Raw genomic sequence first — 72,089 nt, 5'->3', positions numbered from 1 at the left:
ACGATCTCAGTGTATAATCTATGCTCAAGATAAACTATATAATTTGTATAAAATGAAATTGATTTTGATTCCAAGAATAGAAATCAATTATAAATTGAAGTTTGAGGAGGAGGTGACCCTAGTTGGGGAGTCCAGGGGTGCGACTTGGTTCATTTTCTTATGTCGATGGACAACCATGGCCTCCTTCAAATCATCTAATCCAATTCCTATAGATTTATATCCAACCAACAATGATAGAGAATTCAACATGCATAAGGAACAAGAGTAAAACTAACCCATAATGTTTATTAAAAAAAAATTATAAAGAAAAAGAAAAGGAACCTGACATGTAGCAATCAGGAACATGACATTTTTGTGTCTATGTTGTTGTGTATTGAAGTGGATGAGAAAGTTATGATTGTTTTTAGAGAATAAAATTCATATTTTCGGTGCCTCGATAAGCCTTGTTGTTGCTATTTTTATTCTCTATTTTCCAAGATAAAAAGTCATATTTGCATGTATTATGTCTGTGCCCTGTTATGCCTTGTTTATGGCTATTTTTTGAATGATTCTTGTGCGTGTATTTAAGACCAAATCCCCCAACACAAATTTACATGTATTTTTTAGAACAAAAATACTTCGTAGCTCGAAATAGGTGGCTCGAACAGTGGCTCGAATACCCAAAACGACGTCGTTTTTGGTATTCTTATTTTTTTTTTCTTTTCTTTCAAATACAGAGGGAAGAGAAGAGAAGAGAAGAGGAAGAGAGAAAAGGTGATGGCGGTGATGGCGGAGAAGAAAGAGAAGGAAGATCGACGATGATGGCTTTCTGCCGGTGGCGGCGCTCTGTTTTCTCTACTTCTTCTTCTTTTCTTTTTTTTTCCTTTTTTTTTTCTATAGTAGATCTAGATCTGAAGAAGAAGGGAAAAAAAAAATTGTTGATAATGATGATGATGATGATGATGATGATGATGATGATGATGATGATGATGATGTTGTTGTTGATGATGATGATGTGTTGATGAAGATGTTGTTGTTGATGATGATGATGATGTGTTGATGAAGATGAAGACTTTTGTTGATGTTGATGAAGATGTTGTTGATGAAGACGTTGAAGGTCCAAAAAAGGCTGACTTGCTCTTTAACTTCTTTTGTGTTCTTCATCTTCTCTCTGGATTTGGACTAACAAAGAAAAACCCAGCTTCCCCTTCTCTCTGTGTTCTTCATTTTCAAAGAGAGAGGAGAAGAGGGGGGAAAAAAAACCAAAAACGGCGTAGTTTGGATTTGGGCCATTCGAGCCATCTTGGTTTTGAGCTATCAAACAGGACTGTTTGTAGAAAACATTTCAACGTCACACAAGTTTGTCAATGAGATAATCATTTCATTTAAAACAAAAAAAATAGGTTAGCTTTGTATTAGATTATAAAAAAAATAATAATAAAAATAAAAAAGAAAAAGAAAACAACCATTGCAATCTAACCCATTTCAATTGAAAATCATTAATCTAGCTCTAACCATCCCCTTTCCAATATATATATATTGTCATTGATACAAATCATTAGTAATTACCAAAAATTGATGTACAACCTATGACATTAAACACCAAACCATTTTAACACGCCATAAATGTAGGACTACTTTTGTATCTACTATTTGTAAAAGCAATCATTTTCATTGATCAACAAATACAAAAGCAATCATTTTTCTTTTATAACAAACCCAAAACTTGCACTCTGATAGCATTATAGCAAACCCCAAAAACCACAATGAAAGAGGATTTATATGTTGATCAAACATGGAGTAGAGAATTACTTGGCAATCTGATAGTTACTCAAAATTTTCAATTTGATAGCATCATACAAAACCCATAAAAATATATAATTAAAAAGAAGAGTCATCATGATACCTAAAAAGAAATCAACACCAAAAATGGACACAATAGCTCAAAAATAAATTAATTAATTAACTCAAGCACCATTAACACCATCTTGTTGTAAATCTTAAGTTTCCTTTACAATGGAACAAAAAATTTAAAGCCCTTAACCAAAATTTAAAAACCCCTTTAGAAAAGAAATTTTATCAACAACAATCAATCTGCAGCAAATACATCTAAAAGCAATCAAATTGACCAAGCTAATGCACCTAAAAGCAAGCTACGTCAGTTCTAGATACAATACAACAAACATTAATTTAGAAAGTAGATATGGATGCATACCTTAACACATATATAGATAAGACATAGAGGCATGGGTGACAGATAAAGTTATCATACCTTCGAACATGGAGTTTATGTCGATCAAGATCAATCGGTCCCTTGGTTTAGAGACATCCGTAGTTTATCCCTTCTGTGAAGTTATCCTTGGTTTAGAAAGAGCAACTTGTAAGATGCTAAACCAATCAACCATAAGACGCTAATGATAATTTAGGTTACTCAACTATGAGAGATGCGAGAATAAAGAACATGAAATAATTTAGGTTCCTCAACCATAAGAGAGGAGAGAATAAAGAACATGAAGAAGTGAGAGAGATGAGCAATGGTCTGGCAATGCAGAAGAGTTGAGGAAGAAAAAATAAATAAATAGAAGAGACATAAGATAGTAATGGGTAAGAAATCAAAATGTTCACAAATAATCTCAGACGTTATCATTAGCTAGAGTGATCTCAGACATTCTAACAAAATGTGTGACACATATTTTCAAAAGCTTATGCATAGGATCTTTCTTTAAAATGATCTCAATAGTCCAAATGTCCTTACTGTAAAATAATCTCAATCGTGGAATCTTGAATGGGATCTATAGGACATTTATAAAATATGTGTTACTTTGTTGTACAAATATCACTCCATCTTCTATTTGACTACGTGTCACACATTTTGTTAGAATGTCTGAGATCACTCTAGCTAATGATAACATCTAAGATTATTTGTGAACATTTTGATTTCTTACCCATTACTATCTTATGTCCCTTCTATTTTTTTTTTCTTTTTCTTCCTCAACTCTTCTGCATTGTCAGACCATTGCTCATCTCTCTCACTTCTTCATGTTCTTTATTCTCTCCTCTCTTGTGGTTGAGGAACCTAAATTATTTCATGTTCTTTATTCTCGCATCTCTCATAGTTGAGTAAGCTAAATTATCATTAGTGTCTTACAGTTGATTGGTTTAGCATCTTACAAATTGCTCTTTCTAAACCAAGGATAACTTCACAGAAGGGATAAACTACGGATTGTAGCGATCCCGGATTTAACCCGGCTTTTATGGTGTTCCGGACTCGAGTCTTGTGATTTAATGCCGCTATTTATGCCTTTTCCCCCTCTCACTCTTTGAATTTGAGTTTTGGAATGTCCTGGACATGTTTAGAACAGGTTGGTTGCTAGTTGGTCTAGAACCTTGTTGCCCAGAATTTTGGTCTTCTGCTCGAACGGGCCTTTTCGCACTCGAGCAAGGTTTGGAAACATTCAGTACTTGTGCGTCTACAAAATGATGGGGAAGTGTTTTTCACGTACGAAGGGCATTTCTTACGCTCGAGCAACTGTCTGAAGTCTGTAAAAAAATTCTAGAAGTGTGTATTCTACACTCGAGCGGGTAGTGCCTTGTTGTTGTGTCTTGGCGCTCGAGCGAGACAAATTCATGTGTCTGACGCTCGAGCGTCAAACTCTCCACTCGAGCGGACTGCGCATATATCAGATCGTAAAAATGACTTTTTACATAACTTTTTCATCTCTTTTCAACCCTAAAGTTGAGAGCCTCTCTCTCTAAAATTCACCTTCTCTCTACATTTTAACCTAGATCTAGTGATCTCATCACCCTCCTTCCTTTGATAAAAAAATTGAACTCCTTAAGATCTTCATTTTCATCTGATTGGAAGTTGGTTTCGTCATTTTCGAAGTTCCATTCTTGCTTGACTCATCTCCTTTGAGCTTCTACACTTGAGGTATGGATATTCTACACCTTAATATGGTTTTTAACTTAGGCATTTGTTGTTATGTATAAATCGGAGAATTTGGGAGGATTTGAGTAAAGCTAGGGTTTGAGTTCAAAATTGAAAGAGGGGTTTCCATGTTGGTTTTACCAAATGACTAAGGGGCTTGTCTATGAGATTCTCTAGTGTTAGAATGGTGAAAATTTAGCGTTTGGGTTGGTATTTGAAAAAAAAGGAAAATTCGCCCTAAAATGAGTTAAATAATTATTTTGTATAAATGATGAAATTAATATGGAAAATGTGAAATTGAGAGGATATATGAATGAATGGTGTATTTGGATTTGTTAAATCACTCATCTATGGAAATTTGATTAATTATCTGTTGTAAAGATTTTCTATCTGTCTAGAAATATCTGTTTTGGGCTATCGGTGGAAGATAGCTATGATTGTTATAAAAATTGCATGAGAACTAGGTGAATTGAGACCTGTCATTTAAATTATGTCATTGAATATGACGGTATGATTAAGCCATTGAATACGTGTTGTGGATAGTCATTGTATATGGCGATGCTTTTAATACATTGTATATGTATAATTGTTTGGGAGGAGAAATTGGATGTACTCCATTGTTTGGGAGGAGATAGAGGATGGACTCTATTTAAAATCAAGTTGGCCAGAGTGTCCAGGATGAAAGTCCCGAAAATCTTGTATATATATATATGGGTGTCGATTCCCTCGAATGAGAATTCCGTAAAATGACAAAATAGAAGTGTTGGAGTGATGAATGTATTGAATTGTGAACCATTGAGTTGTAGTCTCATTTTGGTTAAGTAGATAATAATGAGTTTAGTTAATAGATTAACCCGAAATGAATAATTGGAAATGGATTGAGATATGCTTATCTATATTGAATGGTCATGGAAAGAATGTGAGTTGGTTATGAATATTGAACATTTATCTGACACTTATGTCTTAGTTAAACCTCATACTGTGTTAGTTTATCTCTACTGGGCTTTGGCTCACCCTACTTGGGAAACCATTTTCAGGTACTGGTGACATGCCACCTCCAAGGACATAGCTTGGGAGGACTAAGGGCTGAAGGCTCTATTTTTATTTTATTTATACTTAAGTGTTCATTCAAGCCGAGGGCTTTACATGTATAGAGCTTAGGACTCTTTCTTTTGTTGTAACCAAGTGATATCTTAGAAAGATGTAAGCCCGTAGGGCATTTATTTTGTTATTATTAACTCGTATTACATGTCGTAGATTCAGAATAAATGTTTATGAATGTATAATGCATGTAATATATTTTTGTAACAGAAACTTTGATGAATGAAGTGTATCATTTTATTGTGTTTATAGATCTTATGTAATGGATTATTTGTATTATATTTTTTGGGACGTGACAACTTGGTATCAGAGCGTACCGAGTTTGAATACTTTGGGTACATGGGAAGTGGCAAGTACCACAATGGGTTCGTCTCGCTTGTTAGAGACTTAGTTGTGGATGTTATGTGCTTATATGATAACATGCTTATGTGATTACATGGGTATGAGATTTGGTTCCTAAGATGTTGATTGGGTCTACGGGTTTCTAAAAGTCCTATTAGAAGAGCACTTGATCATTGTTGTTTCTAATTGGAACTCTAGCAATGCTGCGAGACAATCACTATCTAGGAAGGAAATTCGTATGTGTTTGTGTGATTATGTACTTATATGGAATGAATTACAGTTGTCCATCGTATTCGGACGTGAGTGAATTAGCTTCGACACACTTGTAAATGTGCTAATCTCTGTTGTTACCTTTATTAGGATGTCAGGACGTAGTCGTGGTAGGCCTAGAAGGCATGAGACACCTATACCGGATGAAATTCCGGCGCAAGAAGAAGGGGTTGGTCAGGCCAACGTGGCCGAACCAGTTGGTCAACAGGCCATGGGTGCCTTAGCCCGTGAAATGGCCGGAGCATTAAGGGAATCTATGGACATTCTCAAGGTTGAGAATCAAGTCCAGGCCCAAGTAGCTGAGGTAAGGCCATCTTTTTAGAAGAGAGAGTTCTTCCAGTCAAATCCGAACCAGTTTCTAGGTGACCCTAAGAAGCCACTGAAGGTTGACAAGTGGCTGGAACAGATGACGAAGACGTTTGAGATGCTCGGCATCAAAGATGGAGGTTTGAGGGTGACCTTGGCGTCCTTCCAGTCGAAGGGAGACGTGGGTCAGTGGTGGAAGTATGTGAGGGGGCACATTGAAGGAACTTGGGAGGCTTTTCTCGATGCCTTCCAGAACAAGTACTTACATGCTACAATAAGGAAGAAGTTGAGGGATCAATTCTCCAAGTTAGTATAGCTCAATACGCCAGTGGCTGAGTTTGAGGCCACCCTCACTAGTTTATCGAGGTTCGCACCAGAGTTAGTGGCGACTGAAGAGCGTCGGTGCTTAGAGTTTAAGACGAGGTTGAGGGCCGGGCTCATGTTTAGAGTGGCCGAATCCATGATTAGGGAATATAGGCGCCTTGTGGAGGCTGCTGCCCATCTTGAGACCATCATACATGTGGAGGAAGAGAGGATAAGGGGCTTCAGAAGGAGTCAGGATGGTCAGGGGGACAGTAAGAGGCAGAGGGGTTCTAATCCCCAACAGTCCCAGGAGGCTTATTCGAGGTCTACTTTTCCAATATGGTCAAGATGGTATTTCGTATAGTACTTTTGCATACGTACACACAAAATACATACCCAATATAGCGATTTTGGTTTTGATCCATTACTTATTGTATTCCAGACTTAGGTTGGTATGGCTTTGGATAGTTATTCTTACCTCTCTCTCCTTGTCTTCCCTTTATTTTGGTTATCGGGTTGCAATTGTGTGTTTGGAACAGGTTGGTTGCTCGTATTTCAAAACCTGTATTGCCCAGATTTTTGCCTTTCTGCTCGAGTAGGCATTATCACGCACGATGGGGCTTCACAAATTTTGCTCCTCCGCTTGAGCGGCCATTTTTGCTCTCGAGCGGGAATTGTCGACTCTTAGTATTTTTGCAATGTGCATTGGACGCTCGAGCGTGTAGTTTGACGCTCGAGTGGGGACCTTCATCTATAGAACTTCTGGAAATGTGTATTTTATGCTCGAGCACCAACTTTCACGCTCGAGCAGAACTTTATGTTTGACGCTTGAGCAGGGCTTTCCATGCTCAAGCTGACTACGCATATAATAGTTCGAAAATATGACATTTTGAGTCACTTTTTCATATATCTCTCTCTAAAACTTTCCAAAAAGCTTGTTCTTGAGCCTCTCTCTCTAGCATCGACCCTCTCTCTTAGATTTCATCTAGATCCATTGATCATTTCACCCTAGTACCTTTGAGAAAAAGATAGAGCATCTTAAGATCTACATTTTGATCCGAATAGAAGTGGGTTTCAACATTCTTGGAGTTTCTCTCTCATTTGAGTCATCTTCTTCCTTTGAGGTAAGAATCTTTTCTACACCTTCATATGTTATTTGGCTTAGTTATGTGTATCTTGTGTATCAATGATGTGATTTGAGGGTGTTGTAAGCAAACCTAGGGTTTAAGTATAATATGGAAAGAAGAATTGTTGATGAACATGAAATACATGAATGTGGGTTATGAAAAGAAAAGGATATTGGGTCAAAATGGTTGGAAATGATATTTGGGTTGATAATTAGAAAAGGGGAAGTTTTGTCCTAAAATGACTATCGTGAATATGTTATAAAGATAATCGAGATTGTTATTGAAAATGTGAAATTGAGAGGGTATTGATATGAATGGTGGGATAAGTTATGTATTAACTCATCATTTGAAAATTTGAATAAACTATCTGTTTGAGATTGAATATCTGCTTAGAGATAATTGTATTGGACTATCAGTGGAGGATAACTTTGACTGTTGTAGAGATTTCATGTGGATTAGGTAAATTGAAACCAATCTTTTGATGATTGTCATTGAATATGACCGTGTTTATATACATTGTATATGTATATTTGTTTGAGATGAGAAAGGGGATGGTCTCCATTATAATTAAGTTGACCGGAGTGTCCTGAATGAAAGTCTCGAAATTATACATAGTTCCCTAGCCCGCGGACGAAATATCGGTAAAATGGCAATTGTAGTGCTTGTTTAGCCTATGTTTACATGGGTCACGTTTGATGGCTGCCCGCGGACGAAATTTCTGTGAAATAGAAGTTTGAAGTGTTTATGCATATGTGTTGTGTGATTTAAAATTTATCAAGTTGTAGTCTCAATTCAGTTGTTAAGATATAATGAAATTGACTCATGAATGGAGAACAGATAAGTGAACGGAATATGAATTGAAAGGAAATGGATTGAGACTTGAAATTGATATCTCATAAGTATATATATAATTATGAAACGTATCTTCACATGCATTGTTTATGCACTTGTACTTATACCTTTGCTAAATTTCATATACTGTGTTAGATGATTTCTATTGGGCTGTGGCTCACCCTACTTGAGAATAACATTTTCAAGTGTTGGTGACTTACCTCCACCAAGGCAATAGCTTGGAGGGACATTTTGGGAGTAAGAGATTCTTTAATTGAATTGTATATTTTTGTAAAGCCTAGGGCTAAAGGTGTATGAGCTAGTCTCCTTTTGTATAACCAAGTCAAGGCTTGGAAAGATGTAAGCCAATAGGGCATTTGGTTATGTTAAACTCTTTTGTATTATTAACTTCATGTAATGAAGGGACTATTTACTCTAATGTATGCGATTGTTAATATATGTTTTGAGTTGGATCTATTGTGTATTTTGGGGGCGTTACACCCAAATTTTTTCTTCTTAATTTTTGGCATATCTAGACATAGCTAGTATATACCCAAGCCGTACTATACCTCAGTCGAAATAATATTTTATTCTACTATAAAGATAAAATTCCTTTCACTAGACTTCCTTTTTATATTTAGTTTTATGCTTAGCATAATTTTAAAATTAAGCTATGGTTTGTAAGTTTTTTAATATAATGATATTTAATTTTGGTTTATACCTCTACTTTTGGCACTAAATGTTAATTGTAGGTTGAATCTTAACAAATTAAACCACTTAATCAATTTTTGCATTACTCCAAATTAAAAATAAATATTTTTTTACAAACATACCAAGCTGTACATGTACCTTACTTTTTTTAAATTTTACATTATCGACATACCCATATCATACAAGTACCAATACTCATACCCGTACCCATGCTTCATAGATCAAAAACATAAAATTATAGGCCACCAAAAATTAAAAGAAGAAGACTATTATTTAAAAAAGATTTACCCATAAACAAAAACCAATTTGAATCCAAAATAACAAATCACAAGTTTGCCCAGCTTTCTTAAACCCAACAATTCGAAGGGTTAACCACAAAATGAAAATTATTGCCACCTCAATAAGTTAAAAAGTTGAAATGATTGAAGAGATCATACTTGAGTACTCAAAGTTGTGATGTGAAACATTTTCTACAAAAACCATGCATGTTGTGTCAAAAAATTTTAACTGAAAGTACTAGGAAGTTTGAAAAATAAAAATCAAACTAAAATTAAACAATCAAGGTCAAGTGTGTTTGTCTTCTTTTTATCAGTGTCACATGGATTTTGTCCTGTAGAGAATCTACTTTTAAGCTCAGCACATGAGTTTGTCCTTGTTACAAATTATTCAGGTCGACTCCTTGACACGTGTCAGAATAGTTATCGCCAAAGTCTTGAGTGGTAATATGAGTTGGAGAAGATATTTGTGAAATTGTCAGTGGTCATCGACTGGTTACAATTGGGGGAAGTGTTTCCAATGCAATTTCATCATCAGAACCAGAGAGGAATTTTGCTTCGGCCATTTGAATCATTTTCATTTTGATAGTTTTTTTGTATTTGTGTTCAAATTCATGTTTTGGAATGGAGGGATATTTATCCTTGAGCTTTTGCTTAAGTTCATGTTTAAAATGATCATAATGAAAGGATTTTGAAGATTGGTTCTTGAGGAAGCCATAGAAGGAGCGGGATTAACAAATTTTAATTGTTTGCTTTGCTTGTAGAATTGTCAAAGCTGATTGGGAAAATGTTCTGGTGGAATGTTATGATTTTTCCACCATTTGGTAGTGATCTAGCAGTTGAGAAAATGAGTATTATATGGATATGAAGTAGTATACTGCCAGGTCATAATCCATGGGAGTTTGAAATTAGGGGGAAAAATATAAGAATCTTGTAAGGGATCTAAAAAAGTAGCAAATTGGAGGCCAAATTGATGCCACCATGGTTCAAACCATGTAGGAATGTTACCAGTGGAAATATTAAAATTGGGTCCAAAACGAATCCACCAGGAATGCTGGAAAAATCAGTTCTAAAAATAAATGACATAGAACCAAGCATTTTGATTATCATAATAATTATATTGAGCAGGTTTGAGGTTTGAATCAGAAAATCAACAAAAAACTAAAGGATGTCACATTTTGCTGGAGAAATAAGTATGAGAATATGGAGCTTGGAATATTGTAGAAGATTTTTGTCTTCCTTAGAGCAAACATGTTCAACTGAAATGGACTTTGTTTCTTCAAGGATTTTTTCTTAACATAGTTGGGAATGTCGACCAGAATGTTGGGAGTAATGCCAATTGTTAGGAAAATATGAAGAGATAAGAGTTTCTGGTTTGATATTTGGCTTTTCTTGGAGCGATTGAACATGATCAAGAAGTAAAAGGACAATAGGGTATGTTATGTCATGAGTATAGTAGTTGCGATTGGCAGTATTTGAAGAGATTGATGGTAATTTATGTGGAATAAAATTAGGCCCTTCGGAGAAAGTAGCTTGGGAATAGGTTTTTAAGTTTTGAGCCATCCAATGATGGTAATGTTTGATCCGAAGACTTCGTTATCTGTGGTGAATAAATTGTTGGAAAAAAATGGTTTTATGGCGACTTTAATGTGAAATTAAAGTAGGTCCCAACCACCGATTGAGGTGGGATCAAATGGGTTTTGATTCTTTGTAACAAGATCTTTACACCACAAAAAAATGACCAAAAAACGTTAAGAATTGAATGAGAAATTTTCTTATAAAGTTGACATCATGAATGAGGTATTGGGAATACTGTACAACTACCTATCCCATATTGATTGTAGAGAAAAGCATTGATGGGCATTTAAACCTCAAGATTTTGATAAGAGCATGAGTCCTTTGGGGCATCCAAATTTTCCGAAGGAAGGGAGTTATGGATGCTTCAAGGATGGGCTTGGGCCAAAATTATGGTCCAAGTTAGTTATGCAAAAATTGCCACGTACGCCACCCGCCCACCTAGACTGGACTGGGTCTGGGTCCTGGTCCCTGGTCCCTGGATCTTGGGCTTGAGACTTGAGACTTACTGGAATGGGTTTGGGCTGGGCCGAATTGGTAGTCTACCAATCTAATCTTTTTGGGCCAGGATTGTTTGATGGTTGCAGATGTACACACATGTGTATATAGAGTGTGTAGCTCACATACGTAATCCCCATCAGTTTTGGGCATTACTCCATTAGTTTTGTAGGAGTAATTGGTTGCATTTGTTGCTAGCCTTCATGGCTGGGAGGCTCCTCCTCTCTCTGCCATTGTGTATAAAAGGAGGCTATCTTCCTTGGTTTCAACACATAAATTTTTTCTCTCATAACATAGTCAGTCTGCTCCTATAATATTATTCTTCTTGTGTGAGAGAGTGCTACTGTTGTCAATTTGCCGAAACTAACATAAGGTGCTTCTACGTTAGTGAGTTCTAAACCGTCGTATCCTGAGAGACAGACACCAACATACCTGTAGCACCCACGGTGAAGCGGCAAATCTGTTTTAAGGAGGCTGTGGTATCACACAGGCTTCGGTTTGATTTATTTTCTTGTTTTATTTTGTTATGTATTTCCGTTCATCTAATTGTAATTTCCAGCACGAGTTCTTGTTCTGTAATTTAAATTATTAAATATCAATCTGTTAGTTTTATTTAATTATACAAATTGTACAACAATCTTAAAGCAAATTCTATATTTCCCATGCTATTAGATAAATTGATTCATTTTTATTTGGTACTGCTAGAAATGATGCATGTAAGCTAATGTTTCATACATGAAATTCATGTTTACTAATTGTAATTTGTGGCTTCTATTAATTAGATTTAAATTTAAAAAAAAAAAAAAAACCAATTGTTGCATGCTACTGTTTGTTTTCCGAAAGCTCTGTCTGTAGCATATATAGGAGCCCACTATTTCTTCCATATGAAAGTGTATGATTAGAATAAGAAAATATATCTATTTGCTTTCTGCTGCTTTTAGGGAAATCAAATTATTTGTCAGCATGCCTGTAGACTTGAATTGCATGTTTATTATTTTCTATTACATGAAAACAATTCAAACCTACATGCTCATTATGTGGTTTCAGTTTCAGTAATTAATTTAATATTGTTTCATGATGTATGACTCTAAGTATAAGTGAATAATTTTATGTGCATGATTCCAAGTTTATTATCATGGTTTGCATGTTTTTATTTGATAGTTTTGTAATAAACTTGCATGCTCATGGAATTTTAAATTTTTAGTAAAAAAATTGGCATGTTAATTATGTTCTATTTTTCTAGTATGATATACATGTTCATATTTTCTTTAATTCACATGTTTATTAGATCTTAGATTTTTAGGATAATTTGCATGTTCTAAATTTTCTAGAATTTAGTTTATATGACATGTTTATTCTTTTCTAGATTTGTAATGTAATTTGCATGCTAATTACTTTTTAATTGCTAGAATTATTTGCATGAACTATTTATATGTTAATTGCTCTAGAATTATTTGCATGTTTATTGCTAGATTAATTTACATGTCTATCGCTTTGTAATAATTATATATATCAAATGCCTATTAAATTTTAATTTAATTTTTGGAGTTATCAATTTTATTTTTGTAACTCATCTAGCATTTTAATTCTTTACTTAATTTTGCTATTAAGTAGTTTGCTAGAAGGCTTAAAATAAGTTATTACTTTTACCATTTTTCTTTCAATTATTTGTTTTGTATTTTCTTGTGGTTCTCTGCTAACTTTCTTTACAAGAATACCTATGTGAAAGGGAATGCAAAAAAATATACAAAACCAAATGAATAGAATTTGGGACTATAAACCCAATAGTTGGACTACTAACATTTTTGTTGAACAGAAAGACCTAAGTGTGGAAAAGGATTTTTGGAAAAAAAGAAACCTAATTTGGATTGGTTATTTTTCTTTATATTTGAAGCAATTTTTGTCCTTGTATTTAGTAGTGGTTAATTACCTAATTTTTGAAGCAAATTTGTTTTCCTTGTAATCGTTGTAACATTTTTTTAATTGCTTGTAATTTGGTTAACAATTTTAATTGCTTGTAAGGTTTTGGAATTTGGTTTGTTTTAACTTAGTTTATCCCTTGGAAAACTTAATTCTAAATTTGTATCCCATAGACTAGGAGTCAACATGCTCTTGAAAGTTTTGTCTAAAATTAACTAGGTCTTAAATAGGATAGGTGTGACCCCTCCAGTCTTCCTGGAAACTTTTCTAACCATGTTCGATTATAGGGTAAGTGGTGAGACTAATTTTGAATTAAATTTTTAACTTTGGGATTTTTTATAGTTAAGTTTAGTTTCTGGAAACACAGAATAGTGAATTTTTGTTGTATTTTTCATAAATGACAACTGTAATTGATGTTGCTGCTGCTGCTGCTAATGTTGGTGGGGATCAGAACCCCGGGTCAACTGGTTTGCCAACTCTTTCTATGACCCCTATGGTCAACCCTATTGTTGTGACCTCTATGGTCAATCCTGTTGCTACTCCTGCTGTTCTGGGAGGAACGCTCAACCATCATGAGCGCCCGGAGAAGTTCACTGAAGTGAATTTCAAGAGGCAGCAACAAAAGATGTTGTTCTACTTGAGTACTCTAAGCCTTGCGAGGCTTTTAAGTGATGATTCACCAATCGTGGAAAAAAATGAGCAAGACAAGCAGAAGCTCATGGCTCTAGATGCTTGGAAGCAATTAGACTTCCTTGGCCGGAACTATGTTTTGAATGGCTTGGTAAATACACTATTCAATGTGTTTTATGCCAAGAAGTCGACAAAGGAGCTATGGAATGCTTTGGACAAGAAGTACAAGACCGAGGATGCTGGGGTAAAGAAATTTGTCGTTGGCCGGTTTCTAGACTTCAAAATGGTGTGCTCTAAGACTGTCATTAGCCAAGTCCAAGATTTCCAAGGAATTCTGCACAAGACTCATGCAGAGGGAATGTTGCTGAGTGAATTATTTCAAGCAACAACTTTGATTGAGAAACTGCCTAATGACTGGAAAGACTTCAAGAACTACTTGAAGCACAAACAAAAGGAGATGACAAGAGCTCATTGTCAGGCTCCCCATTGAGTAAGACAACAGGAAGAAATGGCAGAGTACCTCCACTGTAAAAGCAAACATGGTAGAGCATGTCCATTCCTCGGGGGTGAAAAAAAAGCCACCGATAGGAAAAAGCTCAAAGCTAGAGGCTAGAAATGGTGTCTCCATGAGACCGATCTACAAATCACACGAACCTACTTTTAGGTTCAATGAAAAGTGCTTCAACTATGGAAGCAATAGGCATTGGGCGGTTGATTGGAGTAAGAAGAAGAAGCCTTACGAGAAGAACCCTCCACAGAACAAAAGTCGTGCCCACATAGCTGAAATGGAAGATCTGTCACAAGATGTGACCAACATGCATTTGTCTGTTGTCGTCTCTAGGGTGAACATGGCAGGGTCCAACCTGAAGGAATAGTTGGTGGACACTGGGGCCACTCGCTACATCTATACCGAGAAGAAAATGTTCACAACTTTCGAACCGGTGAAAAGTTGTTGATGGGGAATTATGCGACCTCAATTGTTGAGGAGAAAGGTAAGGTGGCCCTAAAGATGACTTCGGGAAAAGAGCTGACTTTGAACGATGTCCTATTTATGCCGGACATTCGCAAGAACCTTGTCTCAGGGTCTCTCCTAAGCAAGTATGGCTTCTGCATAGTGTTTGAGTCTGATGAGGTCGTGTTGACCAAAAGCGGAGTCTATGTGGGGAAGGGGTATATGTCGGGCGGTATGTTTGAGCTCAATGTAATGATAATTATTCCAAAAATGAATGAGAAATTGTCTTCTTCTGCTTATATGCTTGAGTCCCCTAAATTGTGGCATGGTTGACTAGGTCATGTGAATTTTGACTATTTGGGTAAATTAATCAAGTTAGATCACATACCATCTTTCAAGATTAATCCCACTCACAAGTATAAAACTTGTGTATAAGCAAAATTGACAAGGACTTCATTTCATTCTATTAAAGAAGTATTGAGCCTTTGGATTTAGTGCACAGTGATGTGTATAACTTGAAAGTCATACAATCACATGGTGGCAACAAGTATTTCATCACTTTTGTTGATAATTGCACTAAATACTGTTATGTGTATTTTCTTAAAAGCAAAGATGAGACGATTGATAAATTTATTCTGTTTAAGAATGAAGTTAAGAATCAGCTAAGCTGAAAGATCAAGGATTTAAGAAGTAATCGTGGTAGAGAATATGAATCGCCATTTATTGAGATTTGTGCTCAATCTGGAATTATCCACCAAACCACAGCACCCTATTCTCCTCAGTCTAATGGTGTTGCTGAACGAAAAAAAATAGGATATTAAAGGAAATGATAAATGCAATGTTAGTAAGTTTGGGTTGCCACAGAACTTGTGGAGGGAAGCAAACAGAACTTGTGGAGGGAAGCAATTCTCTCTGCGAATTACATTCTTAATAGAATACCTTGGAAGAAAGTGGACAAGACTCCGTATGAATTATGGAAAGGCCGCAAGCCTTCCAATAATTTCCTACAAATGTGGGGGTGTCTTGCAAAAGTAGCAGCACCTACACCCAACTAGGTTCAGATAGGTTTGAAAACCGTGGATTGTGTATTCATTGGTTATGCATAGAATAGTAGTGCATATAAGTTTCTTGTGCACAAGTCTGATATTTCAGATATACACAAGAATACCATTATGGAGTCAATGAATGCTTCTTTTTTTAAGGACGTGTTTCCTTGCCGAACCCAAGGAGAAGATCAAAGTTTTGAGAAGGAACTTGAAGATGATCCTAGTGATAGTGATCAAGATGAGGAGGTAAATAAGCCAAGAAGGAAGTAAGAAGGCCAGGACTTCCAAGTCCTTTGGTCTAAACTTCTTGACTTATATGTTAGAGGGAGAACCTCAAACTTTCCATGAAGTTGTGACTTCACCTAAAAGTCCTTTGTGGAAAGAAACAATTAAAAGTGAAATTGACTCCATCTTACAGAACCATACCTGGGATTTGGTTGATCTACCCCTAGGCAGTAAGGTCTTGGGGAGTAAATATATCTTTAGGAGGAAGATGAAAGCAGATAGGTCAATTGATAAGTATAAAGTTAGGCTAGTTATCAAAGGATACAGGCACGAAGAAGGTCTAGATTACTTTGATACATATTCACCTATGACAAGGATTACATCCATTCGCATGGTGATTGAGATAGTAGCTTTACTTGGTCTGGAGATACATTAGATGGATCTAAAGATAGCTTTCTTAAATGGAGAGTTAGATGAAGAAATCTACATGGAGCAAGTTGAGGGGCTTTCAGCTCCAGGGAAAAATAAGAAAGTCTATAAGCTTGTCATATCATTGTGTAGTTTAAAGCAAGCTCCTAAGCAATATCATGAGAAGTTTAACAATGCTATATTATCAAATGGGTTTAAAATCAATAAGTGTAACAAATGTGTATATGTTAAACACACTGACAGAGGTTATGTCATTTTGTGTCTATACGTTGATGCCATACTAATTGTTGGTAGTAATGATGAGATGATTAGAACTACCAAGAGTTTGTTAAACTTTAAGTTTGACATGATGGATATGAGCCTTGTAGATGTAATTCTGGGTATTAAGATTACCAGAACATCTGGCGGTATTATACTTTCTCAATCTCACTATGTTAAGAAGATACTTAAGAAATTTGATAAATCAAATATGAGTGTGTCTAGGACACCGGCAGACTTGAGTCTACACTTGACCAAGAATAATGGTGAGAGTGTTTCTCAGCTAGAATATTCTTTGGTCATTGGGAGTTTGATGTATCTGATGAGTTGTACAAGACCGGATATAGCCTACTCTATTAGCAAGCTTAGTAGATACAAGAGTAATCCTAATGCTACTCATTTGAAGGGCATTATGCGGGTGTTGGGTTATCTCCGTTACACCCGAGATTATGGGTTGCATTATACCAGATATCCAGTGGTACTAAAAGGGTATAGTGACACTAATTGGATATCTAATACAAAGCACTCCAAATCCACTAGTGGTTATGTGTTTACCCTTGAAGGGGCAACCGTTTCTTGGAAATCTTCCAAGCAAATGTGTATATCTAGATCAATGATGGAATCTGAGTTTATTTCTTTGGATAAAGCAACTGAAGAAGCTGAATGGCTTCGTCAATTTGTTGAAAATATTCCACGTTGGCCAAAACCTGTGCCTGCTATCTGTATTCATTGTGATAGCCAATCAGTGATTGGTTGGGCACATAGTAATATGTATAATAGAAAGTCTAGACATATCTGTCATAGACATAATTTTATACTACAACTACTCTCTAATGGAGTTGTCTCTCTGGACTAAGTCTAGTAACAACATTGTGGATCCGCTAACCAAAGGGTTAACAAGAGAGTTAGTAGAAACATCGTCAAGAGGAATGAGGTTAAGGCCTTTAGTAAATGTTACCAGAATAGAAAATCTAACCTAGTTGACTAGAGATCCCAAGATTTAGGTTCAAAGGGACAACCTAACTGCGTGTAACGAGTAAGTCACTGAAGAGGTAAATCCTCTTGTCCATTCCTTTATATAGTGATACATTCTGCAGGTGAAAGGTTAAGCTAATGCTTTTAATGACCTAAGTGATGTGAATAATCAACCGTGGTATAATGAAATACCTGATATAGGTCACCTATGTGAGTGCGAAGTGGGGCCGCTTCTTTAAGAATTGACAAGGTCGAATTCTTTAAAAACATTCACTAAACCAAACTAGCATTCCAGGACCATACCAGACACCCCAGTGAAAACAAAAACAATGGTTGGACTAACTCATGTGTGAGGTCTATTGTCTCGGTTTACACAAACGACAGAACAATTCAAGACATTACGTTCACTGGTCAGCTAGTAAATCCAGTAGGCTTTTACTACAAAAGGTTCAAGGCCAACAACTACCTTTTCTGATGCAGGGTTAGTCTATGTGCTCTCTCTTCGAGTCTTTGTGGTTAAATGTTGTCTGTTTTTCTTTATTCGGTCAATTTTTATTCATGTGGGGAATTATTTGGAAAAAATGGATTTATGGTGACTTTAATGTGAAATTAAAGTAGATCCCAACTACCAATTGAGATGGAATCAAATGGGTTTAAATTCTTAATAACAAGATCTTTACACCACAAAAATAACAGCCAAAAACCATTGAGAATTGAATGAGAAATTGTCTCATAAAATTGGCCTCATGAATGAGGTATAGTGTACAACTACCTATCCTACGTTGATTGTAGAGAAAAGCATTGATGGGTATTAAACCTCAAGATTTTGATAAAGGCATGAACCTTTTGGGGCATCCATATTTTTCGAAGAAAGCGAGTTATTGATGCTTCAAGGATGGACTTGAGCCAAAACTATGGTCCACGTTGGTTATGCAAAAATTGCCACACGCGCGAGAGGGCCGGGTCTGGGTCTGTGGTCCGTAGGTCGTGGATCGTGGATCTTATGACTTAGGCTTGGGCTTGGGCTTGGGCTTGACGCTAGAGGATTGAGGTCTGAGGCTTGCTGGAATGGGTTAGGTTTAGGGTAGGCTGGGCCGGATTGGTGGTCCACCAACCTAATCTTTTTGGGCCAACTCTGTTTGGTGGCTGCAGATATACACACATGTGTATATAGAGTGTGTAACTCATACATTAATCCCTATCAATTTTGTGCATTATTCGATCAGTTTTGCAAGAGTAATTGGCTACATTTGTTGCCAGCCTTCATGGCTGGGAGACTCATCCCCTCTCTCCCATTGTGTATAAAAGGAGTCTATCTTCCTTGGTTTTAACACAGAAATTTTTTCTCTCATAATATAGTTAGTCTACTCCTATAATATTATTTTTCCTATGTGAGAGAATGTTGTCGTTGTTAGTTCGCCAGAGCTAACAGAAGCTGCTTCTGCGTTAGTAGTATCTAAACCGTCATATCTTGGGAGACAGATGCCGACATACCTCCAGCACCGATGGTGAGACAACGAATCTGTCTTAAGGAGGCGGTGGTATCACACAAGCTTCAGTTTGATTTCTTTTCTTGTTTTATTATGTATTTTTGTCCATCCAATTATAATTTCCAGCATGAATTGTTGTTATGTAATTTAAATTATTAAATATGAATATGTTTTTTTTATTTAATTACACAAACAATTTGTACGGCATAAAGATGTGATGTATTTAAATTGCTTTGGATGATTGCTGAGGTTGAGATGCTCCGGAGTGCGTAGGTCCCTGCAAAAATTCACAAGTTAAGAAGTCAGGTAAAGAATTAGAGCCACCACAAATATATTCAATTTTGAAGTCAAAGACATATAGAATTACTTGCCAACGAGAAAAGACTTGTCGTGAAACAATGTTTTTAACATCCTTTTCGAGGACTTTCTTTGTGGCTTTGAAATCAATGCGTAATAAGAATTTTTGATTTAATAAATAAAATTCAAATTTCTTAATACAAAAAACAATAGATAAAATTTCTTTCTCGATTGTAGAATACCATACTTGAGCTCCCTTCCATAAAGCAGAGGTAAAACAAACTAATTGTTATTTACCTTGATAGCGTTGTTTGAGAATACCACCATATCCAATTTCACTTGCATCTATCTCAACAATTTCGTAAGCAGTGGGGATTGGCAAGCATAATAAAGGTAGATATTTAGATCATTGTTTGATGCGTTAGACAACAAAAGTGTGATCTTGTGTCCATGGAGATAGATTTTTCCATAAACACGTGTAAAGAATTTTAGTATCTTTGTGAAGATCTTTGTAAAATTCATAAATATAATTGACACAGCCTAAAAAGTTTTGTAATTGGGTTTTATCACGGATTTCGTTGGAAAATTTACTAGCAAATTCGATATAACGTTGTATGGGAATAATAGTACCTTGGTTAATGATATGAACGAGAAATCGTATAGATGTTTGAGAAAGTTACATTTTTTACATTAGCTTAAAGTACTTAAAAGTTTGAAAAATAAAATCAAACTAAAATTAAACAATCAAGGTCAAGTTAAGTCAATTCTCCCAAATAAAAACAACTATTTCACTATCAAATTAACTATTAACAAAAGGATCCAAAAAAAAAAAATTTAAATGTGTATACAACTATCCTAGAGAGATCGGTCATATGAAAAGACAAAAAAAAAAAAAAAAAATCATAACAGAAGTAAACATCACCAACAACAAAGAAACCACCAATTTGCTTAGCGACCAAGTTTAAAACATTAACCAGCTTCTAGACAATGGCTTTTATACCTTAGACCCAGTTTCACCATAGACATTGTTTGGAAAGTGGATTTAGGTGGGTTTGGGGCTAAAATAGTCACAAAAAACGAAATAGGCTTTTTAACTCCAATAAGACAAAACATCACATCTAACCCATAATCATTACATTCTTTCTCTCACAAAAAAACCAAAAGTACTTTCCAAACCAGGCTTTTTAGTGTCAGGCTAAAATAGCTAAAAAAATCAAAAAGTTAAAAAGCCAACCCACTTCCCAAACCAAGCCATACTATCATTGAACCGAGGAATGCTACAAAATCTCCACTAATACACATTAATAAAAATATAAAATAGTAAATGGTATAATAAAAAAAACAAACAGATTTCATGAAACTCATAAAAATATTAAAAACCACACAATAGATATGCCACAAAATTTCATGATTTTTTTTTTTAAAATTTTAAATGAGATGAACCATATAAAATGTTTTTGTTAAAAAATTTATTAGTAAACAAATAGATGAAATGAAGAAAAAAATTGTGAGAAATAAAATTTATACATTTGGTTATATCAAAAACCCCAAAATTGTTGACCTACAGTAAGAAAAAATCAAATATCATAAAATGATTTTAGAAGAAATTCATACCTAGACATCCAGCTTCACCATTATACGAACAAAAAAACGGAAAGATGCTACAAAATTGTAGAAATTGTTTGAGAGACCTAAGAAATTGTGAGTATCATTTGAGAGATGTATCATTGTTGATATTTTTTTTTAATTTTTTTTTAGATTACATTGTTTTTTTTTTTTTTTTTTTGCATATTTTTTTGTAATAAGTATAATTAGATCATTTCAGATCATTTCAAACAACTCCTGATTCTTAAACCCCAAAAAATCTTCGAAGAAGAAGATGGCACCACAGAGAGAGTGAAGGACAAAGTGTGCGATGGAAGCAAGCTGCGATTGTGAAAATGAGAGATATTGCTGGTGAATTCACAAGGAGAGAGAAAGGGAAGGCTAAAAGGAAAATGCAAATAGAGAGAAGATTGAGAAGAATAAAAGAAAGAGTTATTTACATGAAGATATTTAAATTATCCAAAAGTATTATCTTGGTTCTTTAAATTATAAGAGTATATAAATTAATATTTTAAATTATAAAAGTGTACAAATAGATTATTTAAACTATTGAAGAGTGTCATTTTGCTCCTAAATTAAAAAAAAATGTATAAATGAACCCCCTAAACTATAAAAGCATATAAATGAACCCTTTAAACTATTAGCACGTTTTACTTTAATCCCTTCTATTAGGAGGTCCAATTTATACACTTTTATAGTTTAAAGATTTATTTATACGTTCCTTTAGTTAAGGGGTAAAATGATATTGCTTAATAATTTAAGTGATTTATTTATACACTTTCATAATTTAAGGGATTAAAATAATATTTTTCAACTTCATGTAAATAATCTTAGAAGAATTTTAAAAATATATATATTATCACTAATCTCAGCCTTCCATCCTACACCAAATATTCTTAGCCCTTGTTGCAAACATGCCACATAGGACAACAGTACGATCAAGATTCAAAACCACCCCCCCTCCCGAGTTTGGATCCCCTCCTTGAGAATCCTACTTCATCTCCTACTTGCAACGGCTGAAATCAGCCGTTGCATATCCAACGGCCATAAAATATATATATATATATATATGAAATTGAAATTTCAATTTCCAGCCCAAAACAAAACACAGCTTATACAGAGGTTATACAGATTTGATGCGCACTCTCACACAGCCTCACGCTCACCCCTTCTCTACCGTCGAACCCACCCTCACCGGCGACCCAATACCGGCGGCAACCCACTCTCGACCCTGTTGCAGATCCGACGACGGTGAGCCACTCTCAACCCAATACAGATTCTTTCTGCTTGGCAAACCAGAGCCATCACATTCTTCTCCTCCACCTCACAAAACCCGTTACACCGGCAGACCCTCTCTACAGCGACCCATTCCCCAAACCGAATCCATTGCTTTGCCCTCATTTTATCTACCCTCACTTCGCAAACCAGAGGTTAGTCTTCTTCATTGTCTCTGTCTCTATAATTGATTATTTGAGCTTTAAACTGAAATTAGTTTGATAAAGCAATGGGTTATTTGTCTCTGTTCTCAAGATTATTTGAGCTCAAACATACATACAATACCATCCAACTGAACCCATTATTTGAGCTTCAAACTAAACCCATTTGTCTCTGCTTAACAAAAAATTAACAACCTCATTATTTGCTTTGCCCTCATTTTTTGTTAAACACAAATATATATATATATATATATATATTATTTGCTAATTTTTTATTATTTACTTTGCCCTCATTATTTGCTTTGCTCTCATTTTTTGTTTAACAACCTCATTTGAGCTTGTTTAACCCATTATTTGTGATTAACAACCTCATTATTTGCTTTGCCCTCATTTTTTGTTCAACTAAACCCATTGTTAAGCTCAAATAATGTCTCTGATAAAGCAATTTCAGCATATCCTTGATTGACAAGATTATTTGTCTCTGTCTCTGTCTTTGTAATTGATTATTGATTATGTTTGATTGAGCTTCAAACATATCCTCTTCCCAAAAATGTGTGTTTTGAATTTTTTCAAACTGAAATTAGTCTCTAAGTTTTTCTCTCTGGAATATTTTTTTGTGTCTTGAATTATTTTTTGTGTCTGGAATTGCGAAGAAATAGAAGCAATTGGGGTCAAATCAAATCAAGCGTGGTATCCCAATCAATTGGGGTCGACTATAGGATTCACAACAAGATATTGTATCTAGTTTTAACAAATTTTTAAACTATAGATAAAAGGTCGAACTAAATTTAATGATGGCTTCATGGGTTTTTAACAAACTCTAAATCAAGAAAAAGTTATTTATAAAACAAATAGAGCATGAAAATATAAATGAAATACTACCAGCATACTGAGGACATAGAAGCATGAAAAACATAGTAAATCATTGCCAAATGAAAACAAAATACAGAAAACAGTAAATCATTGCCAAATGAAAACAAAATACAGAAAACAAAAACACAATCAAATAGGCCTTAAACCTTTTGTTTTTTGTATGTGATATTCAATTTAACATTGGAATAGACAAAGAAACACAAATTTCTAATAACTCAAAAAGCAAGCTTACCATCAATTGAGTTGGTAGATGCTGCTACAACCAAAATTTGAATGAAAGTCACAAAAAAGCAGACCTGAAATCTAAGACCCATTTTCTCATGATTGTTTATTTGATATATTTTTATTTAAGCTTCAATTCATTGAGGCCTATATGGATTTCCTCTTTGGAATTTGTTGTCTCTAGAATTGTTGTCTTTAAGTTTTTGTCCCTAGAATTTTTTGTCTCTGAAATAAAGATTTAATTTATGTAGCTAAGATTTTATTTATATGATTTTTCAGTTACATTTTGATATAGATATGGAACCTGAGAATGATTGTGCTTGGAAGCCAAAACAGGGAATGACATTTGATTCTTAACATTGTGCATATGATTTTTATAATACATATGGAGGAAGAATAGGGTTTAGCATAAGAAGGGATTATTGTAGGAAGAACAAGTTCACTAACCAACTTATTTGTAGACTTTTGGTTTGCAACAAGGAGGGATTTCGGAAGGTTGACAAGCGAGACCCATTGGCAAAAAACCCTAGAGCTAAAACTAGGACTGGTTGTGAGGCTTGACTTTGTATTAAATTAGATGAGGGTACTGGGAAATTTGTTGTGACTGATTTCAAAGAAAAACACAACCATGATCTTCTATCACCAGAGTGTGCCCACATGTTGCCGTCACAAAGAAAGATATCGACTACCCAAGCAACTGAGTTAGATTTGGCGGCACAATCTGGTTTTCGTTTAGGCCAGTCTTTTGAACTCATGGGTAGGGAAGCTGGTGGGAGGCAATGTCTTGGGTTTATGAAATTAGATCAAAAAAATTATTTGAGAACCAAAAGACAACAAAGTTTAGCATACGGGGAAGTAGGCAATGGGTTGCAATACTTTAAAGAAAAATATTTGTAGAATCCTTCTTTTTTTTATGCTTTTCAATTAGATAATGAGGAGCAAATAACAAATATGTTTTGGGCTGATGCACAAATGATCATGGATTATGCCCAATTTGGTGATGTTGTCACATTTGATACGACTTACAAGTTAAACAAAGAACATAGACCCTTTGCATCTTTTGTGGGATTCAACCATCATAGGGAAACAGTTATATTTGGTGCAGCTTTGTTGTATGATGAGGCCGCCGAATCATTTGTATGGTTGTTTCAAAATTTTCTAGAGGCTATGTCAAGAAAGGCACCAAAAACTTTGTTCACCGATCAAGATGCTGTAATGGCTAAAGCTATACCCATCGTTATACCTGACACGAGTCACCGATTGTGTACTTGGCATTTGATGCAAAATGCATTAAAACATGTTAATTGTCTGTTCCAAGATAAGGGGGGTAAAGGGTGTACTAAATAAATTCTTGTTTGACATTGAAGATGCAAATCAATGGAAGTTAGAGGGGGCAGAAATGCTTGATAAATATGATGCGCATGAAGACCATTGGTTGAAATTGACTTTTGTGGTGAAAGAAAAATGGGGCTGGCCACATGTTAGATCAACATGGGCTGCGGGAATGAGTACCACACAACTTAGTGAATCTTTTAATGCTTTTTTTGAAGGATTACATTCGTTCTGATTTTAACTTAAATGAATTCTTCATGCATTTCGAAAGGGTACTTTATGAGAAGCGATACAAGGAGTTAGAAGCAGAATATGCTTTGTGCCAAAGGTTGCCAAAGGTGAAAGCGACAATAAGAATGTTAATTCAAATGGGTAATGTGTACACAAAAAATATTTTTGACGAATTTCAAAATGAGTACTTTCGATCCATTGAATCGAACATAGAAGCAATTGAATAAGGCGAGGCTAGTGCCATTTACACAGTTGTTGATGTTGGTAGCAATCATGCAAGGAAAGTGAAGATGGAGAGGGATGGCTCTTTGGGTTGTAATTGTACAAAGTTTGAAATGGAAAGAATTTTGTGTTATCACTCATTGAAGGTTATTAGAGACTTATTGAAGATGAAAGAGGTTCATCCACAATACATTCTAGGAGGATGAAACAAGCAAGAGCTAAAACTGTTAAGAACATTACGGGGGATGACATTCAAGTAGATGTGAAATTCCAATAAGCCTCGCGGTATAAGACATTGATGACCGCATTTAGAGCAATAACATGTAGAGCTGCGGAAACTGAAGAAACTTATGAGTTTTCTATTGCACACCTTGCTACATTAGGTACAAATGTTGAACACAAGTTAAGTGCTCATTTTGGTGTTGAAAATGAAGTAAGTAATGATGATGCAACCCAAAGCTTTGAATTGGATTGTGAAGATGTGAATCATGTTGTGCAACCAAAAGGATTGAAGAAAAATGTGGCAACTAGTAAGGGCAAAAAGAGGGTAAAAGGTGGATTCGAAGTGGCGTTGATAGCGAACTCCAAAAAAAAATCCCGTACTAATAGCTTGGCTTTGTTGAAATCTATTGCAAGTCCAACAGTTACACCTTCTCCATTATCTGTTGAAGGAGATATCTATGTTCATCAACATGTTCCTCCTCTTCAACCCCTTTCTCATCTTCATCCTGTTCCTCTATCTGTGGCCATGGGTGGTAATTTTATTCCTCCGCCATTGATGTATCCCACATATCATGTGAGTGTTAGTTTAACATTGTATTTTTTGTGTGGATATAATATGTGACTCAAACCATGATTGCGAAGCCTAATATATGACATTGTTGTAGGCAAACAATTTGCAGGAGATATATGTAGTGCCAAATTCTTTGCCAAATTCAATGCCTCAACGCTATTTTGCTCAACCAACATTCCAGTCACTACTTCAAGGTTCATGTGGATATGACATTAGGTTTCGGTATTCTCAAGAATTAAATAGTTCAATGTGTAGCCAAGTTCATCCTTGCTGTCTTTTTAATTTTTAGTTGCTCAAAATTTTGGCTTTTTAGTTGCTGAAAATTCTGTTTAGAGCATGTATTTACTTGCTGAAAATTATGGAAAAAGCATGTATTTAGTTGCTGAATTTGCTGCTGTCTTTTTAATTTTTACTTGCTGAAAATTCTGTCTTGGTACATGCTGAAAATTCTATGTTTTTAGTTGCTGAAAATTATGTTTAGCTCATTCATTTAGTTTTTGAAAATTCTGTTGAAAGTCTATCTTTTTCCGTTTTAGGCTATTGACAGGCATAAAATGGTGAAACGCACTGGAAATAGAAGTCCTAGCAGCTGAAACTGTGAAGCAAACTGATGCTTAAATTGTTCATGGAAAGTGAAGTAAACTAATGCTTAAACTGTGAAGCAAACTGATGCTGAAACTGGAAAGTGATGTTGTTGTTGTAGTTGCTGAAATACTACCAGAATGTGTGTGTTATGGCTTGTATTTACAGTGGAAATGTTCCACATTTTGTTAATGTTAATAGCTTGTATTTACACTTGATGTTATCCTTTGTATGGTTTGTTAGTGTCACTGTTCTTCATTTTGTTAATGTTAACGGACCAATGTGTATGTTGAAATTTATAGATTTTCTTTTGTGTGAAAGAAAAGGGCCACAGCATTTTCATTTGTTAGAAAAATTATGCGAAATTGGTGTCTTATTTTTTGAAGACCTACAGCTGTATTCTCAAGCATAACTTGGTAATGGAGACTTTGTGCTTTGTGTTTTGTGTACATAACTTGTGAGTGGTTGGTTCTTCAAGAGGTTCTTGTGTTGATCAGAACTTTTATACATTTTCCTTACAAATTTGGTGCTTGTGTTCTTCAAGAGGTGCTTGTGTTGAGTGAACTTTTTTACTTTGTGCTTTGTGCTTTGTGTAGATAACTTGTGTGCTTGTGTAGATAATTTTCTAGTTGAACAGTTGATATACGAATTTTGAGCTCTAACTCCATCAAATACTATCTCTACACCCAAACCAAATCATGGTAAGATTAATGCAAACAAGACCAAAATGCTAAAATTTCCAAGTTCTATAATCATCAATTCCATAACTAAATTCATCAAATTTCCATTAATGAAAACCATCTAAAATCATTGCATCTATAATCATCAAGTCCATAACTACATTCATTAAATTTCCATTCATGAAAACGAAAACACCATCGTTGTGTCTATAATCATCAATTCCATAACTACATTCATCAAATTTCCATTCATGAAAACCATCTAAAATCATTGCATCTATAATTTTCAAATCCATAACTACATTCATCAAATTTCTATTCATGAAAACCATCTAAAATCATTGCATATATTCATCAAAGCCAAAATGTTACAAACGTTGACAATACATCCATTAAGTTTCATAAAATCCATAATAACATTGGACAAATTTTCCAGAAGCCAACCAAACAATAAGCTACATCATAAAGTACAAAATTATAGAAAATACAATGAAATACACCATCACCTTCAAATTATTTTCCATCCTTTCAAGCCTTCGACCATAGTCATCATTTTCATTTTCCACGTCATCAAGCCTCGTCCTTAGCTCATTAAAGTCTTCTACTAAAATACCATCACAAGCTCTAGTGTTGGAACGGATTGTGGACGTAACATCTTCATTATCTTCATCCACAAACTTGAAGAAATTGCAATGGGCAGTGTTACTCTACAATGCATGACAATCAGTTAGTCGAATAACACAAATTAATTTGTCACTACTTTCATATTTATATTTCCAATACATACTTACATATTTTGATGGGCAAACAAAGAACAAACACCCTTGATTTCGATTCTTATTGGTTCTTACAATATACATGGCAGATGTTCTTCCACAATTGCACAGTCTCGGTTTTAATCTTATATTACTATTATTAGTAGAAGAAGAAGTCATTTCTAAATCTGCATACACAATACAAACAATCTCAAAACAATAGGTGGTGTAAGCTTTGATGTGTCTTTCACTCTATGGAAGGACACAACCTATTCTACTAGCTAAAAAAATTGTTACAGTCATACTCTCCCTTTTCTTCCTTCTCAAATTGTTGCAGTCAAAATTCTGGAAAATTATGTTTAGCTCTATTTTTCTCTGATTATCATTTGTTTTTATTATTGTTATCTAAACAATGTTAAGAACCTTAGTTCTCTTTTGGGTGTAGTTAAGGATTTTGGGAGAACTAGAGAATCAGCAACATTGTTAATTACAAAAGAAAAAAGGTGTATGGATGGGCTATGTACATCAATTGAATATCAGCTAGAAAACAGAATCAATTATAACAAGGAGATTAGGAGTGAAGTGTGGATAAGAATGTAGTGAAGTGTGGTTAACTTGATGCTAATGGAAGTTGTTCTTTACTTCATTTCAGCAGTGAAGTGTGGTTAAGAATGTAGTTGCCAGCGGATCAAATGATTGTGCTTGACATTTTGAACATTTTTATCTGATTATCACCAAACGTTTTGATATTAATGATTAAGAATGGCGTAAAGACTTATATGGCTAAACTTTCGTAAGAAACAAAGTCAACATGTGGCTTAAACTTGCATAAAAAAGTTGATTTCTACAACATGTGCCTTAAGTAAACATGGTTCCCATTTCCAAGTCCAAACTAGTTTGAGATCTGCACTAACCAAGTGTTAGATATTCAAGGAAGATGTCTGACTATATTTTCATGGCCAATACTAACACAGTTTGTATATGATCATTCATATGATATGAACAAGCTATTATGCATTCATATGATATCATTCATTAGTGCTCCATCTCTTAGGAACAAGTGATTACCATTCATATGATATGCATTTGATATTTAAAATTCTCTGTAATTTTTCTGTGTAGATTCTTTTTGCAATGTAGGTACATTTGAGAATGAGTTACAAGGTTGCAGTAATATTGGTTGGAAGCAATATTTGGGATCTTGGGCTCTGAGTGTTTATTGATCTTTTTACCTTTAAATATGTTTGATTTTTTTTGTTTGGCTTATTGCAAAGGTCAAACAACAGAAATTCCAAACACACTCTCTTAGTCACAACCTCAATTCTATAGCACTACTCATAAAACAATGTTGGTTATTAACTTTTTTTTTTTGCTGATGTGATGATCCAACCTCAATTCTATTGGTCCACATTGTCACTTGAGTAGTAAACATCATAACTGTTGAATTGGTATTCAGATTGTTCAGATTTGAGGCAATTAAGTAATGAGATAAAAAAATATATAAAATTGGCTACTGATTCATCAAAAACATGGAGCATATTTCGTGAATTGGTTACTGATTTATCAAAAATTGGCTACTGATTTAAAGAATTGGTATTCAGATTGTTCATATTTTCATGAACTTGTTGTCTCTGGAATTTAAGACAGAAAATTACGGAAGTAATTAAATAGGGAGCATCAATCAATTTAAGACAGAAAATTAGGGAGCATCAATCAATTTATCTCACTAATTAAATAGGTTTATGGATACTAATTCATCAAAAACACACCAAAACACACCCACAACAAAGAATAAACAAAACAAACCTAAAGAAGTATTAAAACATGTAACAAAGAGATGGAAAAAAAGAAGAAGAAGGAGAAGATAAAACCCAAATCAAAGCCCTAAATTTTTAGCCGTTGGAATCTCAAATCAAAGCCCTAATTTTGAAATTTCAAATCTATTTTCTCAATCTCAATCACACAACCCTAACTTCTTAATTTCAGCGTTTCGAAGACGAACCTGGTTTATCTATGGCCTGAGAACCCATGTTCTCGTCAAGAAATTTCTTCGCTTAGCCGATGGTGGTTGTGGTGGGGCTATGGTTCACGAAGCAAAGAATATTAGGGCTGGAGCGACGAGTTGGGGTTAGGAGTGGGTTCGCCGTCTGGGTTGCCGGTGAGGGTGGGTTCGGTAGACGAGAAAGGGTAACTATGAGGCTGAGTGAAAGTGAGAGTGAGAGTGAATGTATAACCTCTGTATGTATAGCAGCGGGCAGGAATTTTCTGAAATTTTAATTTCATATTTTTTTTTATAACCGTTGTCAGTCGTTGCATGTAGGAAGTGAAGTAGGATTCTCAAGGAGGGGATCCGAACTCCCCCCCTCCCCCCTTCCCTCCAAACATAGGTAGATTGCAAACCATGAGATAATACAGTGACTGTCCACTATCCAAAATTTTATCCATGATATTTCATATATGGACACAGAAAATTTTGTTACGTGATGATATAGAAATTCAATAAAGAGGATGATTAGAAATACCACATAATCGCCACTTATAAAATAAAACACTCTCAGTCACTAATCTTTAATATTATAAAAATATTTAATTGCCAAATTAAATACAGAAAACAGCGTCCCTCAACTCATAGGGGCATGTTCTATTTATAATAATCTAGTGTCTTGCCTGGCATGTAGTCTGAGTACTTCAAAAGTCTTTTCTCAAACAATCTCTTGTTGTTTAAGACTTTTATATCAATACAATCTCATTTTACGACAAGTTCTACTCCATACATAATATTGTTGTAGTGTGTTAGGTTTTATTCTTGGCAACCCCGTTTGACAAAACTCCTTTCAGTTGTATTTATTTTCGCACTTTTATTTCAGTGAGGCTATGAGTGTTTAGATGCGAATCCAAACCGAATTGTGCCTTTCAGAGAAGTTTGTGATGCTAATACTTTCAAGATTGCCACTTCGCTGATTATGACAAGGATCGAGCTGCCCGGTCAGCTCGCGGAGGTCCAGGGGGCAACGCCCCTTGGCGGGTCCGGGGCAACGTCTAGGTGGGGTCGAGGGGCAGCGCCCCTGAAGCAAAATGCAAAAATGCATTCCAAGTTGCCTGTCTGCTTAAGCGGACATTACCCCGCTCGAACGGAGAATCCCTGGTTCCAGCAGTTTTGGTCGCCTGTAAAAGTACTGAGATGTCTGATTTCGCGCTCGAGCAGGTTCTCCAGCACTCGAACGGATCTTTGTTTTGTCACACGCATATTTTGCTGAAGACGCTCAAGCGGGATGTTGGGCGCTTGAGTGGACAGCGCGAACACAGTTTTTCGGATTTCAAAAAGGATTGGGTTTTCTTCCAAATCTAGGATTACTTTTGGTTTTCTATAAGTAGTTGGTTTTCTCCCAATACTTGGATAACACCTCCAGATCTTCTTTTTGGGATTCTAAGGTTTATGTCTGGGGAAATTTTGTTAGTTTACTTTAATATTTTATTGAGTATTCAACTCATGGTTTAAAGAGAGTACATCAAAGGTTTTGTTTGTTCTACAAAAGAGAGAGTTGTTCTTCGGTGGATTCTGAAGAATTCGAGCCTGAAGCTTCGGTGGATTCTGGAGTGGCTCATCGTAAAGACAATTTCGAGGTGAAGACGGGGTTGGAAGAGGCACATAGAGATTGGTTCAATTAGGTGTGGATTCGCTAGGTAATTGAGAGTATACCTGTGTAATTCCTTTAAATCTTCTTAGTGCATTGTTTTGTGGCTGTTGCCCGTGGTCTTTTAATCACAGTTAGAGGTGTCCAATTGTGATTTTTCCACGTTAAAACGTTGTGTTGATTTGTCTTGATTGTTTGATTGGGATTGTTATATACTGCTTAAAATTGTTACATAATCACAAATCAATATCTATGGGAGATTTCTAGATTTTTCAATTGGTATCAGAGCGGGTTCTATTTTTTTTTTTTTTTTAAATAATATTCTTTTAGAACGAGATCTTGTTTGATTTGTGATAATGGATTCAATTCATGAGGAAAATTCTATGGTTCGACCACCCCTACTTGACGGATCCAATTATTCTTTTTGAAAAGCTCGGATGAGATCGTTTTTGAAATCTATAGATGAAAAAGTTTGGCAATCTGTTATGAATGGGTGGACCGAACCAAAAATTACCGTTGATGGAGTTACAATCCCCAAACCAATTGATAAGTGGGACACAACTGATTACCAAAATAGTAGCTGGAATAGTAAAGCTATCAATTCTCTCTTTTGCGCTGTCACACCTGAAGAGTTTAGTCGTATTTGCAATTGTGAAGCTGCAAAAGAGGCTTGGGATATCTTACAAACTATTCATGAGGGCACTCATTTGGTTAAATGCTCAAAACTTCAAAGGCTCATGTCTAGTTTCGAAAACCTTTCAATGAAAGATAATGAGACCTTTGATGAATTTTATGCGAAGTTGAGTGACATTGTAAATTCTAGCTTCAATTTAGGTGAAAAAATTCCAGAATCCAAAGTTGTGGGAAAAATTTTGAGATCCTTGCCCGATCGGTTCCAACCAAAAGTTACGGCTATTGAGGAGGGTCAAGATGTTGACAACCTTAAGCTGGATCAGTTGGTTGGAAAACTCCAAACTTATGAGGCACACAGGAATTTCAAAAAGAAACAAAAAGATATTGCTTTTAATAGTGCTCATAGAGTTGGAGAGGATTCTGATGAGGATTATGAGATAGATTCTAAGATTACGGCTGCTTTTGTTAAACAATTTAAAAAATCTTTTTTGAAAAAGAATCCTAATCTTTTGGAATCTACTCATTCTCATAAATCTAAAGGCAAAGATAAACTCAAAATTAATTCTATAGCCAAGAAGGAGAAAGGAACGATACAAGGGAACTTTGAAAGACTCCAATGCTATGAATGCCAAGGATTTGGCCACTTTGCTTCAGAATGCCCTACTCATTTGAGGAAGAAGAAAACTCTCGCCATCACTTGGGATGATGAATCAGAATCTGATGAAGATGAAAGTGACAACGAAGATCAAGGCGAAGAGGGACATAAACAATTCCTTGCTTTCATGGCGGTTTCTGAAGCGGAAGGACAAACAGATTCTCCGAAGAGGTCAGTTGAGAATATCACTGATGATGAATCCTCGAAGAGTGATCATGAAGAGCTTGAGCAAGCTTATGAAAAGTTGTATAAGAAGTCTCTTAACTTATTCAAATTGAATGACAAACTCACAAAGAAACTCAAAACATGTGAAAGTGAGAATGTCAAACTTAAGGAGGAGATTTCCGAGGCCAGGATTAATGCCATCAAGATAGCTGATGATCAACAAGTTCTTTGTGCAAAACTGTTGACTTGTGAGACAGAGAGGAATGAGCTACTGCAAACCCATGCCATGTATGAAGAAAAGATTAAATCTCTCGAGATGTCACAAGTTGCTTTGGAAGAACTAATGATCAAGAAAGAGAAAGAACTCAGGTGTGCTATGGCTACCATTGGTCTTTGGAACAAAGGATCAAAGACTTTGGAGGATATTATTGGGTCTCAACAAATGAGTTATGACAAGAGTGGCATTGGCTTTAGTGATAACAAAGGGCAAAAACAGAGTGCATCTACATCTTATGATACAAGAACTCAAGGAAAGGGGGAACAAAAATTTCAACATAAGGATGGACTTCTCAAACTTCCTAGAGTTGGTAAGGTAAAAGAAAAGAAGGTACACCTTGGACACCCTGTTTTTATTTGTCATCATTGTGGTATGCATGGTCATATTCGCCCTTACTGTTATAAGTTGCATGGGAGAGTGTCTTAAAAGGGTAGAAATTCGAATACTTTTTGGGTTAGGAGACAACCTTACATGTCCAGGCAGAATACCAAGATTCATGAGGGTGTTCACAATGCCACGACATTTACCAAGACTGCTAGACCTAATTTTGTTAAGATCAAAAAGATTTGAGTGAGAAAACTTGACTTGTGTTAATTTTTTTATTTGGATTATTTTTTGAGTTTCTGGGTGTTTTTTTTGAGAAAAAAAAATGTGTGCATGTTCGGTTCTTGTCTTGCTTTATTTTTGAAAAAAAAAAATCCCAAAAAGATTTTCTTAATATGGTTTTGCAAGCTTGAAATTTTTGAGTGGTCCTTGGTGCATATTGGATTTGATGAGAATATCCATTACATGTTAATATATGTGTGCTTTCTGTGGTCATTACTCGTTTTGGAGTGTGTGTGTTTTTTGATTAGTATGTCTCATTCTGTACACACTCTTGGATTAGCAAATTTTGGAGTCTTCTGCCTTAGTGATTATTTTTTCTCTATGGACTTCTGTCATTGATCTTTTGCGTTTCTAGAGGAATTGACATATTCTAGCATATCATGGGTGATGTTGAGTCTCTTAACCACCTACCATCTTTTTACATCTCCATGGCTTTCCCCTTAATTCTTTGCAGTCTAGCCATGAGAAAAAGGTTACCTCAGAGTCATCAACCAGGCCATCCTTATTATATCCATGCTTCTCTGGTTCGATTTCCATACTCTTGAGCGTGTCAGCCGCCAATGATTGTGCAAAAGAAAAAGAAAAAAAAAGAAATAGAAAAAGAAAAAGAAAAAATATGCAAAAGAAAGAAAGAAAAAAAAAAAAAGATTCATTGATTGAGGGGGAGCCTCCACCTTTACTCACCAAATACCCCTTGATTCCTGTGGTGATTTTTATTCCCTCTCAATTGCTCCCCAAGCTTTCATTCTCTTTGAGCTTAGTGAATAGTAGAAGCTTTATATTTTTTTATTGTTCTGATAAAAATAGTTGGATATTGTTGTTTGGCTGGAACGATATATGGGTGCCGGGCATATTTGAATAATGCCTAATCTTGTTACGACTTATTTCAAGAATACCTAATCTTGTTAAGGCTTATTCTAAAAATATCTAACCTTGCTAGGACTTGTTCCAAAGAAGGCGTAGCTAAGCTAGGACGTTTTAACAAACAAAAAGCTCATACACATACTTTTTAGTTGAGCAAAAATTGCCAAAAGGAAGCATAGTTCATCTTGCCTCCATGTTCTACAAATTACCAAGGGGAATTGCAATTCATCTTGCCCCTATGATCCATAAAGCGCAAACTCCATCTCTATCCGGTGGCAAACCTGACCAAAGTAACGGTCTCCTGCCAAGTCTAGTATCAAAATTCATGCTCGTGATGATTACAGATTGGTGTATTAATATTTCTCTTTGTTGAATTTTGTCATTTTCCACAAATGGTGCTAATTGTATGGACATAGAAAATTCGTTACTTGATGATAAGAAATCCAACGAAGAAGATGATTAGAACCACCACGTGATCGCCATTTACAAGATAAAACACTCTCAGCCGCTAAATGGTCGGGAGTCCTCCGATGTCCAAGTTAGTCTTTCAATATTATAAAAATATTTAATGGACAGATTAAATACATAAAACAAAATCTCTCAACTCATGGGGTTGTAGTCTATTTATAATAATTAAGTGCCTTACCTAGCAACTGCTCAAGAAGTCATTTCTCAAATAATCCTCCAGTTTTTTAAAACTTCTATATCAATACAATCTCATCTCACGATGAGTTCTTGTTGTTGTAGATTAGGATTTAACAACTGTCATACACGTAATAATTCATAATTATGCCATGTGACAATGTTAAGACTCACATAGTTCATGCGTTGATTTTTATTCCCTCTCATTTCATTTCATAGTTTTTTTTATGTTTTTTTATTTTTATGTTTGACTTCATAATTTGATTTGCTAATCATTCAATTCAACGACTGTATTAACACTCTCTATATATTTAGGAAAATGATATCTATACACGTAACGCCTCTTAACATCCTATCGTCCAAATTTATTTATTTTTTTACAATGAGACTAAAATGCCTTTTTTTATTTTTTCTTTCATTTTCTCCTTAATTTCATATATATATTATATATCTGTTGGCTTTTTGGCTTTTCGAAGGGTGTTTTTGTGAATGTGAGCGTGCCAGCAAGGATCAATCAGTCCTTACAGAAATTGTGATTGCCAACCAATTATCAGACGATTGTGTTTTAGTTCTTTTCAGCCTCAATGAAGAGGACTTTTACTGGTGGCTTGATTTAGGAGAAGTTAATAGAAAATAACAGTAATATGAAGAACAATTGAAGTATTTCATAAAAATGAACACTTACAATGGTCCGAACTCAGCCTCAGAGAGGTTTACAACAGCAATCTACTTGAATCTACTTGAAGCTACTCCTATGAATCGAAGTGCAGTACTGGTATTTAAAGTGCAGGTATTTAAAGAACAGGTATTTAAAGACTGGAAATGTAAATGACTGGAAAAGAAAATATATGAAGTAAATGACTGGTTTGTATGATCTGAGTCCGTCCTTTTTCCTGGGGGCTGCTCTGCTATTTATACTCGTCAGTGATGACCTTCGAACTACACTTCGATCCGTCGAACTGCTCCTCCATGATCGCTAATCATGCTTCCTTAAAAGTAGCTCCATTACGCCATTACTGGCAGTTGAGCTTCCCTCTTGTACTGGATTTTGAATATGAGTAACCGTTGAAGACACGTCATCTTGCATCCCGTTATTTGATCTAGTGTTACTCAGATCATGTGAGGACCAATAGTTATTGCCACATGTACTCAGGATTAAAGGCTTGAATAACCTTCCTTTATTACCCTTACTATGCCACGTGTCGAACTGCAACTGGCTTTTACAAAATATATAGCCAACATTACCCCCCGCACTAATATACCCAATACTTGGTGATATTAGTGGATTGCAGTTTTCCCGCGCTTCCAGAACGTGTATGGAGTCCATATTCTGGAAACACAACCGTCATCCATTTGGAGATCATCTGCATTAACTCGTCGAACATCCCAATACCTTAGTATTCGAACAGGCTATGGCTGCATCAACTTCCCTTTCTATTGATCAAGCATATGAAGAGCCTTTGAGTGATGTTGTTCCCCCTCGAAAGAACCTCCACGCATTCATTAGCCACCTTTACCCGCCCTCCTATATTCAGGTAATGGAGGCTTTTGCAGATTATAAACCTTTGGACTATGAACACATTGCCTTTAATCCTTTGGTTTACAAACTTACAGATACAAAGAGTTCTTCCCCTAAGCTCCCTTTGTATTCTGACCGAACTACCCTCGAGCCTTTGCTTCGACAAGTTGCAAATATGGATCTAGGAAACTCTTCTTCACAGACCTCTGCATGGGATGAAACTGTGACCTCTTCATCCTCTGGAGCTTCTGGCTGGACAAGCTGGTTCGCTCCTGAGACTTATGATCTAAGGGAGCGAATCAATCACCATTTTGTTGAGTTTACTGACCCCTTGGAGTTTCCCTCCTACGCTCGAAGCTCAGTGGTCTACCCTTACGTGCCCATTGACCTTCGACGTAGCTTGGAGGAGAATCTGCTTGTGGCTTGGTATACTTCTTCCATGCCTACGAAGATAATGCACCCTGCCCAGCGTCCAGAAGAAGCACAAGGGTACACCCCTTCATTTTTAGCCAAAAAGGCGAAGATTTGTTCTTCTGATTGGCTTGACTACATTAATGCCTTTGTTCCTTCTGCTCCCGTGCCATCTCCCATAATAGAAGCATCCACACCTTCTTCTGCATCTGCATCTTCTGAGATAGAAACACCTGCTCCTTCCCCTTCGTCTTCTGAAGCAGAGTCATCTTCTCCTTCTCCTCCTCCCATCCTTTCCTGGACAGAAAAACTAAGACTTGCCCTTCCAATGGACAAAGTCTTTCCACCTTACCAACCTCCGTCACCCCCTTCTCCAGCCGAGCGAAAGCAAGCTCAACTTTTGCTCGCGGCTTTCTCCCATCTGCCCTTCAATGTTCTTGAGGATGACATTCCTCTTAAGAACTTTCAATGGGCTTGTGATATCTTGACTAGAGGTCATGTTCTCAACCCTATTGCCCAAGCAGAGCTTCATTTGTTTTTGGACCAACTCCCAGTGCTCCTCTACTGGCATCGAAATTCTAAAATCACCATCCAAAATCTGGATCAACTCTTATCTCTCCGAATTCATGCCCAATATGAAGCAGAGAATTTTATCGAAGAGTTCGATGACTTCAGGAATAAAGATTCTGTATACTGGGATGATTTGGTTATAGATGAATTGGAACAAAAATCAAGGGAAGAGGCCTTCGAAGCAAAGGCTGAAGAACTCTATTATGAAGTGAGAGCTCATCAGCTTATGCAATCAACTTTAGAAGAGATAGAAGAAATAATAAAGAAAGAACAGAAATTTATTGACCATTGCTGGACAAAATTTCATGACCTTGTTATTTATTCTATTCCTTATTTTTATGAGCTTGAATTTGTGCCCAGATAGAGTTACTTAATGTAATCATCTTGGCTTTAATATAAACAAAGTCTTTCTGTACTCAACACTGTTTGACTCTATTTCCTTTCATCTCTAAAAGCTAACTCATAACTTCGAATTGAACAATCTCATCCTTCGAATCAACTGTTTAATGAAGAACTAAAAGAACCAATCATGTCTTTGTCCAATTCATGGAGTATAATTGACAATTCTGGCAGATATTATTTTAGTACTTCGATTTCAATGACTTTACTTTTTCAACACTAACTGTAACCAATATATGGTCATGGTTGATATAGCCAATCAATTTTAAACTGATCTCTTTTGGCTTCGAAGGGCAACCTATGGCAATTCCCACTTGCTCATACAGAAACCAATGATTGGTCTTGGATGTTTCGAACAGTGCCCCTCTTCCTTAAAGAGTCATTTTGACTGATAACCTTCACACGGGTCTTTGGATTTTTTGAAGTAGACCAATACTTTGAGCATTCAGGCATTTTTAAGCATGTAGTATGCTCTGAACAGCGCTTCTCATACTCAGAGAATACTAGGGTTTGCTCCGAAGGTCGTTACTTTGATTCCTAAACAGACCCATAATCAAGCAATTTAGCACCTTTAAGCAGATACTAGACTTCGAAGCTGACTTATGTATTTCGAAGCCGTTGTTATTTGATTTTCTGACACCAAGATCTTGTTTTCGAAGCCAAATATTTCATTTCGAAGCTGGCCCCAATCCTCGGAATAAGCTTTTCCCTCCAAAACTATCAATTTGGAAGAAATTCCTCGCATTCGTACTTTTTGTACTTAACGACTTACGGGGTATAATTTCGGACACAAAGGTTTTAAAACCCTCTCGTTTTGTGTTCCGAAATCTCTTGCCTTTTACAAACCCTTCTCTCTACTGGCTCCTCTTTGCTTTGGTCTTCATCTTCTGAAGAGTGTATCATCAATGGCTTCTTCTTCACAAAAGGTGCCAGCCCCAGAGCGCGTAGGCTCATCTTTAGCTTTGAAAAGGCTTATTGACGCAGAATGTGAGAAGTACAAGGCCGGAGAGAAAAGCGCCATCGATGGGCGTATCTTCGTCCCTCGCCATCATGAGCAGCAGAACTACGTGCTCGGACCAATTTTCAAGGAAGTCCTTACTGAGCTCCCAACCTTTTATCCGCGTCTGGAGGACCAACGTCTCCTTTATGAAGGTGGCCTTGACTGGAAGAACTGGAAAAGCAATCGTCCTCATCGATGCTGGCCCACGATAAGACCGGAATGGCAAGAATGGTATGATCGGATCATCCCTACTAAAACACTGGATCTCCAGGAGCTCTGCCTCCTCGATGCCCTTCGACTGTCTAGGGTAACTATCTCTGAGGACCCTTTCCTAGTTCCTACTGCTTTGTGCTTTTGGAACCCCGTCTTCAATTTCTTTCAATTCAGATGTGGGATGATGGCCCCCACTGTTCTTGATATTTGCCATCTATTAGGAGTATCTCCCATTGGTACCCCCATAACACCAGATTTTCCCGACTTAGCAGTCCCTTTCTCCCTCCCCTCTCTTAATTCATCTTACAGTGATTTTGTTAGAGCTGAGAACAAAAGAGTGGGTCCAGTAACTGATAGGGAATTCTTTTCCTTTTTATTATATTGGCTTTGCAAATTTTTATTCTGCACCTCCTCCCAAAGAATCATGCCTGAATTTGCTCCTATTGCCAAAGCCTTGGTTTTGCAGAAAAGAGTGGCCTTAGCCCCATACATTCTGGGTCATGTATACAGAGTTTGTTCCCTCTTTTGTGAGAAACCTTTAGATGCTAGTCAAGGGGGACCATTTTGGATCCTTCAGCTTTGGCTCTTTGCCTACTTTACTGAACTACAATCCAAATGCCTCAAATTTTCTAGGCTACACTCTCTCACTCATGGCATAAAACTAGCCAATGCTTCTCTCTATCCAGCTACTTTTCCCTTTTATTTCTCCTTCTTTCATCAACTACCAGCTGCTCTTCCTGATCACCGTTTCCGTCCCTTCGAAGCTAGCATAGGTCCAGCCTGGTTGAATCACTTCCTTAGTGACAGGCTCTGTGCCTTGCCTATTCACAAAGATATGTGGGCTTCCCTATTGATCCCTAGAGAACTGTTTATTGGGACCACCAACCCCAGAGCCTATAAATGCATAGCTGAGCCTTATTGTCCTGCTCAATTTGCTAGACAATTTGGCCTCACACAAGGAGTTCCAATACCTCTCTGCAGCAACACCAACCTAACTCTGACCAAGAGGGATTTGAAGGTTCGAAAGTCAAGGCTAGAAGAGGCAACCTTCAAGTTTATGGATGATCTGGCCACTTTTGAGTATATCCCTTTCATACCTCACGGCTCCTTTTTGAAGAGATATCAGAGTTGGTGGGTGAGTAATATGGAAGTTTATTTAGTTGAAGGTAATCAGAAACAAAAGAAACAGAGACTGCTTGAACCTTTGATGAGAAGAAAAAAGGTGATTGATTTGCCCCAAGAAGAGACAACCATTAGGAAAGTAGAAGAGGAGATTATTTTTAAGGGATCCGAACCTCAGGCTAAAGGGGCTGAGAAAACAATTGAGGGGCATACAAAGCCAATTCAAAGAAAAAGGAGAAGAAAGATTACTGTCTCTCCTTCTGAGTTTGATATCTCCCCTGAGAATTCTGATTCGGAGACAATTGCCCAAGCCATAGGAAAGAGAAGAAAAATGACTGCTTCAACTACTGCTTTGGTTGAAGATCCCCTTCATGAGGCAGCCGCCAAGGCCGTGGAACAAGAACATTCCAAAGCCATAGTCGTCTTTGAAAGGGCTGAGAAAAGACGGCAACAACAAATTTTAAGAGAGAGAACTGCCGCTGCCAATGCATTGCAAAGGGAACTAGCCAGAAAACAACGGTCTGCTGGACACTATTCTCTCCGCAATTCTCCCATCAGTACCAGTGCCTCTGGGACAAGTAATTTCTCTCATACCTCTGCTGTTTTTTGCTTTGTCAGCTTATGGCATTGAATTTTAACAATGTTCTGCATTTCTTCTTTTTGCAGCGACAACTACTGCACTCACCTTTCCAATAAGGCCTTCCTCAATTTCGGTTGAGGTTGATCAAATGCAGAAAGTCAGGGTTGTTCAAATCGTACTTCCATCTCCAAAGCCTATATTTGGCGTACCTTCTTTAAGTCCCAGTATTCCTGCCTCTCTCTTTCTTGGATTAGAGCCATACCTCCCTTTTTTGGCTCGCAACCTACCTCAATCTATTTTTTCTTCGAGCCTTGCTCTTTCTCCATCCTTTGTAGAAAATCCAACTGCTACTCTATTCCCAATGGCAGTTGATTCTTCCACAGAAGACACTGGTAGCCCTTCAATTCATGGTTCATCACCAATGCCCACTTCCAGTCCCTCTTCTCTTGATTTGCTGGTGGCCAAGACCATAGAGGCTGCCAAAGATGCTCCATCTGTTTCTCCCATCCCTATGCAGCCCTTTGCGTCTTCCACCACAACACTCTCTATGCCCTTAATGTCAAGGGATGAGGTAGACATTTTTGAAGGAAGACTAGCTAGTCTTTTTGACATACCTTCTACCTCTCCCACTTCTACTGCTGAAGCTGAGCCGTTAGCCTTGGCTAACTCCTTATTGGAAATCTTCGAGAGTTCTCCTTCCTCCAGTAACAAGCCTTTTGTACCTTCAGTAGATTTGGACACATGCTTGCAACTGCTGACTTCATTTTCAAGGATCCCCTTCAAGGCTTTACAAAGGCCTATCATCAGAAATGGGTTCCTTCAATGCTGTAATATTGCTGAGCAGTCTGCCATGAGTGTCTCAAGTCATCTATCTCAGGCTGCAGCTACTATTGATTTTTATCTCAACATTTGCCATGCTGCTAAGGCTGCGGATGATAAGCTGGCTAAGGACCAGAGTTTTGTTTCTCAAGTGCATACCGAAGTATCATCTCTGAAAGAACAACACTCTTCTGCCTCCCACTTTCGAGTCCAACTTCTGGAGAAGAAAGCTCAGCTCGAAGAGGAGTTAGCCGCGGTAAACCAAGCCTTGGTTCGAACTGATAAGAAACTGCACATCACCAATCAAGGGCTGGCTAATCGAAAAGAAGACATGGCTGCGGCTATTCAATTATTTCCTTCTCTTAGCAATAGGAAAGCTATTGTACAAAAACAACTAAAGCATTGTAATGATTTTTGGGCCAATTTGTGGCACGATGTACTTAATTCTTTATGAAAGCACAATATTTTGAATATTACTTGAACAAGCTTGTGTTTTTGCATATGGTGTTTCACTCTATCCCTTGTGTTTCCCAAATGGTTAGAAAATAAGGTTTTAAATATCTGCCATTAATCTTTTTGGGATGTACATAACCATTCAAATTTCTTAAATGGTATGCTCCAAAAGGCAAAACCCTATGAATTTGATATGGTCCTTCCCAATTAGGTGACCATTTGCCAAACTTATGGCTTTTAATCCCAATTGGGAGTATTGTCTTCCATACCAAATCACCTTCATCAAAGCCAATGTGTTTGACTTTCTTATTATAATTCTTGGCTGCTTTCTTCTTTTGGAAAAGAATGCTATTTAATGCCAAAATTCTGGCTTCATCTACGCCTTCTAATTCTAAGCACATACTTTGATGGTATTGTTCAGGATTCAATTGATCTTGACATCTTACTCTCAAAGATTTAACATTAATCTCTACTGGTAAGACTGCATCATGTCCATACACCAAAGCATAGGGAGTGACTCCTGTGCTTGACCTCGGTGAGGTCCTATATGCCCACAGAACATCCAATAATAGGTTATGCCAATCCCTGGGATTGTCATCCACAACCTTTTGTATTCCTTTTTTCAAAGACTTATTGGATGACTCAGCTTGACCATTAGCTTGTGCATAATAGGGTGTGGAATTAACAAGGCTAATTCCAAATTCTGCCACAAAAGCCTTCACCATTTTCCCATCAAACACAGTTCCATTATCAACTGTTATGGTTTGCGGGATGCCAAATCTATGGATTAAGTCTTTAATAAAACCAATAACTTCTGTTTGGTCTACAGCCTTGTATGGCTTAGCTTCGACCCATTTAGTAAAGTAGTCAGTGGCCACTAGAATGAAACAATGATGCTTCGAAGAAGGTGGGTGTATTTTTCCCATCATATCCATGGCCCACCCTCTAAATGGCCAAGGCTTCACTACTGCATGTAGGTCAGTTATGGGCACGTGCCTTATTGTGCCATGCTTTTGACATGCCTGACACCCCTTTGCATATTCTATGCAATCTTTAAGGATGGTTGGCCAATAATAGGAATGCCTTCGAAGCAACCATCTCATTTTTACACCAGGTTGATGAGCACCACAGATGCCTTCATGAACCTCAGCCATGGCTGTTAATGCTTCTTTCGGGCCTAGACATTCTAACAATAAGCCATCTCCTCCCCTTTTGTAGAGAGCATTACCATATATTATATATTGCATAGACTGCAATTTAACTTTTCTACTGGCCTTCGAAGACGGACCAGCCAAGTACTGCATTATTGGATGCCTCCAATCTTGTTCTTGTAAGTCATTATGATTGACTTCCAAGATCACATTCCTTTTATTCAAAGGTTGAATTAATTGCTGATATGTTGTTTGGCTTATGTCCCGTTGGGTATTATCCCTTCTCTTGAAGTTCGAAGCCTTTTGAGCCACATCATTGGCTCTACTGTTCAAGAATCTTGGAACATGAGTTACATTTGCTATTTGAAACTGAGAAAGCAAATGTAATGCAACAACATAATATGGCAGGATACTCATGCTTTGACACTTGAAAATTCCTTTCACTTGGTTAACCACCAATTGAGAATCTCCAAATATGTCAACTGCATGTACTTGTAATCCAATAAGAATCTCTAGTCCCACAATTAAGGCTTCATATTCAGCCTGGTTATTGGAACAGGTAGCTTCATCCACTCTAAAACCATGGGTAGTTTCTGTCCCCTGCGGAGACTTGATTACAATACCAATTCCAATTAACCCATTTGCTTTCGACCCATCGAACCACATTTGCCATGGCTCAACACTGGTCATACCAAGTTCCATTATCTCCTGACTCTCTGTTTGAGATGGATGATCTGCCAAGAAATTGGCTAAAACCTGCCCTTTTACTGCCCTTTGAGGGACATATTCTAGATGAAATTCTGATAAGGCAAGCATCCATTTGCCAATTCTTCCCCTCAACATTGGTCTAGATAACATATATTTAACCAAATCTGTGGTTGCAATTACCAAGACAGTTGTAGGTAAAAGATAGTATCTCAATTTCATTGCAGCAAAATACAAAGCAAGGCACAGCTTTTCAACAGCTGAGTATTTACATTCACAAGAATTTAAAAACCTACTAAGGTAATAAACAGCTTGCTCCTTGCCTTCTACATTGTCTTGGGCCAAGAAAGCTCCCAATGAATCTTCTGCTGCAGCTATGTACAACTTCAAGGGGTTGTTACCCTTTGGTGGCATCAGCACTGGGGGGTTAGCCAAGTAGGCCTTGATACCTTCGAAAGCAATTTGGTGCTCTGCTGTCCACACAAATTCCTCTTCATCTTTCAGCCTTAGCAAGGAAGAAAATACTTTAGTTTTCCCTGCAGTGTTAGAAATGAACCTTCGAAGAAAGTTAACCTGCCCAAGGAACCTTTGTAATTCTTTCTTACTTGATGGGGGTTTGGCTTCAATGATTGCTTTGGCTTTATTCTGATCAATCTGTATTCCTTTCTTGTGAACAACATAACCCAAGAAATTTCCAGATGATACACCAAAAGCACATTTAAGAGGATTGAGCTTTAATTTGAACTTCCTCATCCTTTCAAAAGCTGCTTCTAAGTGAAACAGGTGCTCTTCCATGGATTGGGATTTAACTACAATGTCATCAATATAACATTCCAGATATCCTCCAATAAGATCATGAAAGATAGTGTTCATGGCTCTTTGGTATGTAGCTCCAGCATTCTTTAGACCAAATGGCATTTTAACCCACTCAAAGGTGCCAATATTCCCAGGACATCTGAATGCTGTCTTGTGGATATCTTCCTCTGCAATGCAGATTTGGTTGTAGCCGGAATGCCCATCCATCATTGACAAGACTTGGTGACCTGCTGAACTGTCCACCAGCAAGTCCACTATAGGCATAGGGTACTCATCTTTAGGAGTTGCCAGATTTAAATTTCTGAAATCGATACATACCCTCATTTTGCCATTCTTCTTGACTACAGGCACAATATTAGATAGCCACTCGACATACCTGGCTGTTCTAATAAAACCTGCCTTGAGGAGTCTAAGGATCTCTTCCTTGACCTTCTGAATTACTTCTGGACTCATCCTTCTTGGTTTCTGCTTGTATGGCCTGAAATTAGGCTTCATAGGGAGCCTATGTTCCACTAATGACCTGTCCAATCCTGGTAGTTCATTATAAGACCATGCAAAGCAATCTTTGTATTTCTTCAGAACAACCAAAAGCTGGTTTCTGTCCAGAGCGTTCAAACAAGTACTTACGTAAGTGGGCTGTTGTACAGAACCTTCCCCTAGATTTACTTCTTCTAAAGGGTCTTGTGCATGAGAACTCCCTCTGGTTTCTGCTATCTTTGAAGTGATCTTCAAGCTTGGTTCTGCCCCCAAGTTCTTCAATTCAATATCTCTGTCCTCCTCCTCGTAGACAAAGTCTGTCCACAAGGCTTCCTCTTCCTGTATCTCCTGGACTTTTGTTTCAATATCCAATGCACAGTACTTATCAAGAGTCAAGACTCCAGCCTGTTGCTTCTGCTGTTTGCGGCCAATTATCATGGCCTCTCTCTCTTGCTCCTGAACTTTCTGGACTATTGCTTTTATGTCCAATGCTAAAAATTTAATCAAAGCCAAGGACTTGGCTTCTTGCGGTTCCTCTCTTTGCCTATAACCAGGCATCATTGTCATCTCTAAGGACAACCTCTTCATCAGCACCTTTTTGGACTAAGTGCTTCAGGTGTGTCACCTCCTCATCAGCCGTCACTTCGGCTGAGCTGTCATCTTTCATCAGTATACTGAGAGGTGTTACTCCCTCAATATACAATTTAGCCTCCGCAAAGTCTGCACAGGCTATGAAGGGTTGAGGATCTGCATCGATTTCCTCTGTCTCTCCATTGCCTAGAGCCATCATGATTTTCTGATGTAAAGAAGAAGGCACACATTTGTTAGTGTGGATCCAATCCCTTCCAAGCAAAGCATTGTATTTAGCATTACTGTCGATTACGAAGAATGCTGTCATACAATCCCTGGTTCCCACACTTAAATTAATGGGAAGAATCCCCTGAGCCATTTGCTTATCTCCAGCAAAACCAGCAATGGTTGTGCTGGTTGGTATCAACCTGGGATTCTTTTTTCCTAGTTTCTTCAAAGAAGATTTCGGGAGTAGGTTTACTGCTGCCCCATTATCTATCAGGACTCGGTTCAGCTGTATTCCATCAAAGAAAGCCTTGATGTACAAAGGCATGACGTGCTGCGTCATCGAATCTGAGGGGTACTCGAATGGATACGATAGATTGATGCTTACCACTTCCTCACTTTCATATTCATCTTCCATCGGTGTAACCATTTCGAAGTTATCTTGCACCATGCTTGCTTGCGAGTCTTCACTAGAAATCTGAACTGGATCAGCTTCCTGCCCCTCTTGGTTTTCATCTCCAGCTCGGAATTCCTGTGGTAGTATGTGTACCATGTTCACTGAGACTGGGGGAAACGAGCCAAACTGGATGGCTGGCTGTACTTGTTCCCCCTCTTGGTTACTTTGGTCGACTCCCTCAGAAACATCCTGCATGATGCATTCTGGTATTTCATTGCTAACTGATCCATTCGAAGGATCTTTCTCAACTGGTTCTTCAGTCAGAAACGTTTGCTCAGCCATGAAGGCTTCGAACATCTCTTCCTCCACAACCTCTTTCTTCTGGCTTACGTTACTCTCTTCTTCGGTCTCGCTATCTGTCTCCATCAGGGTCTTCTCCAATCCAACAAGACTAGACTTCTCTCTGGCTGTTAGTTCGGCATGAACCTTAGCCAATTGTTCTCGGCTGCAGACCACTTTGCTCTGTGGAACCGGCTTTGGAGCATGGTCTGACTTTGGGTTCTTCCTTCCTTCCATTTTGACTGGTGAAGAATTTTCTCCACTTTCCTTCAGATCTTTCTGGTATTGGGTGTACCTGCGCTGAATTTTTCTTCTCTATGACCTTGAGATGACTGGGACCATTCCTGGTTCCTTCGTCTTTGGGTGTTTAAGCAGCACCCAGCTATTTGGAGCTACCATAGGAGGCCTGATCATCCTGCCTTGGTTTACAACATCTCCTCGAACAGGCAATTCTCTAGGTTTGTTTTGCATTACAAACCAGTCTGGGACTCCAGGTACCCATGAACTTGCTGATTCAGACGCTGAACTGCCCCTTTCCACCTTCGAAGCCATCTTCGAAACTGGCCGTGAAGGTAAGTGCTTGGTTTTGTCCTCATGTTTTGAATCTGATTCAGACCTTCGATAAGGGTGACCATTTTCTGTCCTGCGTGAAACTGGCCTAGGGGGCCAATCTCTGGCTCTGATTCCATGAACTGAACCTCTCTCCAGTTTTATTTCGGAATGGCTACTCTCCACTCTATAATAGTTATGTGGCCTGGATTCATGCAAGAGCTTCTTGCCTTTGTCATGCATTCTGTTCACCACAGGCTCAACCATTGGTGGTCTCTACCTATCACTAGCCGGATACGGCCTTTTGTTGTAAGCATTGGTTGACTTAGGACGTCTCTGAACATCCCTGTAGTATTGTTTCCCATCAGTTGGGAGCCCCTTCAACCACTTGTAACTGAGTCTGCACCTGGGGCACATTCTCTGCATCACCGCTGCTTCTAAAGAATCATCATCCAGTGATTCTTCATCAGAGTGTTCCTTCTGGTGCGAGAAACCTTGTTCAATAACTGGTGGGCCTCTAGCATTCTTCTTGATGTTGGTTTGATTAGCAACATGCATCTGCACATTGACTTCCTCCAATTCTGTCAAGGACAAGTTCTGAAAGTCTGATGTGATGACATTGGCTGCTGCCTCTCCAACTTCTGGAAAGGGATCACTGTCAATTCCCATGGCTTTTTCTGTTTTAGCTGAGAACTTCAAACTTCCCTTTCGAATCTGTTCTTGGATCCTGTCTCGAAAAACAATGCAGTTTTTAGTCGAGTGAGACCAAGAATTATGCCATTTACAGTATACTTTTCCTTTCAGTTCATCTGGAGATGGTAGTTTTACTCCTTTAGGTAACTTAAGGAAATTAGCCGCGAGCAAATGATCAAAGATGTCATCTGCTTTTGTTAAATCGACAGAGTATTTTCTGTGAAAGTCTTTCTTTTTAAACTGTTGGTCTATAATTGTATCCTTATGAATTAATGCTTCACAGATTACGGGTTCTTTGCCTACAATCTCTGCTGCATCTATTTCATAATTAGGATCTCTATAATATGTCTTATATGATGCATTATTTCGATCTTGTTCCTCTTCTAATAATGCTTCATATCGAGACACCTTATAGGTCAGTTCGACCAAATCTCTGAATTCAGTTGAATCAAACTTCTTTCGAAGCCTGAATTCCAAACCATTTTGAGCCAATCTGACGAATTCTGGCTCTGGCAGGATAACTCTACATTTATTTCGAGCCCTTTTAAATCTGGCAATAAACTGAGTAGCCTTTTCTTCAGGCCTTTGACTCAATCTAGCCAAATCTGCCATAGATACTTCTGGCTCTGATTGGAAGAATTGGGCATGAAATGCCTCTTCCATTTGTTGCCAATTTTGAATGGAGCCAGGTGTAAGGTTGATGTACCATGCAAATGCTCCCCCTGTTAGGGAATTTGGAAATAATCTCAGTTTCATATAGTCATGGTTAGTAAACTCACCGCATTGAGCAGCAAACCTAGCAATATGTTCTATCGTTGATTGATTTCCAGTCCCGTAAAAAAGGGTAAAATCTGGTATCCTAAATCCCCTCGGGTATTCATGTACCCTATCCACCCATTCTGGGTATGGTTTTCTGTATATGGGAGTCTGGACCCCCCAAGCCATTGGTCCACATATCTCCCTAACAATATCAGCAATCTGGTCTCTAGGGACCATATTTTGTGCCTGCTGAACCACTACTGGAGGGGCAAACACAGGATTTGGTGGACAAACTTGTGCTTGTGGTCCTCTTGGTCCATAAGGCGGTAAATTTGGGGCTGGTTGTCCTTGCAATGCAGGTTGCTGTTGAGGGTATGGGTAACCTCTTTGAGCATGACCCACGAAAGGACCTGCAAAAGGTGCTGGAACAGGTGTTGTGTCTCTGCCATTTGTGGGAAAACCCTCCAACCCCCCGGGTGTAAATTCGAATAAGGGATTAGTGTACCCCCTCGTGCCAGGTATGGCTTCGAACATGGGATTTGTAACCACTCTTATGCCAGTTTCTTGTGCTTGGCCAGATCCACCAACTTGTGTGGCTTCATTATTAAGTACTGAGGTATTTTGGCCTGCTATAGGCCTTGAAATGGGTTCATACCAAGACTGAGGCGATGGTCTTTCAAAGTTTTGGGTACTAGTTTGACCATTAGTATGTCCATTAACTTGCATAGGCTGTTTTTCTCTAGCCAATCTTTGCTGGGGGACATTTACGACTTCCTCTGTGTGTCTTGTGTTTGTTGGTTGGTGGTTATTCATTCGATCCAAAAAGGATGTTGCCCACCTTTCCATTGTGTTCATTAATTGTTGTCCCATGGCATTTACTAAACCATCCCATGGATTTGTTGGTTGAATAAATGGCACAGTGGACGGTCCAATTCCTTGGTTTTGTCCAATAATATGAACATATGGTTCTTGTCCAGAAGTACTGGTCTGTTCGACCATAGGTTCTGACAATATAGGAGTTTCCACGGGATGTGTTACTACATTATCCTCTGGATTTGGTATTTCTACCTCTCCTTCCACGCCTTCTTCGAAGCGTTCACTTTCTCCTTGTCGTCTTCTTCTAGCCATTTTTAATTAAGTCCCACTGGGCGTGCCAAAAATATATGTTGGCTTTTTGGCTTTTCGAAGGGTGTTTTTGTGAATGTGAGCGTGCCAGCAAGGATCAATCAGTCCTTACAGAAATTGTGATTGCCAACCAATTATCAGACGATTGTGTTTTAGTTCTTTTCAGCCTCAATGAAGAGGACTTTTACTGGTGGCTTGATTTAGGAGAAGTTAATAGAAAATAACAGTAATATGAAGAACAATTGAAGTATTTCATAAAAATGAACACTTACAATGGTCCGAACTTAGCCTCAGAGAGGTTTACAACAGCAATCTACTTGAATCTACTTGAAGCTACTCCTATGAATCGAAGTGCAGTACTGGTATTTAAAGTGCAGGTATTTAAAGAACAGGTATTTAAAGACTGGAAATGTAAATGACTGGAAAAGAAAATATATGAAGTAAATGACTGGTTTGTATGATCTGAGTCCGTCCTTTTTCCTGGGGGCTGCTCTGCTATTTATACTCGTCAGTGATGACCTTCGAACTACACTTCGATCCGTCGAACTGCTCCTCCATGATCGCTGATCATGCTTCCTTAAAAGTAGCTCCATTACGCCATTACTGGCAGTTGAGCTTCCCTCTTGTACTGGATTTTGAATATGAGTAACCGTTGAAGACACGTCATCTTGCATCCCGTTATTTGATCTAGTGTTACTCAGATCATGTGAGGACCAATAGTTATTGCCACATGTACTCAGGATTAAAGGCTTGAATAACCTTCCTTTATTACCCTTACTATGCCACGTGTCGAACTGCAACTGGCTTTTACAAAATATATAGCCAACAATATCGAATTTTCTTCAAGATAATCTTGTATACTGTTTGTTTTTTTTGTTTTTTTCCACTGTAATAAGAATATAACTGGAAAAAAAGGTCTACCGAAATCTTCAATCCTTAATCAAGTGTTTGGCTTGTATTTTTAAAAAATTTCAATGAAGTATAATTTTTGCAAAAATAAAAAATAAAAAATCTAAAAAAAATATAAAAAATTCACCGAATACAAAAAATGCATATATAAAAATATAAAAATTCAATACATTTTCTTATTTTGTTATATTCAATGAATTTTTTTAAAAATATTGTACAAATTTTTTACTTATATTAAGATTAAGTGAATCTAAAAATTTTAAAAAAAAATTGATTAAAATATTTAAAAAAACATTAAAAATATAAAAATACGTATTGAAAACTCAGAAAATTATTTTTGAAAATTGAAAACCAAATAAGGTAAATTTTTGAGATTTTAGAAATATTTATTTTTATCAAACTAGTTTTTAATTTCTTAAAATAAATTTTAAAAATTTAACCAAACAAAAATATTTTGCAACTAGAGTTCTACCCGCACCGTGTAAAATTAGTGAGAGAATATTATACATAAAAAAAAAACAAAACAAAGGAAAAGGAAGATAAAAACAGGATAAACATTTCCAGTATTAGTGGCATAAAGGTTGGGTCTCACCTTATAGTTAGTTCCGTAATAAATTAAAAAAATAATTAAACACAGCATACAGTACGTGATTTTTTTTTAAATCTAACACAATGCACCATGCAGTAAAGCTACACAATAGAAGGGGTACTTACGTGTAGATCTTAATAATTGAATTTATTATTTAATAAATTTTATGAGAAAAATTTATCATAAAAAAGCTATTATAAGTTTTAGTGACAATTTATAAAAATCATAAACAAAAAAAAGTCACTAATTGTTAATTTTTAGCGACATATATAAAAAATTGTCACAAAAAAATTATTTTTAACAACAATTTTATCAAAATTTATTTTCAATAAGACTTGATAAGAATTAAATCTAATTATTAAGACCTATTAGTAGTTTACCCGGGTAATAAAAGAATCTTATGACTTATTTTTGTCCTGTGGGAAAAAGAAAAAGTTTTTCAAAAATACCAAATTTGTTTCTAGTTTTGTTTTACATGTCTCATATAAATAGGAGTGAAGGTCATTTATTACATTCGTAATATGAAGGGTTTTTGTTAACATTAAACCACATTATTATATATAAAAATTATGTATGAATTTTCTATTTATATATTATCACACACATATATTTATCATTTGATATAATACACCATTATCTTTAATAAAATATATTCCATGCAAAAATTATGGAAGAGTTTTGAGAAAATTTTATTTTATCCTCTAAATTATACATCGATGATCAATTTAACCTTTGTACTTCTTGTAATTTCAATTTTACACTTAAATTATTTAATTTTGAATTAATTTCAACACTGTCGTTAACTGGCGCTTATAATCAAACAGAAGTTAATGACGTGGCATTGAAATTTCATTTGAATTTTATTTTGTCTCTAAACTATCTCAAAAATATCAATTAGACCTTCAAACTTTATATTATTTAAAGTTCTAAGTGATATTTTGAAAATTATTTAGGAGGTAAAATAAAATCTCAAATAAAGACGATAGCTGACGGCAAGAGTGAAATTGATCCAAAATTAAATAATTTAAATGTAAAATTAAAATTATAAAAAAATACTGGGATTAAATTGATCATCAAGATATAACTTAGAGCATCTCCAATGGTTCACTTTTTTTTTCATCAAATCTGAGTAAAAAAAGTATCATTTTCTCAATTTGATATTAGCTGCTCCAATGGTTGTCATCAAAGGCAGGGGTCGACCAGCAGGTCAACTGGTCGGTCGACCGGTAAGGCAAAAAAAATATTTTTTTTTTCCTTTTGAACTTGTTTGAACCTACTTATTTGAACTGTTTGAACCTTTTCCGGGCGATCGATTGGTCGACCGGTGGGCCCACTTGCAACGTTATAGCACAGTGAAATGGTGAAGGCTCACGCAGATTCTCAGTTTGGTGAAAAATTTGCTCCGTTCTCAATTTGATATCAGTTTGGTGAAATCATTAAAACAAAAAAAGTAATTTTTTTTATTAAATTCAAATTTGATATTAAATCTGATGCCACGTTCGAGATGATCTTAGGAGGCAAAATAAAATTTCACCCAGGGCTTTGAAGAATTTGAGATCCCTAGGCTACAGTGCCTTGGCAATCTACTCATCAAAAGCAATTTGAAAATGACCCATTCTTCAGTAACTTTACCTCAGGCTTTCTTAAAAAAAAAAAAAAATAAATAAATTGAAAAGTCACAAAGTCAGTTATAATATTCTCTTCATATTGGTGGTGTTTGGGAAGAAAAAAAAAAAAAAGTTTAGTTTAGGGTAAAATTTATAAAAAGATAAAATAGATTAAAATAGTTAATAAGACAAAATATCACATCAAACTCATAATCATTTTACTTTTTATCTCACAAACATCACATCTAACCACAAAAAAATCCAATCTTCCCAAACACAAAAATTTTAGCCTACTAAAATAGTCAAAAATTAAAATAGTCTACTAAAATAGCAACTTCCCAAACGAAGCCACTCAAGCTTTTGACTTTTTGATATTTTGATTTTTTTAATTATTTTAGCCTAGAGTTAAAAAATTTAATTTGAGAAGAACTTTTAACTTTTTAAATTTTTTTTGAGAGAAAGAAGGTAATAATTATGAGTTGAATGTAATGTTTCATCTTATTACACTAAAAAAAAACTATTTTAGCCCAAAAAAAAGTCACAAAACTCACTTCCCAAGGCTCAATCTCAAACCCACGCTCAGAAACACTATCAAATGTTTGATCCATTGACACACTTACCCTCTCAGCCAGGCCCTGTTGGAAGCAAAAAGGTGAAACCCACTCTTGAGTGTGTTCAAAATAATTAAACCGTTCATTTTGTAAATAGCATTACTAGTGATTCCAAAAATACTACAAAAATTTATACACAATACTAATATGGTTGTAGGATCTGGGTCTCTAGCACTTTTGTTTTGTAAAACAAAAATTCTAACAAATTTTAGATTTTATCCAACTTCCATAGTTTCCCATCTCAATAACCCTGTTGGCTTGAGCTCAGAAACTGGAATCCAAATATTTCCAGCTGAGTGATGATACTCTGTTAGAGGAAGAAAACTAGAACAAAAATATTCTTACTGCCATTTCTATCTAGAGACAGTACTTTTCACAGCATAGCTTTCTCGTCCAATCTCATGCAGCCATAAATCATCAAACAAACCGATATGATCATCAAATGTTGAGCATAAAAATGAAACCATCAACGCAATGGAGTTTTCATCTGACCATCAAATGAAAATGTGCATAAAAGCCTAAAACTATAATATAGGCATAGAATAATTGAATTGAACATCCATTTCAACCGTGTTCGTTATTATCACAAACAATTTCAAAAATAATGTCAGAATTAGACTTCAAAACTTTCGAGGTTCTCCCAACACCTGCTCAAAAGAAAAATAAAACAAAAGCAACTAATTTCATTTCTTTCGTTTCCCTTCTCCACTTTCCGTTCCCTTGATAAATCCAGTATAACATATCATTTGGGTAACGGAAATGTTCCCAATTAAAATGCATGTCATTCTGATTAAAATTGGAAGATTTAAGCATAGATGGTATAATATTAATACATATTAACAAAAACATGTGATTAGATTGGCAACCACTTGTATTAATAAGTGACGATTCATAAAAGTACTCGAGCAAGAATCCCCATTACAAAATGGTAAAATCCCAGCAAAATGAACAACCAGAAACATATACTTCTGTATTTACTCCTTTCCCAGAAGAATCTACAGTCAACAATGTCATGTCACCACCAAGTGAACAAGGAAAGTCACAACTCAATAGTCTGCCCAACAAAACTGGGAAGCATTTTGTAGTTGTTATGATCCTAATTGTCATCTGTCGTTCCATCCTGTCGTTAGCCTTTTACGATCATTTTTTGTAGGTAAACAGTAAACCTATTATATACCCCACATGTACTAGTACCATACTGTTCTACTGCAATTGACAAAGCCAAAAACAAAAAGAACCATGTGCATGCACTTAATCCCAACCACTAGCAACGATAGGTTCTTGATCAAAGGCAAAACCACGTGAATCAGCAGCGTAAGAGTCAACAACACCAGCAGCAGCATAATCAGTAGTGACAGGAGTATTGTAAGTACACGCATTAGACGTGGCAACATAAGAATCAGCTACAGCAACAGCATCGGCATATGAGCTAGAATAATTATAATCCCCACTGTTGAACTGGGTACTATTTCGAAAGTCACGGCCACCAAACTTGCTACCTCCATAACGACGACCACCACCACTACCATAGGCTGATGATGTCTCCGCATATTGAGCAAGCCAGGGTGGAACTTCTTGTTTTGCTTCCTGCATGAGTTCGACAAGTGGCTTTGCAAGGGTCATATTCTTCTCACTGAAAAATGCTGTTGCTAGGCCTGATTTACCAGCACGGCCCGTTCGTCCTATCCTATGAACATAGTCATCTATGTCTTTTGGCAGGTCAAAGTTGATGACATGGGCAACATGTGGGATGTCCAGTCCTCGTGCAGCAACATCTGTTGCAACCAAGACTGGAGTCAATCCACTTTTGAAAGACTTCAAAGCACGTTCTCTCTCCTTCAATTTCAAAGAGAAAAATTGTTAAATATGAATATGTTAGATACCTGAACTCAAATGGTGAAAATTAATCTCCAAAGTTTTTTTTTCTTTAAATGGCCATAGAAAATATTTGGGTTTCAAATGAATATAAATTTACACAGGAATGCAAAGTCAAAAGTATTTAGCGGAAATTACTAGTTAATTTTCTTACTCAAATCGCATACCATAACAAAACTTTCAAGGTACTAGGTTAATAAGTTCTAGCCTTTCAGTGGAAAATGATTTTTAAAGATGTATCTCCAAACAATTCCATTCCAGATTCACAGGAAAAATCCAATTCTGCTATTCTAACTGCTAAGAGCAATGATCTACAAGTATAACAAGAGTTTTTGCTGTGTGAACTATCTTCGGTCAAATGCAATATAATCCCACTCATAATTGAGGCATTTTGACAGTAGTGGTCAACCAGTATAGATTGCCAACAGACACTTGCAGAATCAGGTACATAACATTTTAAGAAAAGGAAACATTGGATAATATAGTTGTCATCTCGCTCAGATTAAGCAATTTATCAGTGTAGACGCAAAACAAACAGATAAATAGAATATGAACCCCAGTAGACTAAAATCAAAACCATCGAACAAGTGTTCAGGGCATCGCAAAACAGCAAAAGCACAAAAGATCCAAATGAAAATAAGACAAAGAATTAGCTCACCATTTGCACTTTGTCACCATGTATTGCTGTCGCAGGAAAACCATTCATGGACAACCAGCGCTCTAAAGCATCAGCCCCTCTCTTTGTCTCTACAAAAACCAGTGTCAAGGCACACTGCATCACAAATAACAGAGTTGCATTAGTCAGATAGATTAACCAGATTAATCGTCAATTGTCTAACAATGGTGAAACTACTGCCACTATACAATTTACCTTTCCATGGGCTCCATTATCACATTGGGTATGAAGAAGATCCATCAAATAATTTCTTTTGTCCATGTCTTGGACAAATTCAACTTTTTGAAAAATTAGATCAGTGCTGGAACCAACTCTTCCAACAGCAAGAAATATGTAGTTTGACATAAAGTCCGAAGCAAGCCTCTGCAAGAGATAAATTAGTGGTTATGATCCATCCACATGATAACTTATACTAAAGAAAAGCATAAATACCAACCATTCAACAAGTTAACTTATACTAATAAACCAAAATGCAACAAAATGCAACAAAATGCAATTTGATTTCGGTCAAGGCTTCTTAATTAAAACTTGTGAACTAGTTCTACTTGCGGTTGGCATGAATTAGAAATAATGTCCTCCTATATATATGTAAATATGAAAAACTCAGATTGAATTGTGCTTCATCTGGAGCTAAAATTGACTTCATATTGGTTGCATAATCCAACATCATGCATAAAGGCTAACGAAACAGACTTCCATAGAGTTATGTTATTTATCAAGGAGTTGAGTAAACCAACTTGTATCTCAGTTGGAAATGTGGCACTGAAAAGCATTGTCTGCCTTGCACCTGGTGGAGGCATCTCCATTTGCTCAACAATCCTTCGAATCTGGGGCTCAAAGCCCATATCCAACATTCGATCAGCCTCATCCAAAGCCAAATACTTGATCATCCGAAGAGAAACTCTTGCCCTCTCTATCATATCTACTAAGCGCCCCGGTGTGGCAACTAATATGTCCACACCCCTTTCCAGATTACGGAGCTGCATAAGCACAGTTAAAAACATATCAGCATTGACACACTTTAAAAGCTATGTAGATCCAAAAATCAAAGTACTTGATTATCCAAAGAAATGAGCAGAACACTGACTGCATACATAAACAAAGAAAACGATTAAACAGTACGAATTAAATCACTGCTCTAAAACATTGGCGCTGTTTGGGAAGGAGGTTTTTCGGTTTTTTTTTTTGGTTTTTTTTCATTAAAAGACAAATTGGTTACAAAACCAAAAAAAACAAATCCAAACAAAATATCACATCAAACTCCATAATCATTTGACTTTTTCTCTCACAAACATCACATCCAACCACAAAAAAACCCAACTATCTTTCCAAACACAAAAAAAAATTTCTCCAATGATATCTTACAACTAAAACAACTACAAAAAAACCCACTTCCCAAACACTCACATTATCTACAGCAACAGTTTAATAATTTATCAATCAATTGAAAAATTCACATTGGTGGAAGCCAAGTGTACTCTTGCACACCTTTTTTTTTTTCCCTTAAAAAAGGACAAATAATAAAAAATTGAAGCCGCAATATTAAACAAAACATGTAGAAAATTTACTGAATATTGAATCTAGAAAAAAGGGGTTTGCCCATTTACCAACAAAAACAGAAACAGAAAAGTGCGTGGAATGTGTTGGACACAAGTAAAAAAATCAAAGGAACTTTGAACTTGAAGAGTACATCTAATATCTATTGAAATTATAATTTTTTTGGTCTTCTGAGGAATGAGAACCATGAGAGATAATTGATATTTCACATTTAACAACCCTCAATCTGGTCTTCTACATATTAAAATTCTTGCAACACTCCAACACTCCAACTTCAATTGCACAAGAAAGAAATCCAAAACGTCAAATCCAAGGGAAGGAAATACAAATTAGCACTATAACCTAGTCAAAGAAATCATGCCCCAATAGGATGCAACTTTCATTTGGTGACAGTGAGAGACACGACCAGGCCCACCATCAAGAACATTGGAAGTTAAAGTTGATGTATTACCATTTAATTATTTCATTTGGTGCTTTCCCAATTAATGTCCTCATTAACAAAAATACCTAAAACCCTTCATAGGATACAAATTTTAGTAATACAAATCAGCAACAAACAATTTAAGTAATGCATAACAGAACAAACACAACCCAACCTGAAGGCGACAAAACTTCTTATTCATACAATGGCTGACTATACAAAAAATTTTAACTAATAATCTAACAACACTGTAGACATAAAACAGAACAAAAACAAAATCCACAAACCTGCTGGGAAATGGGTGCCCCTCCATAGGCAACAACAACCTTGACACCAGTTTGATGAGAGAACTTCTTGGCCTCATCATGTATCTACAAAAACCCACAAAACCCAATACATTTCAGTCAATTTTAACCACAAAAGACCTACAAAATCTATAAAAAAATCACATAATTCACCTGGCAAGACAATTCTCTAGTTGGGGACAGTATGAGAGCAGAAGGGTAAGCAATATTGATCCGATTCGACACCGGTGACATTGTTTGGTTCCTGAGAATGCCACTTATGATCGGAAAACAAAATGCAGCTGTTTTCCCAGACCCGGTTTGAGCGCAAGCCATCAAGTCCCTCCCTGCAATTGAAATGGGTATGGAGTGTCGCTGAATAGGTGTGGGCTTCACATACTTACACCTCTTGATATTATCAATCAAAGCCTTTCCCAAATCGATTTCTGCAAAAGAATTCACCGGAGGAGGTACGTCGGAGCCACTGGTCTCAACAGGAATGTCTTCATACGCATCGAAATTTATACCTCCTCCCCCTCCTCCAACAACAACATCATCACAGTCCTCGATCACCTCAAGCTCATCAAATTTCTCAACAATATCAAATGGGTCTGAATTCGGGGCGTCATGGAATTGAGTCTGTCGACCCCACGATCGGCCACGGCCACGGAAACCGCCACCGCGACCACGGCCGCGGCTCGAACCGGCTCGACCAGGCCGGTCGAACCGGTTAGCAGAAGAAGACGAGCCAAAGTGATTGGAGTTCCCAAATACAGCATTGTCGGTGTTGGGTCTGAGATGGGGAGGGACGTAGGTACGCCAAGAAGATCGAATCGGTCTTGCGTATGGGTCGGCAACAGAGTCAGCCCAAGACATGGTTATATATAAAACCCTAAGAGAAGCTTGAACAAAATAAATAAAAAGACGAGTCTAAACACAAACCCAGAAGCCCTAGACATTCAACACTGTTTCTACAACTAGTAACAAACCCTAACAAGCAAAAGAGCTAGAAATGAGAAGAACCCAGAGACTCCATTGTACGGACAACCTAAATGCTAAAGCTGCAATGCAAAATGGGTGTGTAAATATATACATATATATATATATAGAGAGAGAGAGAGAGAGAGAGAGATGGGTTGTGTGTGTGAAGGGACTAGACTAGGGGAGTGAGAGGGTGGAAGATGAAGAGAGGAGGTATGAGAGATGATGATGGTGGTGTTGGCATTGGTGCATTGCAGTGTAATGGTGATGATGATAATGAGCTCAAGGGTTTCATGGCGTCGTAAATCTCTGCGAAACCACCGATTCTCGGCCTTTCCCGAGGAGAGAGAAAAAGTGATTTTCCTAGAGAGAGAGAGAGAGAGAGAGAGAGAGCCAGAGAGACGATTCCGATGGTGTTGGAGTGGGGGGAGTGGGGGTTATATTATGGAGAGAGACAGAGAGACAGAGAGAGAGAGTGGAAGATCAATGGGGTAGGCAAGTCCTTGTCCCACGTTCGTTTGTAGGCGCGTGATGCTAATTAAAATAGGTAATCACTATGGAATGATTCTAGAAATTGGTTAAAAATTAATTTTTTCGTTTTTTATGACTTTTTTAATATAAAAAAAAATATAAAAGATAATTTGAATTAAATTGAATTAAAAGTTAAAATTCACCTTGTTTATTTTTACTTTTCAAAAAATATTTTTCAGAAAATTTTCCTTTCTAATTTTTCATATTTTTTTTATTTTTACTGAATTTTTTTAATATTTTAAGTATTTTTTTACTTTTTAGACACACCTAACATAAATACAACTAAAAAGTAAAAAAATTATAAATTTTTTTTTAAAATTCACTAAATACCAAAAATATTTAAAAAAATACAATAATTCAGTACATTTTTTTGTATTTTTATGTATTTATTAATTTTTTAAAATATTTTTTTACAATTTTTTTACTTTTTAGATACATCTAAGTAAAGTGCATCTAAAAAAGTAAAAAAATATATATATATTTAAAATTTAGAAAATATTCACTAAAAACAAAAAAATATGAAAATAAAAAAAAATTAATTTTCAAAAAACTTAATCTAAAAAATTCAAACCAAACACACTGATTAGTTTCCTAAATTGCCTTGAGGATTTGGAGCCCCAAAGTCTATTTCTTACGCCAAACACAATCTAATCATTCAGGAATCTTTTATTTGTTTTTTTTTTTTTTCTTTTGGGACAATTATAAAAATATATATCGATATATTAAGGAAAAGAGTTTACAAATCTTGTGAGAACTCTAATATCTCAATCTTAATTTTTTAATTTTTTGATTTAAAAATTTTTTTAACATTTATTGACTTCTCCCAACCCATAAGTCTTTTTGACTTCTCTTATACCTACTGCTGCACCATTTTTAACTTCTCTCATACTCTATGATTAATGATGGGATTGTTAAATTATTTTTATAAAAACAATAATGTTTTGTAGCTCAGAAGGAGTGGCTTGAAATGGCCCAAAAGTTTGGACTCAAACGCCCATACTACTTCTCTATCTCTCTGTCTCTCAAACCCAAAGTTGGACACCCAAAGTTTGAACTCGTTCTCTCTCCTCTCCACTTGAAACCCTATCGCTCCCATCCCTCCCTCATCTGATTACCTCTCTAACGCGGACATCCTACTTCATTTGACTCCTCTCTCATCGCAAACCAAACTGGAAAGTTCTCATACTCTGCTCTGGACACTTATTCGACTATCCTCTCATTCTCCTCTTGTTCGACTACGCTCATCCGTCTCCTCTCACTGTCAGAAACTTGTCATACGTCGGATTACCGACCAATTGAAAACGAATCTCAAGTAGACCCGACATCGCAAAACTAGGGTTTGAAGATTCAAGAAATGGGGGTTTCGTGTTTTTCCCTTTTTCCCTGACTCTCTGATGTATTGTATTTTATTTTTATTTTTTTGCTGCTGAATTTTCCCCAATGATTTTTTCTACTAAATATTGTTTTGATGGTGAATTTTTCCCCAAGAATGTTTGCTGCTAAAATCTTGTTTTGCTATTGAAATTTTTGCCAATAATTTTTGCTGCTACATATTGGTTTGCTGGTGAATTTTTGCTACTAAATCTTGTTTTGCTGCTGAAATTTTCCCCGACAATGTTTGTTGTTAAATGTGGTATTGCTTCTGAATTTGTTTTTTACTTTGGTTGTATACAAGAAATTTACACACCTAAGTTCTGGGCAGTCCTTTGACTATATGAAACACCCTTGAGAAGCAACCTTACAGTAGCAACCACCTTGTGATGAGCCAACCATTATGTTTTACAAGGAGAATTGAATGCAAACTAAAACAAGTTCAATTCATTGGTATGTTTGGTGACCTAATAAGGATTGAATTTGGTATATCTGCTATATCTATAGCCTGTCATTAACATATTTTGTTAATTTCACAACATCCAAATTGTCAACTTAATGGTCTATAACTGCATATTACATTCTTAATCTGCCAAAGTTTTCAGAATGTATATCTTGCAAATACAATTATAAATAAATTACTTATACAACTCTAAAATTCATATAAATCTACAGAATACTCAATAAACATGTTATGGTCATTTTTAGAAAGCATTTTTAAAAAATAAATTATAAATAATTCGTAAAAATTCCAAGAATGTTCATGACACAGATTTATCACATTTTCTTAAATTAATTCCATACTTAAATCTATAAATCAATTCCATAATCTAAAATTTATTATGAAACTAGACTTCTCAAATTTCATTTTTTGCTTAGAAATTACCAAATTTGGTTTAATATAAATTTTTTAATGATTTTTCAAACACATAGTGAAATCTGCCTATAGCTCCAGATTTGGTTAAAACTTTGTATAAATTTGTACAAAACTCAATAATTGTTGAAAAATTTTGTGGATGAACCAGACATCATTATCAACAACTTTGTAGAATAAATCATCTTCAAATTTTGAGTATAAAATTCTCTAAAAATTCGTACAACTTTCTGGCAGATTTAAAGGGCCAAATTACATCTTCAATAATCTTTTTAATGGCATAAACTACACATGCAAGTCCAAATTCCACAACATTATCATGATTTTCAGACTACCAATATTTGATATACCATCATAAATTTTCAAACAATTATAAATAAAATTCTACCTACAAGTTTAGACATTTTATCATATGTATATAATCTGAAATTTTCAAATATAAAAAAAAGAAATGAGAGGGTTGAGAGGGTTTTCTTACTTAATAGTAGAATTGAAATGGGGTGATGAATTGGTAGGAAAATTATAATCTTCTGGATCTTCTACTCTTCTTCTTCCTATTTTGACTGAACTTTGCTCAAAGATCTATTTTTATTTATTTATTTATTTATTTTAACTCTTCTCCGATCAGTTGAGGAGAAGGATACAAACCATATGTGTATATATAGAAGCTCATCACCTGAGGCTTTCACATACTCTCTCTCTCTCTCTATCTATCTCTCTCTCTCTCTCTTTTCATTATTTTATTTAGCCACTTTCTCTCAATTCCAAGGAGTATGATGAGGTTGAGGCTCCTATATTAACATGCAAACAAGCATGTGGAAAGTTGCTCCGCAAAGGTTTGATATATATATATATATATATATATTTTTGTAGGTTTCTTAAAATTGATACACTAGGATTTTTAACTAAGGTATTTAATAAGAATAACTATCATATTGAATCCTAATTAAAATAATTTATTAACAACAAATATTGAACACCCACAAAATTATTATTCTTAATAATGTATTTGTTAATGATTGAATTGGGTCAATTTAAAACTAACTTTTACACTAATATACATTTAAGATAGACTCTGGATAAAATTAATTGATTTATTTATTTATTTATTTTCTTTTAAGAATAATTAAATGTGGGTTTTCACAATCTACCCTCCTAAAAAAAAATTCGTCCTCGAAATTAATTTGTACCTTTAGACTAAAAAAGCTGAGGGTAATTGGCACGTATCATATCCTCTCATTCCCACGTTGACTCTTCCGTCCCACGATGTCTCCAAAGAACTCGAACCAATGGTATGGCTTTACCTCGTAATTTCTTCTCGCGACGATCTAAAATTTTGACAGGCTTCTCTTTAAATGTCACTTCTTCATCAAGATAAATTTCCTCCCAATTGATGATGTGAGAAGGGTGTGGCTCGTATTTCCGTAGCATAGAGATGTGGAAAACATTATGTACTCTAGCCAGTTGAGGTGGTAGAGCCAAACGGTACGCCACTTCTCCTACTTTGCTCAGAATTTCGAAAGGTCCCATATATCGAGGTGCAAGTTTTCTTTTCTTCCCAAATCGCGTAGCACCTCGACGAGGTCGAACTTTGAGAAAAACACGATCCCCTACTTCAAATGTTAAGGGTTGTCTCCTTTGATCCGCATAGCTCTTTTGTCGACTTTGAGTTGTGGTTAGCCATTGTTTGATCAGTTTTATCTTCTCAGTGGTCTCCTGAACCAAGTCTGGTCCTAACAAGGTTACTTTCCCTACTTCAGTCTAACAGACTATTGACTGACAAGGTCACCCATAAAGTGCTTTATACGGCGCCATTCCAATGCTGGCCTGGAAATTATTGTTGTAAGCGAACTCAACGAGAGATAGTTGTTTCTCCCAACTTCCCTTAAAATCCATAACGCAAGCTCGAAGCATATCCTCCAAGGTTTGTATCGTCCTTTCAGACTGCCCATCGATTATTGGGTGAAATGCTGTGCTAAAGCATAGGTTCATTCCCATTGCCTTCTGCAAGCTCTGCCAAAATTGAGAAGTGAATTGAGGATCACAATCAGACACGATGCTAACTGGTACGCCGTGTAATCTGATCACTTCTTTGATGAACAATCTACTGAGTGAATCCAATGTATCTGATGACTCGACAGGTAAGAATCGGGCTGTCTTAGTTAATCGGTCTACCACCACCCACACATCGTCATGTCCCTGTGGTGACCGAGGCAAACTTGTCACGAAATCTATGGTTATGTGTTCCTATTTCCACTTCAGAATTGGTAAGGGTTGAAGTGTTTCTGCCGGTCTTTGATGTTCAGCCTTTACTTGTTGACATGTTAGGTACTAAGACACAAACTTTGCTACATCCTTTTTCATTCCGCCCCACCAATATTGGTGTTTTAAGTCTTGGTACATCTTATTACCTCCTGGATGTACTGTGAATACTGAATGGTGGAATTCCTTGAGTACGTTTTCCCTTAGTGAGTTGTCACTTGGCACGAACATTCGACCTTGATATTTCAAACTCCCATCAGTGTGAATTTCCCAACCAGGCATGGCTTCACTAGATTCCATTTGTGCCTTGATGAATGCTACCTCCTGATCATACTTTTGTCATTCCAATATTTCGCTCAAAATTTTAGGCGTAGCAATCTGAGTACCAAGGTAAGCCTTTTCATCTTGAACCCCCATTTGTACTCCAAATTCATTGAGCGTTCCAACCATATTTCATTCTCTAAGTGCTAAACTAGCAACAATCCCTCTATTCTTGCGACTTAGCGCATCTGCCACCACGTTAGCCTTGTCGGGATGATAGGAAAAGGTAAATTGATAATCCTCGAGATACTCCATCCAACGTCTCTGACGCATGTTTAAATTCTTTTGGGTGAACAGATATTTCAAGCTTTTGTGATCGGTGAATATCTCAAACTTTTCACCATATAGGTAGTGTCTCCAAATTTTGAGTGCGTGAACTATAGTTGCTAACTCCAAGTCATGGGTGGGATAATTCTTTTCATGGTTCTTTAATTACCTTGATCCATATGCCACCACCTTGCCATTCTGCATCAATACGCACCCCAGACCTTCTTTGGAAGCATCATAATACACGTTGTACCCAACGTCACGTTCTGGCACTATGAGAATAGGGGCACTCGTCAATCTTTTCTTGAGTTCTTGGAATGAATTTTCACAAGACTCGTTCCATTCAAACTTTACCCCCTTTTGAGTCAAATGTGTCATTGGTTTGTGTTCTTAGGTTGTTTCCATTCTGTCACTGCTTCTACTTTAGTTGGGTCTACTGATATTCCCTTTTCAAATACCACGTGACCCAAAAATTTTACTTCCTCCATCCAGAACCCATATTTACTAGCCTTAGCATACAATTGGTTCTCTTTCAAAGTTTGAAGTACTATTCTCAAATGTTGTTCATAGTCTCCTTCAGACTTGGAGTACACTAAAATTTTATCTATGAAAACTACCACAAATTGATCTAAGTAAGGTGTGAATATTTTGTTCATTAAGCTCATGAACACGCCTAGTGCATTGGTTAGACCGAATGGCATCACCACGAATTCATAGTGGCCGTAACGGGTTCGAAACGCAGTCTTAAAAATATCTTCTTCCCGAACACGCAATTGGTGATACCCAGCCTGAGGTCTATCTTTGAGAAATACTTTGCCCCTCCAAGCTGATCGAAAAGGTCATCAATTCTAGGTAGTGGATACCGATTCTTAATGGTGACTCTATTAAGTTGTCGGTAATCAATGCACAACCTAAGTGTCCCTTTTTTCATTTTAGCAAATAAGGCTGGTGCTCCCCACGGGGACGTGCTTGGCCTTATAAATTCCTTGTCCAACAATTCTTGCAACTGTGTCTTTAGTTCTCTCAATTCAGCTAGTGTCATATGATTTGGTGCCATTAAGATCGGTGATGTACCAGGTTGTAGTTCAATGGTAAAGTGTAATAACCCTTACACTGTCCTAACCATACTCATATGCATTCATATGATTCTGTCTTGTTAAGCTTACATTTCAAGTCTTGTCCTTGTTCGCTTAAGTGTTACAGCATGCTTTGTACCTTAATCGATGTGGGTTTAGCCGAGGTCACCCTGAGCCTAGGTTAGTTTTGAACCTCTTGCATCTAAGACCATCTTGGAATTTACTTTGATTGACTCCACCTTCGCTCTGACATGTTGGCCGAGATGTCACTATCTAGGCCGAGGTGTTTATCGCCGAGGCCGAGATGTGTATTATCTAGGTCGAGATGTTACCCTTGAACCCAAGTGACCTTACTCCTAGATTGGTACGACCTAGACCGAGGTGTGGCACATCTAGGCCAAGGTGTGGCACAACTAGGCCAAGTGTTGTCCTTTCTAGCCGATGTCCTTGCCCCTTGCTTGCCGAAGTCTTGTTGTTAGCCGATGTCGTTACTTGTCGGAGTGCTCTTGCCGCCTAGCTTGTTAAGTACACTTTGTCATAGTCTTGTCTTTTCACTCAGTCACCTTTTTTAGTAGAACCAACCAGCCGTTGCCATGTACCCCTTGTAGACACCCCATTTTTGACCGTCCTTAAGACTTAGACGTCATCGTTTGAACACTCGGTGATCATCCTTGTTCGTGTTCGTCTTGAGTTCCCGGAGGTCTCGGCTACGCGCCCTACCTCAGGATCTCTCGACTCGATTGGTTTTGTGTCTAGTTTTGCACAAAACACTTGTTGTTTTGCTTCTTAGGGTGGGAAATAGCTTGTAGGCCATCCCCATACCTCACCGACCGTAGCATGAGGCCACCGGCCTTGTTTCTTTGCCACTGGCCATTGGTGATGGCCGGTCGGCACTCTTGATGGTCTGTCGGCATTGTGTTTGGTCGGCCGGCCACTGTTTTTGATCAATCGGCCACTTGTCCTGACCGAGACCTTTTTTTTAGGGAGCTTGACCCTTTTGAACCTTTTTTAGCTTCTCCAAGAAGCTTGACCCTTTTTACCTTCTCCAAGAAGCTTGACCTTTTTTTGCTTCTCCAAGAAGCTTGACCCTTTTTTTAGCTTCTCCAAGAAGCTTGACCTTTTTTAGCTTCTCCAAGAAGCTTGACCCTTTTTAGCTTCTCCAAGAAGCTTGACCTTTTTTTAGCTTCTCCAAGAAGCTTGCCTTTTTTTAGCTTCTCCAAGAAGCTTGGACCTTTTGACCCTTTTTAGCTTCTCCAAGAAGCTTGACCCTTTCTTTAGCTTCTCTAAGAAGCTTGACCCTTTTTTTTTAGCTTCTCCAAGAAGCTTGAACCTCTTGACCCCTTTGCCTAGCTTCTCCAAGAAGCTTGGCCCTTTTGCTCCAAGCTTCTAAGAGAAGCTTGGCCTTTTTGGTCAAAGCTTCTAAGAGAAGCTTTGCCCCCTTGGTTTCTCTATAAAAAGAGAGCCTCTCCTCCCCTTTAGGAGGTTAGAAAAATCTGATATATATCACATATATATCACTCCCTCTCTATATCTCCCTCTCTCTCTCTACATTTGGGTGGGTTAGAGGGTCCAAAAGGGTCTAGTTCTTGGCCATTTGAACTACACCTCCTAGCACAACACTTCCATCATCACTTGGAGGTCCTTGGGTCTTGTTTTTAGAGGTTGAAGGTTGCATTTTTGGGTCTAGAGGCTGCTGTCCCCTTTTGGCTACAAAGGTAACCCATTTTCCCTCTTTATTTCCCGTTTTTGCACACCCTTTTAGCCTGTCTTTCTTGCTGATTTGAGCTTTGTGTATAACATAAAAAAGTCCTGTTTTTTTTGTGTTTAAGATACTTCATTGATGACACTTTTGTGTTTGGGGTCGTTTACCCTCTCTTAGGCCTTGTTTGGCCCCATTTTGTGCTATTTTTGGTGAACTTCGGGACCACCTTGTTTGGGCCTCCTCACCACTGAAATCTTGAGGGATTTCAGTGGTGAGGATGGTGGTTTAAGGTCCTAAGAAGGAGAGGGCCATCCCCTCTCCTTGTTGTCTTGTTTGATGCCCTTTTTGGCCTTACAAAGGGGCCTATATTTGCACACTTCTTGAGCTCGGTTCAGGCATTTTTCAGTGGGTTTTAGGACCCTTAGGACTCATTTTCAGAGTTAATTTGGTCTTGCTAAATGTCTATCTTGCATGTGCTTAATAACTCCTTGCATGGCCCTCTAAAGTAACTCATCTTTTTTTGCATGCCATGGCTGCGTATCAGTGGTCATTTGGGCCTATTTTCACATGTTTTATTCACTAATTTTTGATGGTTTGGTGAGATTCCATGTGCATCATACACTTGTTTTATATCCCTCTATTTTGCCTAGAAATGCATCTTGCCTTTGGACCACCATGCTTGCATATTTTAGCTTAGCTTTGTGAAGTTTTTGGTCATGTTTTAACATGCTTAAGGTTTGTCTTGGGTCTTTAGGTTCACATTTTCCATGTTTAGTATAGCCCCTTTGCATTTTGGCTTGTTGGCCTTAAGTGTGTGAGTATGTAGCATGCTTTATTTGCTTTGTTTTATTAGTTTGGCACCATTTGTAGCATCATTTCAGTCCCTTTGACATGCTTGTATGCTTGTCTTGGACACCTCTTTAATGCTTTAAAAGTTTGTGTAGCATGCTCCATGTTTTGGCATTTGTGCATGCCTTTGAATTTAGGTCATTTGGATGCCATCTAAGTGATCTTTAGGCCTTGTTTTAATATGCTAAAATTATGTTTTTAGTCATTTAATTCATGCCATGTGTGGTTGCACTAAGTGTAGTCCAATACTTCTTTGGTGGGCCTTAGGAATTGGACCATATTTGCATGCATGTTTGCATGTCATTTAGCCCTTATTTCATAGCACAATGGCCGCTGTTTTGGGCCTAATTAGAGCTGCCCAAATCATGTTTAAGTCCATCTCTTTGTTTGTTGCATGCTCTCCTTGTATATTGTAGCATATTGGTGAGTTGTTGCATGTTTGAAATCACATGATTGAATGAAGTCACATGTTGGCTTACATGCTTGAATGCCTACATTAGCCTTGCACACTTGTTAGTCGCATTGCTCTATGCCTTGCATTTCTTGCATGCTCATTTGCATTGCCATATTGCATGCCTAGTTAACATGCTTAGGTTGCATTGCATTGGCATGCATGCTTGGCCTCTTGACTATCCATGATAGAGGTTAAGTCCCCATTGGTTTGATTGTTTGCATTGCATTTGACATGGAAATGCATAACTTGGTCTCTTAGGCCATCACGCATTGAAATGCGCGATTGATGGTCCGAGAACCAAGGAGTATGTCCCTTTGAGTCACTAACATGATAAGGGACATGATTGGTGCATATATGCCTTGAATTGTATTGCCATGCTCTGCCTTGCCCTCTGTTGCTGTCAATTGCAGATTCTGCAGGAGCTTTCTGCCGACCGGCAGTTCTAAGTGCCGACCGGCAATCCTCCCTCTGCCGATAGATTCACCAATGGCTGGTGATCACAGGCCACTGCCGGTGGGCATTCTGCTCAGCCGATAGCATTCCCCAGCATCCAGAGAAGCAATCCTGAGGTTTTAGCAGCCTCCAGAGGAGTACAGCAAGGAAAACAGAGGCAGCCTATGCATGGCGGTGCACTTCCGAGCAAGACCCGAGCACGTATTGCATTGAGCTCTCTTCCCGAGGCGGTTTACTGTTTTTCCTAGCTTAGTTAGTTTGTTAACTAATTAAGGCAATTTGTAATATTTAATTAGCTTGTAGGTTAATTGATTTGTATTATTCTTTTGATCCTTCCGAGCGAGGGTGAATTTGTAATAAGTGTGGGTGCGTGTTTGCATGTCTTCCAACCCCCACTTCTTTCTCCCTTTTACTTACCTGCTTTTGATGGTTAATATTAGGACATGTTTACTTTAGCATACCTTATGCTAGCATGCGTGCATCATTCATCAGTATTGCATGCACCAGGCTCGGCGCATCATACTAACTGCATAAGTATTTCAAATCTAACTTGAATACATGCTACTTGTCCATTTTCACATGTCATTTATAGACTAGCCGAGCCTACTCTAGTGACATTCTGCATGTGTTACATTAACCATCTTAACATGAACTAGGATCATGCATATGATTACTAACTAGTTTCTGTTTTGGCTTGGAGTACTCTGTAAGTCCTTTTGCTTTAGCATACCGCACGCGTGTGAGTGTTGCCATAATTGCATGATTACCATGAGGCTAGATGCTTATGTGTTATAAACTGTTTGAATGCCTATGGGTGAAGGTTGAATTGTCTGAGTTGTAAATACTCGTTGAAATCCGTGTTTTAGCCTACTTGCGAGTAACAAATTCCAAAACATTTTTTCAAAACAAACGGATATGCAATGCTTATTTCCAAATTAGGCGATCTAGTCTATACTTGTTTGCTGTGCGCATAACATAGTAATTCTAGGCTAATAACCGGAATAAGAACACCTAATATTTTCAAAAATGGATATCACGGTTAGTAGAGGCCGATCTTCGGATCGGGCGAGAGGGGGTGCTCATAGCTGACCTTCCCCAATCGTACCCAAGCTCCCGAGCCGAGGCAACTTTGGTGATGACGGACACGTGGCCTTTGGCACCGAGTCAGGGTTTCCTAAATTCTCCTAAAAAATAAACATTTAGGTGGCGACTCTGTATCTGGCAAAGCAGTCCATGTTTGGCACTTCTTTTCAAAATCTGTTTCTCAAAACGATTTGCCAGATTTGGACTCTTTGGTCAGATTAAGAACTCTGACACAAATCGAGTCCGAACTGTAGCGGGGCCCCAAGCGGGCGTGCTACAGTTTCTGGCGACTCTGCTGGGGAATTTAGAGAGCTTGACTCGAACTCATGATATCCTGTTTTGATTTCATTTATGTGTCTCTTTGCATTGCATGTGCATTGGTGCGCCTAGGACACCGTGTTTGCCATCTGCCATTCCTGAACGGTTTGCTGGAGGCTTGTCTTGTCAAGGCATGACCATAAGGCTGACCAGTTATGGGCTCTGACAGTATGGGAACACAAACCCCGGTTTTTACCGGGGCACCCTTTTCGACCATTCGACCTAGTGCATATCGAAATCCATAGTGACCATTCCAAATTAGGACAGGTTGCTTACCCGATATTAGGTTGTTTGAAACCGCTGCGTGCATAACGAAACCCTAGCTCCTGAAAAAATAGGACAGGGAAACCCTATCCCAACATAGGGGTGTCTTGGCTCTCATTTGTTTGCTATGTGCTTTTAGAGTGTATCTCTACAGGGAATGCGGAAAACAGTTTGCAAGTCTGAGTA

At 37.0% G+C, this 72,089-nt stretch overlaps 2 protein-coding genes and 1 long non-coding RNA gene across 3 annotated transcripts; 1 reads left to right on the top strand and 2 right to left on the bottom strand.

Annotated features, from left to right (window-relative positions):
* Window positions 1-14,751: 14,751 nt before the first annotated feature.
* On the top strand, window positions 14,752-25,394 carry LOC145805683 (protein FAR1-RELATED SEQUENCE 5-like). The gene is made up of 7 exons (XM_082900860.1): window positions 14,752-14,980; window positions 15,901-16,040; window positions 23,884-23,920; window positions 24,182-24,373; window positions 24,533-24,868; window positions 24,972-25,057; window positions 25,155-25,394. Exons 1-7 carry the CDS (start codon window positions 14,752-14,754, stop codon window positions 25,392-25,394), a joined length of 1,260 nt encoding a protein of 419 aa, XP_082756986.1.
* Window positions 25,395-27,756: 2,362 nt separating this feature from the next.
* On the bottom strand, window positions 27,757-30,416 carry LOC114303362 (uncharacterized). The gene is made up of 2 exons (XR_003643708.2): window positions 30,202-30,416; window positions 27,757-28,151 (listed from the first exon to the last, which is right to left on the bottom strand). It is a non-coding gene; the product is annotated as an uncharacterized LOC114303362 (long non-coding RNA).
* Window positions 30,417-55,134: 24,718 nt separating this feature from the next.
* Window positions 55,135-60,493, bottom strand: LOC114303358 (DEAD-box ATP-dependent RNA helicase 52B). The gene is made up of 6 exons (XM_028248504.2): window positions 59,272-60,493; window positions 59,101-59,184; window positions 57,573-57,815; window positions 57,031-57,198; window positions 56,818-56,931; window positions 55,135-56,120 (listed from the first exon to the last, which is right to left on the bottom strand). The coding sequence occupies exons 1-6, from the start codon at window positions 59,971-59,973 to the stop codon at window positions 55,536-55,538; spliced, it is 1,896 nt and encodes a 631-aa protein (XP_028104305.2). The 5' UTR covers window positions 59,974-60,493; the 3' UTR covers window positions 55,135-55,535.
* Between the last annotated feature and the right edge of the window lie 11,596 nt (window positions 60,494-72,089).

This window comes from Camellia sinensis, chromosome 13 (assembly GCF_055761805.1).
Source record: "Camellia sinensis isolate YWXY chromosome 13, ASM5576180v1, whole genome shotgun sequence".
Lineage (NCBI taxonomy): Eukaryota > Viridiplantae > Streptophyta > Magnoliopsida > Ericales > Theaceae > Camellia > Camellia sinensis.
The sequence above is the reverse complement of the archived record's forward strand: the minus strand, read 5'-3'. Positions and strand labels throughout refer to the sequence as shown.

Bases quoted from the DNA above. Each gene is read 5' to 3' on its own strand.
- LOC145805683 (XM_082900860.1), top strand. From the start codon at position 14,752: ATGGGGAATTATGCGACCTCAATTGTTGAGGAGAAAGGTAAGGTGGCC. The intron at 14,981-15,900 runs GTATGTTTGAGC...CTGATATTTCAG, and splicing joins GAAGGGGTATATGTCGGGCG to ATATACACAAGAATACCATT. The intron at 25,058-25,154 runs GTGAAAGAAAAA...CTTTTTTTGAAG, and splicing joins GGTTGAAATTGACTTTTGTG to GATTACATTCGTTCTGATTT.
- LOC114303358 (XM_028248504.2), bottom strand. From the start codon at position 59,973: ATGTCTTGGGCTGACTCTGTTGCCGACCCATACGCAAGACCGATTCGA. The intron at 57,816-59,100 runs GTTTGTGGATTT...GTGCTTATGCAG, and splicing joins GGGCACCCATTTCCCAGCAG to CTCCGTAATCTGGAAAGGGG. The intron at 56,932-57,030 runs GTAAATTGTATA...TTTGTGATGCAG, and splicing joins ATAATGGAGCCCATGGAAAG to TGTGCCTTGACACTGGTTTT.